The sequence below is a fragment of the Lutra lutra genome, chromosome 1 (genome assembly GCF_902655055.1).
Source record: "Lutra lutra chromosome 1, mLutLut1.2, whole genome shotgun sequence".
Lineage (NCBI taxonomy): Eukaryota > Metazoa > Chordata > Mammalia > Carnivora > Mustelidae > Lutra > Lutra lutra.
Genome location: NC_062278.1, coordinates 14,240,962 through 14,313,050, shown reverse-complemented (window position 1 = coordinate 14,313,050; position 72,089 = coordinate 14,240,962). Strand labels below are relative to the sequence as shown.

Here is a 72,089-nt window from a genome sequence, read left to right as displayed (position 1 = left end):
ATATATATATATATATATATATATATATTCTGTTAGTACTTTAATGTGACTAATAACAGATACCCTCCCCCAAAAAAGTGCCCAGGATCAAGATAAATAGAACTGTTGTCACATTTCATCCAATCATTTTATTCTAGTCTACATTCTATTAATTTCTTAAAGAAATATTCCTTCAGACTCTGAATTCTGATTAGAGCACAGATTCCTTTTCAACTTAGCTACTACATTTACATCCCCAAATTTGGCTAAGAATAGTCCTTTCTTGCAAACAACTTCCCCTCCAGAGGCATTCACACTATAAGGTTTTGCTGGAATTTATTCATAGAGCTGTTACAGTCTGTCATTGTCTTCGACAGTCTCACTGACAAGGCAGCTCCTTCTGGCAAAAAGAAAAATGTTTTAATTTAAGAAGTAGGACGTGTGAGACATCAGACACATATGTGCACTATATTGTTTACAAATATGAAATCTTTAGCATAGTTTCTCATGCATCCCACAAAATTACAGTTCTATCACATTCCCCCACTGGTGATGTATCAAATCCAAACTCATCTATCAGTTGGCACGGAAGTGACGGCGGTAGAGTTCACACGTCAGGTGCAGTGAATCTCACTCCTCTGCTGGTTTTGAACTATTAAAAAACCTTTCTCAATGTCCAGACTATTGGAGAACTAACATTTGTTGGGCACTGTTTTGCATCTTATCTCATTAAATGTCACAAAGTCTTAAGAAATAGGCAGAGACATATCCCCATTTTGGCCTATCAACAATTGAGGCACCACCAAAAGGTGGAGTAATTGTCCCAAAATCATGCAAGTGGCAAATACAAGAGTGATGGGTCAAACTCAAATCTGCGCAGCTCCATGATTCTGGCTTTGCTCTCTCTTGTTCTCTTTTGTATTCCTACTACCATCAATATCACTTCCTCTTTCTCAGAAAGACTGAGATGAAATATTTGGGTTTTTTTCCCTCCACAGCACACCTCTTTGGACCAGACATGACTGTAACACATCTGTAAACTTATTCCACTCATCAGATATGAATACTGAAATTGGAGCAACTTCCAGCTCATTTTCTAAAGTCATCATGTGGGAGCGCCTGGGTGGCTCAGTTGTTGAGCGTTTGCCTTCAGCTCAGATCATGATCTCAGGGTCCTGGGATCAAGCCCCACATCAGTCTCCCTGCTCAGCGGGGAGCCTGGTTCTCCCTCTCTCACTCCCTCTGCTTGTGTTCGCTCTCTCGCTGTGCCTCTCTCTCTGTCAAGTAAATAAATAAATAAATCTTAAAAAAAAAATAAAGTCATCATGTGAAGGCACACTAAAAGCCACCTTTAAAAAAGGCAGTACCACTCTAAGCATAAGTAAACAAGCAAGCTGACCAGCCATAAAACCATGAGACCTACTGCTTGGTTTTTCAAATCTTCTCCAAATGAGCTGAGGAACAATAGCCAAAGAAAGCGAAGTAGAAAATGTAGATTATGGTCATCACAAAGCTCAACATTAAGTAGTACAGCAGAGCTGCAGACTGACAGAAAAGATCCAGAGGCCAAGAACCCAGGTATATGAGGGAGAATGGAGCTTCTGTTTTGGACAATAGCATTGGTTTTGCTATGACTAGATGAGATTGAAAGTTCATCGTGATTAGAAATAATTAATGCCAATTATGGCAGTGCCACGCAGAACCTGGTTCTTAATGCGTCCTCTGTGGAAAACAACTTTTGCGCACTCATTGGTATTTTTAGCTGCATCATCATCATCATTTCCATATGTAAAAATAAAAATTATATTTTTTATTTAAAAATATTATGTATAAACTATATATATATATAATATATAATTTTCATTGACTTGTTAATTCACTTATTCATCTGGGAGTCAAATTTCTGTTACGGAAACTCAGCTGAGTGATGAGAACACAGAAATCAAGAAGGCAAGACAAATTAAAGAATTTGTAATTATTTTGCATCGCTTGAAAAACAGTGTTGTTTAGTAAATATATGCCTTTCTATATGCTATGCCCTCTACCTGGAATAACCTCCTGCCTTGTTATCTGATGACCATCACTGTCATAGAAAACTCAGTCTATGTGTTTCTACTTATTATTATTAGGTGGTTCACCTGTCCATCAGTCTAATGTCACTTTTTTAATGTCCCATGATAACCCTCACGGCTACCTCTCTCTGAGCACTTACTTGTAGTGCATTCACCTGTCTGTCTAACTCACTTGGCTATAAGCTCCTAAGGGATTATGTCTTATTTCTCTTTTCATGATAGGTGTTCAGTTTACATTATGTGTGTTCAGTTTACATTATGTGTGTGAATTAATGAATGAATTCATTAATGAATTAATTAATCCTTTGAAGTAGACCTAAAATAAGCAACTATAATACAAATGTTAAGTTCTCTAGTAAAGAAAGTTTAGGGTCCTGTGGATGATAGCTGAAGAAATTAACTGGGTCTACTGATGTGACCAAGTCAATTATGGGTGAGGAAGACAAAAAAAACTCCCTCAGATGATGTGATGCTCAAGCTGAGACTTACCAGTTGATTCAGATATCAGCTGGCAGACAGATGGGAAGAGGCATTACCCCAGATGGCATGTTATCTGTAGACAGGAAGGTCTACGAATGCCATCACAATCAGCAAATTCTAAGTAGGAAAAACAGGATGAAACAGCTATTGGCATATGAAGGAGTAGCTGGAAATGGCATTAGATAATAAACCAGGGGCTGCAACGTAATGGAATTTACATCCTGCTTATGAGATTGCATTTTGTATATTTAGTGATGGAACCATGGCCCAAGAGTAGACCTCCAGCTGACAGAGGAAGAACAGCAAGTAAGTAGATTGGTAAGAAATATTATAAAAGCAAGAGAATGAAATTAGAAAAAAAAAAAAAAAAACATAAAATAGAAGCCAAGGAAAGAAGTGGCCATCAGCGCCAAATGCCACAAAACAAAGAGGACAAACAATGAGACGAGTCAAGCAGATGGAGTACTCAATAGGCTGTTGGTTCTTTGTTGGTTCATTGTTCTCCCTCGGGTCCAAGGGAGAACAATGCTTGGGTTATAGAGGGCAGGTGACCGGTGAGAGCAGATTGAGGATGCAGAGGCATCGAAGGAAACTATTAAAAACCTTGGATAAAAAAGAAGTTGAGGAAAAGCTAGCCAGGGCTGATCTGGCGTTGAGACGGGCTTTTTACTATCAAAAGACTTGAGCATGTTTATAGACTAAAGGGAAGGTGTCAGTGGGAAAAAAGGAGCTGGAAATATAGTAGACAGAGAGGATAATTTATCAAGCAATGCGCTGAAGGAGATGGCATTTAAAGCAAAGTGGAAGAATGATTTTTTGGACAGGAGGGAGGATATGCTTTCCTCTGAGACTAAGATAAAAGGCTAAGAGACAGGTGCAAATGTAGATAAGTGTGTGGGAAGAGAGTTGATCGAGGTTTCCCCTGATAGATTCTCTTTTCTCCATGAAATATGAACCGAGAGTTACAGATGGAGGAGGGTGGAGGCAGAAGTGAGCGTTGAACAAGAGGCTTTAGGGATAATGGTGACAGGCAGAATAGCTGCAGGGGAGGAAAGAAAGAAGGCGGCCTGAGAAGAGGTGGAGAGATGATGGAGCAGCACTGCGGACTCAGCCAAAAACAAGAATGCTGTGAAGGCACATGGCGTCGCTCCGGGTGGTACTGGGGTTACCTCCAGCAGCAGATGGGAGCCCGAATTTGGAATAGAGAAGACTTGCATTAGTGCACAGATGAAAGTTTGCAAGGCAGGGGAACAGAAGGAGGAAAGAGCTCGCTGAAGGAAGTGTAACTGATGAAAAAAAACTGTGGGTAGAAGACCATATGACTTATTCTCCAGACTAGTATACTTGAATATGAAAAACGGCATTATTAATAATAATCTCAGGATGATAGATGTAAACCATAGCATATATAAGACATTATGTGAAAAACACAACATTAAAAAGAGGTGATGCAGGAAAACAATTATACTGATTGTGTAGATACAATGGCATGGCCATAATCCAGGAATGAAGAATTAGGAAAATAAGAGATTTAGGAATATTGCCCTCACTCCTAGAAAAGGAGCACTTTGAGATATTGACAAGAGGGGACCTGGGAGTGGTTTGCTTAGTAGAGCAAATGTGAGAGGGGATCAAGGAATTTTGAGGCAAGAGTGCTTAAATGGGTGTCTGCATAAACATGTAATTTGATGCGTTAAATGTAAGAAAAGAATTCAGTGCCAAGTGCTACGGTCTTCCAAGCTTTTAAGTTAGAGATCGTGATGGTGGTGAATGACACATATCAGAAAGTGTGATAAGATGCTGGATCAAGAAAAGTAAGGAGTCAGGGACCTAGAAGAGAAGTCTGATGGTACCCAATAGGAGAAAAGTCATCTTTATTATCCTCCAGGAGATGCAGGCAGAGATGCCAGTATAACCATCTGCTAAGCACAGAGAATGCAAAGGCACCCAGCCAGATAAAATTGTTCTATCGTCTTACTCTCTTCCTTCCCTACCCTTTGATTCAGTATGGGGGGTGAAAAGGCAGCAGGTACTAAGGGACTAAAGAAGTTAGTTTTAAATACTGTAGAGAACAAAACCATCACGCTCCATCTCCTTTTCCTACCATGGGTTACTCATCTTTTTCAACTGGACTATTGTTTGTACACTTGCGTCTTGGCTTTTTCTTATCTATAAAATGAAAATGACATTTGAAATTGCTTCATAAGGTTATATAAAGTATGAAATGAATTTATGTATTTCAAACACTCAGAGAGATTTGCATAGCACCTAGTGGGGGTTAACATTCACCATCATCATCATCATCATCATCATCATCACCATGCCATTAGAAGTTGAATGTGGAGTCTAAAAGCCTTTCCCTCTCACTAAACTAAAATTTTGCATCGAAATTCTGTATGCTACTCACTTATGGGATTGTATTCAAATGTGCTGTGAAAACTGAAAGTCAACGTAGAAAGGACTAGAAGAAAAGGGCAGCCATGGGAGAATACACATTAGAGGGCAAGAAGCAAAGAACAGACTGACAAGCACTAGGGGCTCACCCCACTGGAAGGTTTCTTGTTTAAGCGAACACTGATGAAGCTTCTACATAAAAGGCTCAGCACATTGCAAGTGCCTTTGGACAAAACTTTCACCAGACATCTGTAACAGCACATAAAGGTACAGTGCTGTCAACTGTATTACTGTTCCCATAAAAATCTCCCTACTCTTCTTGGTAAAGTGATTATATGCTCCTAATCCCACTAACACTGGGTTTGACATGTGATACGTCTGGTTGAGGATTATGAGCCGCTATGAATTGAATCACATGTGAACACACCCTTCGGAAACATCACAAGTTTTGCCAATCGTCCCACTTTTTCTCTTTGCAACAAAAGTGTCCTTAAGGGAGCTGTTCCTTCTGCATAGAACCCAGGATGAGAAAGGGTGAATATCAAACCAGTAGCAATTGACCCAAACTTGTAGCATGAATGAGAAACATTCTGTTTTGGTAATCTGCTGTGAAGAAATTGTCACCTCCATAACACTGGCTAAAACAGAACTTGTTCTAAGAAGGGAAATGTTAATGTATGAGAAAAGAAACCACATTTCAGGTTTAGGTTTTGGACAAATGAAAAAGCTCTCAACAGAGGATAGAAAAACTAACCCATGTTATGTTGTGCAAAATATTTGGTAAAATTATTATTTGCGATCACTTGGAAAACAGAAAATAAATCTTTGGCTTCAGATGAAGATGTCGTGAAACAGAATGCATTATTTTTTTTTTAAAGATTTTATTTATTTTTTTGACAGAGAGAGATCACAAGTAGACGGAGAGGCAGGCAGAGAGAGAGAGAGAGAGAGGGAAGCAGGCTCCCCGCTGAGCAGAGAGCCCGATGCGGGACTCGATCCCAGGACCCTGAGATCATGACCTGAGCCGAAGGCAGCAGTTTAACCCACTGAGCCACCCAGGCGCCCAACAGAATGCATTATTGTGCCTTGTTTTGTTTCTGGTTGTTTTTTTTTTTTCAAATTAATCAACTTCTTTTTAATGTGCCAGAGATAAATATGCTATAACTGACTTTCTAGAAATGCCATAAGTAAGAATTATTAAGAATTAAATTTTTTAAAACTTCACATAATTTCATTTTTAGCTCATCAAATAAAATTCCTTCTCTATTATTTTCTTATGAAATAGGGAAGGAAAAAAGAGTAAATAAAATATGTATATTTTAGTATCCAAATATTATAGAATTTAAAATTCCAAAGGAAAATGATTTTAAGAAAAATAAATAAGTAAAAGATGACATCCATTTTGCTCAGGTTGGATTATACAGAGTTAGAAATAGATGCAAGACCAATATTACCTTATCGAGGTAATAAGACCATAGTTCTTCTTTCTCATATAGACTGTGTTTTATTTTTAATTCAAATAAACATTTAAGGTTGATTTACAATTTACTTGTTTTAAATAGATAAAGCTTAAAATTAATAAAGTACTATTTTTTTAGAAAAATTCTAAACACAAAGGAAGTAAAACCTTTACACATTTACATCACATTACAAGAATCAATGCTGGTGTTATGATGTATATCCTTCCTATGGTTTTCTATTTTTAACATTTTTTGGAAATTATTTAACATATTTTGAAATATGTTTTGAAAAATGTTACACACATTTTTAGGCTGGCTTTCCACTTGGTATTATTTAGGTAATATTTTCTGATGGCATCAATATTTTCCAAATGTTCATTTAAATGACTGTATAGGATTTCCAAAATATTTCATGATTTTCAGAACAATTCTATATTGTAGACTATCTTTATGTCTCAGACCATAGGGGATATCCCTCTGGAAACAAAGACCTACTGTCATCACATTGAACCATGTTTTTCAGCTTCATTTAAATAGATGAACATCTGTGACTATTTTCTGTTGATTAGCATGCTGCTCCAAGATGGGTATGTCCTTCTCCCAGAAAACAGAAAACTTTGGCAGAGAGGACAAAGTTAACACTGGTCAATTAACTGTTTTTTCTATTAGAGAATATTTAAATGTTGTTTGTGTGTGTGTGTGTGTGTGTTTCTTTCTTTTTTTTTTTAGAATGCCACATGAAGCAAAAGTGTTGAAATTGGATGTCAACAAGGGCACACAACATCTGTTCTGAGAGAAGTTGTACTGAAGAGGGTCTGACAAATGCCCGTCTATAGGACATGCACTCACTTAACTTGCAAAGACTTACCTACAAGTGGATGATAAATCCTGCTTCTGCTCTAGACACATTTGGAAAAGCCAATCTTCATGCAGAGTTTTGGATATAAAGACTAACAGGCTGAATATTGATAAGAAATTACATATTAAAGAAAAACTTTTTTGACTTTCCCATTCTTGTTTTAGGAATCACATGTCATTTCCACTGAAGGAATCATTCATATCATATTTATGTCTCAATAAATGCCACATTTTACATATTTTTCTTGATAAAAATGGTATCATTAGATATATTACTATTCAATTTGCTTTTTCACTTAAATGTGATTTTTTTTCAAAAATATTAGAAGTTTATCTCACTCTTTTGAAATGTGCATTGAAGAAAAACAATTACTTTCAGTGATGTCAGAGTAGCTAATACTGCACTTGTACTCCCTTCATGTTAAACTGGACAAAGTAAATGAAATATATAACTGTTTTCGGAAATTGCCCAACAGGGACCTCAGAACTACAATGCTTTTCCAAAGGGAAACAAATTATTTAAACCCTACTATCACTTTAGCTTTCTGCCTGTAATTCTCTCAGGCCCACATTTCAAGAAGGGGAATCCAAGAAAAGTATGATGTTAATATTGAAGAAAGATCAAATTTCAGGAGTGATTATAAGTTTTGAATAATCATTGTAACGAAATGAGAGCTACACAGAGAAAGGAGTCTAGATATTCACATAAGGGCCTCTTCTGCCTGCTCTGCTGAATGCTAAGACACTCAAATCTATGGCTAAATTCCATAAGAAAGGTAAAAAAATAAAAAAAAAACACACTGCATGTCTATTAGCTAACTAATCCTGAGATCATGCAGAACTAAGAAAGACTTGAGATCCATCAGCCAGAGCAAAGAGACTTTACTAAAAAGTAGATCCAAAAGAGAGATACCTGAGTACTTGGGCAAACTAGCACTAGAGGTTGCATTAGATCCAACAAATTGTGCAGAGTTTAAGGGATGTGCAAGTAACTTGGCTGTCTGCCAAAACCATCTTCCACACTAATTAGAGAAAGACAACAATATCCACATTGTAAACAACATATTATTAACATTCTCTGGTATCTTTTTAAAGATTACTAGACAAGCAAAGAAGCAGAAAAAAAATGTCACTATAAAACAAAATCATTTACAAAATCAGTTTGGTTTACAACAAACCAAAGAATCAAAGACATAATGAAAACAACACATCATGATCTTAAAAGAGGTGTTATAAATGTGCTCAAGAATATTTTAAAAAAAATGAAAATGTTAAGGTAAATGACAGATAAAAAATTGAAAATACAATGTCTGAAATAAAAAATTCAATGGATGGTATTCAAATCAAATATAAGGGGCACCTGGGTGGCTCACTTGGTTAAGTGTCCAACTCTTGATTTCAGTTGCATTCATGATCTCAGGGTCATGAGATTGAGCTCTGCCTCAGGCTCCATACTCAGCTTGGAGTCAGCTTGCAAATCTCTTTCTCTGCCCTTCCTTCCACTAAAGCTCCCTCTCTCACTCTTTCTGGAATAAAAAAATAAATAAAATATTTTTTAAAAATTAAATCTAACCATGAGAATGAGGGGGGAAGCCACTACTGGGAGAAGATATTTGCAAAAGACACACTTGATGCACTAAATCAGATCTTCTTTGCCTCGCCTGATGCCTGCTTCAGCCACCACTACTGTGGCCATTTTACCTGGACTTTATCCAGTCCACCATCTTGCGTGTATAACGTAAGAAAGCTTCACCTTATGTCCCTGCTGTTTGCTTCCCCCTCCCAGACCAGGTGCTGTCTTGTTGATATTGCAACTCCTGGTGCCTACACAGTTGTAGCTGATGTACAAGAGAATTAATGCTCCCTGAAATGAAAACCTAAATTAGGTTTAATTACATCCTATAAGACATACTCAATGTCTTATAGGATGTAATAGGTTACGTCTGTTTCCTTATAATTCTCTGGACTAGCTAGGGGAAAATCTTGGGCATGGCCACCTGAAAAAAGTTGTTGTCCTTAGAATGTTGAGAGTTTTCTGTTTTGTTTTGTTTTAATGAAAATTGCTGTGGTAATGAGACCAGTGAGTCTATGTTGTGTGTTTCACCCACATTGGTAGTATATAAAGGTCTCGGGATGAGACATGACATTCAGACTCCAGAAACCTCTACCTGCTTCACTACTGAAATACTGAACCCCAATTTCTAGACACCATGTGTTACAACTACAACAGAAACTCATGTGTAGCTGTTGCAATGGCTGTGGCTATGACTGTGGCGATGGTTCTAGATATGGCTATGGATATGGCTCTGAATACAGTTCTGGATATCACTGTCTTTGTGTTATGGATATAGGTCTGGCTATGGCTGTCTACCGTGGTTGTCAGCCATTTTTCTATAGAAGATACCTGGGTGAAAGAATTTGACCACAGTGCACCATTTCCTCTAAAGTGATCATTCCAAGATCATTTCTGTTTCAATGTCTCATAATCACATTAGAGCACACTGAAGAAATAGTAGTCAGAACCAGCATCTTCTTAAAAGTCCCATTTGCTATTGATGGGGCTGGCAGTCAGAAAACCTGATTTTGACCATACTCCAAGTATAAACCCTCTACCCTCTTATTCTGTTTTTCTATGTTGTGACAGTTTCCAAATAACTGTTTTATTGGCCCTAACAAGCTTGCATGCCTTTTATCACTGACATGCTATTGACTTCAGAAATAGGCAAGGCTAATGCTCAGCTTTTTAATTGTGTATGTCTGGTTTTCATGCTAATAGACCAATATTCATGTCATATTAATGTTACATATCTTGAATTTTGTCCCTGAAAAAAAAAAAAAAAGCTTTTAATTGGATGAGACTTGTGTTCTTTTTTTTTTAAATTTTTTAAATAAACATATAATATATTTTTATCCCCAGAGGTACAGGTCTGTGAATTGCCAGGTTTACCCACTTCACAGCACTCACCATAGCACATATCCTCCCCAATGTCCATAACCCCACGCCCCCTCCCCCCATCAACCCTCAGTTTGTTTTGTGAGATTAAGAGTCACTTATGGTTTGTCTCCCTCCCAATCCCATCTTGTTTCATTTACTCTTCTCCTACCCCCTTCACCCCCCATGTTGCATCTCCTCTCCCTCATATCAGGGAGATCATATGATAGTTGTCTTTCTCCGATTGACTTATTTCGCTAAGCATGATAACCTCTAGTTCCATCCACATTGTCGCAAATGGCAAGATTTCATTTCTTTTGATGGCTGCATAGTATTCCATTGTGTATATATACCACATCTTCTTTATCCATTCGAGACTTGTGTTAATTCATTGTGCTCGAGCATTTGTCTTTAATGTTTGTTTTGTGATCCTATGTCTATCCATTTATTTCTTTCCATATTAATAAACACTTAGCCACTCATCAACACATGCACACATATACACACACATGAACAAAGGCCACAGAAAAATCTATTTTGGAAAATGCTAATGATGAAAAGCAAGTTGGAAGAAGAGACACAAAGGCTCAATAATTGGTATATAAATGATGGAGAGATTGGCTGGATTTGGATGGTGGCATAGATAATAAAAGGGAATAGATGAGCATCAGGAACTCTCTGAAGGTGGAACCTATAAGATTTCAAATGTCAGCAGTGAAGAAGGAAGAAAAACCTAGAAAAGTTAAGTGCTAAAAAAGCATATATTTCTTCTTAGCACTTGGAATTGTGGGGCATTTAGGGTGGTATACACAGATACATATCTGAAAGACTGGTATTGCAAAATTATTAGAACTATTGTTACAGATGTGCTCTGTGTCTTTCTAGAGACACTAAACTGGCTAATGGATAGATTGCTGTTCTTGAAAAAATACAAATCTAAATGTTGGAATAAGCTTGTCAATATCTATAAATATATTCTGCTAATATTTTTATTGAGATTGAGTTAGATCTATACATCAATTTTGAGAGGATGGGAATCATAACAATACTGAGCCTTCCAATTCATGAACATGGTATATCACTGCATATATTTAAGACTTGTTTGATTTCTTTTGTGGTGAATGATAATGTAATATTGATCAATGCTGAGTGAAATAAGTCAAGCAGAGAGAGTCAATTATCATATGGTTTCACTTATTTGTGGAGCATAACAAATAGCATGGAGGACAAGGGGAGATGGAGAGGAGAAGGGAGTTGAGGGAAATTGGAAGGGGAGGTGAACCATGAGAGACTATGGACTCTGAAAAACGATCTGAGAATTTTGAAGGGGTGGGGGGTGGGAGGTTGGGGGCACCAGGCGGTGGGTATTGTAGAGGGCACGGATTGCATGGAGCACTGGGTGTGGTGCAAAAATAATGAATACTGTTATGCTGAAAAAAATAAAAAAATTAAATTAAAAACAAACAAACAAACAAACAAACAAACAAAATAATGATTCCCTTTACTCACAGAGGGCATATTCTAGTAAGATAGACAAAAATTTAAAGAACAACCAGCCATCTAAATGACTGAATAAAAGTATTAAATTACAGAATTATAAACAGTTTTTATCGCTATTAGTAAAATAAATAGTGACTTGCTATAAAAAGTATCATATGGCCTGCTAAAACTCATACAGAAGAAATAGACAATCTTAATAGGCCTATATCTTTGAAAGAAATTGAATCAATAATTATCAGTCTTCTAAAAGAGAAACACTAGACCCAAATGGGTCACTGGAAAATTCTACAAAACGTTTAAAGAATAATATATACCAGTTCTCTACAATCACTTCCAGAAGACACGGAGGGAATAGTTGATAACTCATTCTATGGGGCCAATATTATTACTTTAATATCAAAACCAAATAAATACATTATAAGAAAGGAAAACTACAGATCAATACCTAAATGAACATAGATGCAAAGATTTTCAATGAAATATTAGTTTATGAATCTAGCATTGTATAAAAAGAATTATACCCCATGACCAAGTTGGATTATCTCAATTATGCAAGACAGGTTCAGACTCAAAAATGAATTAATATAACCCATCACATCAACTGCCCAGAGAAGTGAAATCATATGATTATATCAAAAGATTTAGGAAAAAGCATGTGACAAAATCCAATAACCATTCATTTTTAGTAACCAGGGATAGAGGAGAACTTCCTTGACGTGATAAAGAAGGTCTGAAAATATATATGTATATGCAAAAAGCAAGAAAAGAAGATTTACATTGATAAGGAAAGAAAAATATGAAAGTGTCTTTTCCATAGATGACATGTTTGTTTAGAAATAATGTAGAAAATCTAAATGAAATTATTTTTAAAAGCAAAATACAAAAACCTCCTGGAACTAATTTATAGTAAACTTGCAGTATACAAGGTTAACATACAAAAGTCAATTATTTTTTTACAGATGAACAATGAACAAGTGAAATTTGAAATTAAAAATGTAGTACCACTGACATTAGCAGTTTATATATATGTACAAAACTCTGATGAAAGAAATCAAGGCACAACTAAATTTAAAGAAGAGATATTCCATGTTCATGGAGAAAATGTTGCCATTGTCAAGATGTCAGTTCTTCCCAACTTGATCTACAGATTCAGTGGAACCTCAGTCAAGATCCTAGCATGTTCTTTTGTGGATATCAACAAACTGATTATAAAGTTTATATGGAGAGGCAAAAGACCCAGAAGAGCCAACACATTATTGAAGGAAAAGAACAAAGTTAGAAGATGGACACTCTCTAACTTTGAGGCTTACTATAAAGCTTCATCAAAACAGTGCAGTATTGGTGAAATAATAGACAAATGAAATAGATCAACGAGACAGAATAGAGAGACCATAAATAGGCTCACATAAATATAGTCAACTGATCTTTGAGAAAAGGAACAGAGGAAATAGAATGAAGAAAATATGGTCTTTTCAACAAGTAATAGTGGAACAACCATCAGACACACACACCCACACACACACCCACACACACACACACACAATCTAGAAACAGACCTTGTACTACTCAAAATAATTAACTTAAAATGATCATAAAACTAAATGTAAAATGCAAGAATATGAAACTTCTAAAAGATAACAAAGGAGAAAACCTAGATAAACTTCGTATGGTCATGATTTAGATATAACACCAAAGGCAAAATTCATGAAAGAATTGATAAGCTGGACTACATTAATATTAAAATTAATATTAAAAATTTTTGTTCTATGAAAGACAATGTCAAGAGAATGAGAGGACAAGCTACAAACTGGGAAAACATATGTAAATGACATAACTGATAAAGAACAATTATTCAAAGTATACAAAGAATTCTTAAAACTCAGTGATAAAAACAATAACCCAACTAAAGATGGGCAAAGATCTTATCAAAAACCTCACCTAAGATGAGATATAAATGAAAAATTGGCATAGGAAAGATGCTTCACATCGTATGTCCTCAGGGAAATACAAATCAAATAACAATGTTTCACCACTATACACCTATTAGAATGGCCAAAATCTGGAACACTGACAACACCAATGGCTAACAAGGATGTAAGGCAATACAAACACTCATTCATGGCTGATAGAAATATAAAATGGTACACCCAGTTGGGGAAGACATTTTGGTGGTTTCTTACAAAGCTAAACATACTCTTACATGATTTAATATATCTACTTATGTACACACAAAAGGCTGCACAGGGATTTTTACAGCAGCTTTATTCATAACTGCCAAAAATTAGAAACAAACAAGATGTGTTTTAGTAAAAGAATGGGTAAATAAACTGTGGTGCATCTAGACAGTGCAATATTATTCCATGATAAAATGAAATGAGCTACCACGCCACTAGAAGACATGGAGGAACCTTAAACACACATTGCTAAGTGAAAGAAAGCAATCTGAAAAAGTCACATTCTGTATGATCCCAAATATATGACGTTCTGAAAAAGGCAAAACGGAACACAGTAAAAATATCAGTGACTGCCAGGAGTTAGTGGTAGCCAAGGGATGGAGGAGGAATGAACAGGCAAAGCACAGAGGAGTTTATAATGGTATAATGAAGGCTATATGTCATCATACATCTGTCTAAACTCATAGAGTAGACAATAGCAAGAGTGCACCCTAATGTGACCCCAATGTAAACTATGGGCTTTGGATGATTATGGCATGTCCATGTAGCTTCCTTAATACTCTCCACCTTAACAAATGGTAGAGAGTATTGGTAATGGGGGAGGCAAAATATGTCAGAGGACAGAGTATATGGGAAATCTTTATTCACTCCTTTTAAATTTCTATGTGAACTTAAAACTTCTCCAAAAAATTAAGTCTCAAAAAATATTTCCAAGAAAAGATCAGTGAGTTTGAAGATAGAACAACAGCAATTACTAAAACCTAAATAAAAAGAAAAAAAATTTAAAAAAGAAGATGAACAGATGCTTCGTTATCTGTGGTACAGTACTGAGTGATCTGATATACATATACATACACATGTAGAAATGCACACAGTCTGGATATTTCTATATCCAGAGAGGGCTCAGAAAAAGCATTTGAATAATAATGGATAAAATATTTCTAAAATTGGGGCACCTGGGTGGCTCAGTGGGTTAAGCCTCTGCCTTCAGCTCAGGTCATGATCTCAGGGTCCTGGGATAGAACCCTGCATCGGGCTCTCTGCTCAGCAGGGATCCTGCTTCCTCCCTCTCTCTCTGCCTGCCTCTCTGCCTACTTGTGCTCTCTCTCTCTCTGTCAAATAAATAAATAAAGTATTTTAAAAAAAAAAGAAATATTTCTAAAATTAATTTTTAAGAAAAGAAAATTTAAACCAAGACTGAAGAACTCAACAAGCACCAAGTAATAAGAACAAAAAGAAAATGAAGACAGGTATTATCAGAATCAATATTTGGGTAAACTGAAATATTTCTCATTTTTTTAATGATGATTAACCTTAAAGTAAACATAATAAACATGATCAGTGAGGTTATGGCATATATAAAATTAAAATTTATAATAACAAAAGGTGGGAGGAAGGAAGTAAACTGCTATAAAGTCAGTATATATGCATGAAATGATATAATATAACTTTAGCACAGGGCACCTGGGTGACTCAGTTAAGAACCTGCATCTGGCTCAGGTCATGAACCCAGGGTCCTGGGATCCATTCCAGCACTAGGCTCCCTGCTCAGCACAGAGTCTGCTTCTCCCTCTTCCCCTCCGCCTGCTACTTGTGCTCATCCTCTCCCTCTCTCGCTCTCTCTTTCTCTCGCTCTCCTCCTCACACACAAAAACAAATAAATAAAATCTTTAAAAATATATATTACTTCCGGTACAGTGTGGCAAATTAAGATACATACTGTAATCCTTAGAACAGCCATTAAAATAATAAATATATCAAGTAAATCTATGAAGGTATAAAATGGAACACTAAAAAAGTGCAAAAGAAGGCAAGAAAATAAGGTAAGAACAGGAAATAACAGCTATCACAAGCAGAAAACAAATAACAAGATATAGACTTTTGTACAACCGTGATAGCAATTACATTAATTGAAATGGTCTGAACACTGTCATTAAAACTAAGACCCACATCTATGCTTTAAAAGAAACCTACAACAAATATATAAATGCACAGGAGTTAAAAATACAAGAATAAATAAATATATACTATGCACACAAATTATTAATATATAATAAACACTAGATGAAGAAAGGTAGAATGGCGATATTAATATCAAAGTAAGCCTCAAAACAAAAAATAATATGAAAACTAAATTCCTCAATTAAACATAAAATCTCTAAAAAGCCTGCCAATAGCATTAAGAATGGGATGAAAGAAAAATGTGTGCTGCTCTCAGTTGAATTTATGTGAAGTGGTATAATATTATTTGAAAAAAACTGATAAGTTAAGATTGTAATATTTGTAACAACCAATAAATAACATTATATCTAATAAGCCAAAAGAGAAGATAAAAAGGAATTTTAAAAAAATAAAATAAACCAATAAAAAAATAAAAATATGGGGAAAAGAACAAGTTAGGAAATAGAAAACAAATAATAAGATGATACAGAGTTAAATAAAACTGTGTCAAAGGAACATTGAACATGAAAGTCAAAATATATTAATTATAAATAAGAATATTTATTTATTGTGGCTTATCCATAATAAACCTACATTAACGGTAAAGACACAGAAAGACTAAATATAATAAAGCTGGAGTGGATATATCATTATCAATCAAGCAAACCTCAAATTATGGCATAATACTAAAGCTGAAGAGTAATATTTCATAATGATAGAAAGATCAATTCCTTAATAACAGTTCTAAATGTGTCTGCATTTAATGACAGTGAAGGTGAATGAGGTGAAGCATAAACTAAAAAATGCCAAAAGGAAAAATGGAAAAATCCATAATTTGAACTAGAGATTTCATAACAATTATCTCGACAGCTGATAGAACTAAATAGACAGAAAATCACTGTATTTATGGAAACAGGAACAGATCAACCCAACTGACCTAACTGGCACAGACAGAGTATTATACCAAATAGTGGTACAATGTACATAGTTTCCACATGCTTTTGGGATCCTCCAAGATCTAGCATAAGCTGGTCTATAAAATAAGATCTGATAAATTCAATAAATTAAAAGGAATAAATTCTACTGACATTAAATGAAACATCAGGAACACAGAAATCTCTGGAAAACCTCCAAAACAACACAATCTAAATCTCATGGATCAAATATGAAACACAATGGAAATTAAAATAAAATTTTGAAAGAATTAAAATGACAATAAGAAAGATACTATAAATTTGTGGGATTATATGTCAGCAGCGACTACAGAGTAATTGATGGCTTTAAATGCCTATGTTAGAAGAGAAGAAAGTTAAGGGGCGCCTGGGTGGCTCAGTGGGTTAAGCCGCTGCCTTCGGCTCGGGTCATGATCTCAGAGTCCTGGGATCGAGCCCCGCATCAGGCTCTCTGCTCAGCAGGGAGCCTGCTTCCTCCTCTCTCTCTGCCTGCCTCTCTGCCTGCTTGTGATCTCTCTGTCAAATAAATAAATAAAATCTTTAAAAAAAAAAAAAAAAAGAAGAGAAGGAAGTTTTAAAAACAACAATTAGGGGTGCCTGGGCGGCTTAGTGGGTTAAGCCTCTGCCTTCCGCTCGGGTCATGATCTCAGGGTCCTGGGATCGAGCCCCACATCCGGCTCTCTGCTCAGCAGGGAGCCTGCTTCAACCCCCCCACCCCCATCTGCCTCTCTGCCTACTTGTGATCTCTCTTCCTGTCAAATAAGTAAATAAAATCTTTTAAAAATAATAAATTAAAAAATAAATAAATAAATAAAATCAACAATTAAGCTTTTACCTTAAAAGCTAGAAAAAAAGAACAAACTATCCAACTATGTAGAAGGCAATAAAACAGATAAAAGCAGAAATCAATGAAATAGAGAAAAAGAATATGAGCAGTGAAACCAACATGTGATGTTTCCAAAAGTCAATCTAAATTGACAATTTAAAAGGATTAAAAATTTACATCATCAATAAAAGAGATGACATCACCACAGATCTGACAGACATGATCAACATATACAGGGATGGGTGAATAATTTTATAACCATAAATTTAATAACTTAGATGAAATAGAAAAATTTCTTGAAAGACTCACATCAAAAATAGTACAAAACAAATATAATATCTGAATAGCCTTATATCTTTAAAATATACATGTATTTTTGAGTGTTCACACACACACACACACACACACACACACTCCAAATATTCAGGCCAAGATGGCTTAAATGATATACTATAATCAAACACCAAATTTAGAAATATCTATTTCATATTGAAGGAAGGGGAACATTTTTGCATGAGAAATCCTGAGACCAATATTACCAGAGATGTAAGAATATTGGTGTAATAAATCTTTGTCAAATTAAAGTTAAACTACGAAAGCAAAATTTGTTTCCCGTTTGACAATATATTTCACCCTACAAACAGAGTAAACATGGCAAAAGATATCAACAATCATCCCAACAGATGCAGAAAACACATTTAAAGAAATTAATTCAGGGTTCCCTAGTGTCTCAGTCAGTTAAGCGTCTGCCTTTGGCTCATGACCTGAGCATCTGTCTTCGTCTCAGGTCATGATCCTGGGGTCCTGGGATCAAGCCTGAGTGCAGCTGGGCTCTCTATTCAGTAGGGAGACTGCTTCTCTCTCTCCCTCCGACCCTCCCCCTGTTCATACTCTCTCACTTGCTCTCTCTCTGTCAAATAAATAAATTAAATCTTTAAAAAAATTAATTCATACTCATGTTCCCCAGAGATAATCACTATTCTTTTTTTCTATCACCAATAATTAGTTTTGCCTGTCCTCTAACTTCCTATAATTTGATACAAATAATATAGGTGTGTATATTTGGTATCATCATCCTAGATACAAAATATTTTTTTCACTAACTTAAAGTCCCTGTGTTCCAAGCTGTCAGAATAAATACCTTGACACCCATTTGCCCAATAAGTTAATAATTAAGAAATATTACATAAAACTACAATGGTTTCTATCACATTCTAGATCACCAACTTGTATCAGGAACCAGATAAGTGGGCAGAAATAAATACATATGATGTTCAGTTCTGCACAATTTAAACAAAAAATCCTTCAAACTTACCTTTCTGAAAATTGGTTTAATTTGACATAGCTAAAATAGAAATTAAAATGATTAACCTATAAATGAGTTGATCCATTAGATGGGATAATTTATGCAAATACCAAGCAGAGGCTCAACATACATTTTAGTAAGAAGAAATCATTTCCTTTTTGTCTTCATAGTTCCTCAAAGGAATGATCACCAACTTTACCCAGTCACTGGTTGGGAAAGTAAAGTTAGAACTTCATAATAGACGGAATTTTTCACTTTGTGGAAGAAGGATAGAAACCAACACAAGACCAAGAAGTTCTTGCCTCTGTTTGCTTTTAGAAAGTCCACAGTTAGGGACCAGGGAAGAGAAGACCAGTAGGTCATGTTGATCTACTAAGCATAATCACTCTGTGGACACTTTATCATTGATAGACCTGCTACATTCAAGAGTAGTAAATGAAAAAAATAGTAACTATTGTTTCTTTATGTCTTATTGCCACTTTTTTATATTATTGGTGACTAATTAAAGCTATCAATAAATAAAGGAAATAAAAGTAAGAATTCATCACCCAGAGTGCCACCGAAAGCCAGTTAAACTACCAAGATTGAGACCATATTATTCAACATACACTTGGGCCACACATGTGTTTTGTATGATGTTATTCTATGCTAGTTACCACCTTCTGGTAGCAGGAACTCTGCCAGGAGATGACCAGTGTCTGACACACTCAGAAGACTCACTGAGAGAGACCTCACCATGAGGTGATGTTTGCTGTGGGAATATCAGATTATCAGGCATATCAAGCAGCTACATGTACAGTCTTATCTGTGAGTGAAAATAAGAAGTATAGACACATGAGGCAGGGGTGGAATTATATCTGTACAGAGCCACATGTTTAAATGTAGACTCCCAGTACAGACGAAACTGCAGTAGAAAATACAATATTTGATGGTGGTGCTACTGTTTTTACCCAATGACCTGGATCAAACACTGAATTTTTCTCAAATGAAACTTACATTAGATTAATGCAGAGCAAAACATAATAGCTCTTGGAGCTGCACATGGAAATACTTTTACACAGACACTCATTGGAAAAATCATCAGCCATGATTTACTTGCTTTGCCACATCAGTTCAATTACTAGAAGGGCAAAAGTATCTCTCTTTGTTTCTCTCTCTCTTTCCCCTCTCTCTCCCCGCCTCCACTACATATGTACACATACACTCACAAGATGATGCAAATGATGGAGAGAAATGAATATTAATGGTAAGCACTACATATTGTGAATGTTATTAGCTTTATTGAAAAAACTAGAAATTTTCCCACACAAAATTTTTAATATTATATGTAAACAATTGAGAGTAACAAAATATCAAAGAATAGTTCCCCCCAGCTGATAGGAAATTCCACCAATCAGTGCAATTATGACCACTTATAGTTAAAGATTGGATTTGGTCCAATTTGGGCAGACAATAACCATATTGGTATAACATTTCCAGAGTGAAAATTCTATTTTATGTAGAGCAAAAATTATACTGATATAAGCAAAACCTGTCTGCTAATAATGTTTCTACCAAGAAAGACATTAAGGAACATTTTGTCACAATAATTGTTTATATATTTTGCTTACAAAAATATACTCACAAAGACACATACTTAGAAAGGAAACATTTTGAATGAATAAAAAAATTATTTCATTTATAAGTTTGATTGTATTAAAATCTAATTCCCTTATTTGAATTTCTTATGAAGGCAGATGAAATCAGTAACATAAAGATTTTGTGTCCTCACCCCTCTGATATTAGGACAGAGCTGAATGAGATACAGAGGGTCTCCCAAATTACCTTTATACTGTATTTTAATCTTTATTCTATATTTTAATCTCATCACTGTTACACAAGGCACACAACATTATTTGACTCTGGGCTGGAAGTAGAGTTAAAACTATACTACGGAGGGCAGTATAATTTTGGGAGGTCAAAGAGAAAAAAGAATTATGATCAAAAGCAAGTCAATTGAAACCATTGAAAATGTCCCCTGCATTATATGGTATCTGGTTATAGAATATTAAAGTGAAGATTTGTTATGAAACATAGCTTTGTGTGACTCCACCATCTTATTAAAAGTCTTCAGTTGGTTGAAGCAAGCCTCCTTAATGCCTTCAGGCATTAGGCTCTGGCCTTAAAATAACATGCTAATTAGATGAGTCATAAAAATAGCCACTAACATGAGCACATGTGGTGGGGCCCCCTCATTCTGAGGCATATAAAAGGCCCTCTGCAAGGAGAAATCCCACAGTGAAGTAACACTTCTTCTCTCCTTCTCTACCCAAGCACAACCTCAACAACCAACACCATGTGTGGCAGCTACTATGGAGGCTGTGGCTACGGACGCTGTGGCTACGGAGGCTGTGGCTATGGAGGCTGTGGCTACGGAGGCTGTGGCTATGGAGGCTGTGGCTATGGAGGCTGTGGCTATGGAGGCCTGGGCTGTGGCTATGGCTCCAGTTATGGCTGTGGCTTCCGCACCCTGGGCTGTGGCTATGGCTGTGGCTCTGGCTGTGGCTACGGATACCGTTCCCACTCTCTCTGTGGCTATGGATGTGGCTCTGGCTACGGCTCTGGCTTTGGCTGCTACTAACTGAGGTCACCATGGAAGACTGTCACCCTCCACACCTGGACATGGGATTCACCAGTTCTGAGCCCCACAGCTTCTGAGATTTTTCCCTTGGGTGATGATATCCTGCATGATGAAAGTCTAGCATGGTCTGTTGTTGCCTTCAACCCAACCTACAGATACCCTGAATTTATGCAGAAAATGGGAGATGGTGAAATTCACCTGTGACCCCCACAGTTCTGCTTTCATCAGGATGATGGTGTCAGAGCAACTGCCTCGATGATATTCATGCTGGAGCCTGTTTCTGTGTTGACCCAATAAACTTGTTCTATCCAAACAGCAACCCTGGTTTTATGTCAGTTGTTTAATGTCCCACATGTTTTACTGAAATTTTTGGGTTTCAGTTTACAAGAAAATTAACAATGATCTCCTTAGGGAGCTAGTTCCTTGATGTTTCTAGGTCAGCTTCTTGACCAATTCCTTTGTCAATTGTCTTAGGAAGGGAATTTATTTTTGGTAAATTTTAGTTTCCTCCTCTGGTACTGAGGGAATAATATTTGATATGATGGGTAATTCTTAAAACCAAATGCAATATTATTTTATGAATTAGAAATTAAGCTTTGTGAGGTCTATGGTAAATAATTAAGAAAAATATTAAACTCTCCAATTTTATATTCATGTATCTCTTAAAACAAATGGATGTTGTAATATTGTTCTCTACTTCTAATCTTTAAAAAAAAATTAATAAAAGAAACAACCGAAGGAATATTTTTATAGTCTATTACTTCCTAAGGTAGTAGTAGACTGTAAAACCATTTGATATGTATGGTGGGCCATAATAACTAGATAAAAATAGCATTTCACAAAAAATTTCAGATCTCACAATGCAGTGACCAAGATGTTTGCCTGGTGTTTGGTCTCATCTTGGTCTCAACGGAGAAAGGGATGCCTTCAAGCTCACATACTTAGCAGAATTCAGTTCCTTATATTTAAGTGAGAAGCTCAACATTGACTGTCACATAGAGGCCTTTGCAGGGTATCTGCTGGAGACTACCCTCAGCTCCAAAAGCTGCTCACAACCCCTTGCCATGTGGATTCCCATATGCAGTTGCTAGCTTTGTCAAAGCTAGGCAAGCAGGTGAGACGTACTCCAAAAAGAAAGGTGCTACAATTCCATATGATTTTATGCAATATAATCACATAGATGTGATGATATATATTTTACTATCCTTGTTATATTTTATTAATTAGAGGTGAATTACAAGTTTTGCTCACACTCAAGAGAAGATCATACAAAGCATTGACATCGAGAGGCAGAAATCATAATTGTCTGTCCACCACCAATATCAATTCTATACATCCTTGCTAATAGAATGTAGGAAGTTTGCCTTCACCTGTGATGCTCTGGAACCATTGATAGCACACCCATAATATTTTGTCTCTAAAGATTTGGTAGAATTTCATGGAGAAAAATAGCTAGACCTGGAATTTTTTTGTGTGTCATTTGCTTAATTTTTTGTTTGTCCTACAAAAACTAATCTCTTCATAATTTCTAAATGTAATGGTATTGGTTTTGGTAATCTGTATTTCCCTAAGAATGTAAGTTTTCAAATCTATGTCCATAAAAATCAGCAAAGTAAAGTTTCCCAATTTTAAAACTTCTTGTTTCCATATTTATTTCTTTGTTGCTATTTATTTTGTATATGCCTTCTCCCTTTTATCCTTGATGAAATTAGCAAGTGATTTAGAAATGTTAATCTTTTCAAATAATAGCATTTTGAGCTATTTAAATTTTTTTTTGTTTTTTCTCTACTTCATTAATTTCTGCTTATCTGTTTACTCTTACTTATTAATGCTCTGGTTTCTCTTCAGATCATATAAATCTTTTGCCTTTTACTCTTACTTATTTAAAGTTTTTCCTTGTACTTTCTTTGGTTTACTTATTCATTATGAAATTTATCTTAACTGGGATGTTAAGTTATTTATGCTATTTCTTTCATTTTCACTGACAAAAGTGCTTAGTACTATGATTTTTTCTCTAATTACTGCTTAAAACTTTTTCATTCTCTCAACTACTGTTTTTGCTACTGTTATTTATTTTTTAATGTTATAACCTGGGGCTCCTAGGTGGCTAAGTCAGTTGAGCATTCAACTCTTGGTTTCACCTCAGGTCATGATCTCAGCATCATGATCAAACCTGCGTCAGGCTCCATGCTCAGTGGGGAGTCTGCTTGAGATTCTTTCTCTGCCTTTACATCTGTCCCTCCCCCTGTGCATGCATTCTCTCTCTCTGTCTCAAATAAATAAATATTTTTAAAAAATGAAATACTATAACTTCATATTATATTTTCTTTTTCACTTGAGAGTTGTTTAAGCAAAGATTTACTTTCCAGGTGAAGGGAATTTTCTGTTCTTTGTTTTCGTTAACAATTTTTAACTTTATTGGATAGAAATCAGAGAGTGTTTGTGCAGTATTTTTACTTCAGAAGTTTGCTAATTTTTTTCTTTGTGATTTAATATATGATTAATTTTTGTGTATTTTCAGTAGAAGCTTGAGAAGGTTTATCCTCTACTATCAGTGTAGAGGTGTATATAGATCCATAATATCTACCTTTTATTAATTATATTGCTTCAGTGTTTTCTCTGCTTACTTATTTTTTCTACTTGATCCTGTTTTGTGAGAGTGGTATCTTAAAGTATTCCATTTTTAGTGTGCTTCTATCTACATCTCCTTGATAGGTAGATGATATAGATAAAGTTAGAGATGGACATATGTATTCTTCATAAGAACAGTTTCTGCGTTCTGGGTATGAAAATAAAATACTAAAAAAATAATAATAATAAAGAGAGAAAAGAAAATACAAACATAATATATCTCTGCTCAGTATGACTCTTGGCGGAAAAAAGATTGGGTTCAAGTACCAAGGTTTCTGCCATTTTCTTAAGTTACACATAAGAATGTGATATAAGGGGACCTGGGTGACTCAGACAGTTAAGCATCTGCCTTCAGCTCAGGTCATGATCGCAGGGTCCTGGCATTGAGCACCACATTGAGCCCCACATTGGGCTCCCAGCTCAGCGGGAAGCCTGCTTCTCCCTCTCCCACTTACCCTGCTTGTGTTCCCTCTCTCACTGTGTCTCTCTCTGTCAAATAAATAAGTAAAATCTTTAAAAGAATTAAAAAATTAAAAATAAAAGAATGTGATATAAATATTTAATAGAATTTTCCAGTGAAGACACCTGGCCTTAGAATTTTCTTTTTGGAAAGGTGTTTTTAATTAATACCTTTTCTTTATTAGATATAGTGCTACTCAGAGGGGAGTCAATTTTAGTAATTTGTATATTTAAAAGAAATTTTCCATTTCATCTGTATTGTGGAATTTATTGGCATAATAACCTTCATAATAATGGCATCCTTTTTGATGCCTGTCGAGTCTTAAAAGACATTAATTCTTTTATTCTTCTTATTGGTAATTTGTATTCCCTCTCTTACATTCTTGATCAATCTCTCTGGAATTTATCTATTTGGTTGATTTGTTCAAAGTACCAACTTTGGGTATTATCCATATTCCTTTCTTTTTAAGTTTTTATTTAAATTCCAGTTAGTTAACATACAGTGTATCATTAGCTTCGTACAACATGCAGGGTTCATCACAACAAGTGTACTCCCTAATCTCCATCACTGATTTCACCCATCTCTTCACCCACTTTCAGCAATTGTGTTATTATTTACCCAAAGAATACAAAAATATTAATTCAGAGGAATACTTGCACCTTTATGTTTATAGCAACATTACTTCTCATAATCAAATTATGGAAACAACCCAAGTATCCATTGATTGATGAATGGATAAACATGATGTGGGGGATATATATGTGTGTATATATATATATATTTTTTTTTGAAATGTTACTCAGCCATAAAAAAGAATGAAATCTTCAAAGAGAGAGAGTTTGACCTCTTCACTGCCAATTTGGATACCTTTTATTTCTCTTTGTTGTCTGATTGCTGTTGCTAGGACTTCTAATACTATGTTGAACAAGAGTGGTGAGAGTGGGCATCCTTGTCGTGTTCCTGATCTCAACGGGAAGGCTGCAAGATTTTTCCCATTGAGGATGATATTTGCTGTGGGTCTTTCATAGATAGATTTGATGAGGTTCGGGAATGTTCCCTCTATCCCTATACTTTGAAGCGTTTTAATCAGGAATGGATGCTGGATTTTGTCAAATGCTTTTTCTGCATCAATTGAGAGGACCATGTGGTTCTTCTCTTTTCTCATATTAATTTGTTCTATCACATTGATTGATTTGCGAATGTTGAACCATCCATGTAGCCCAGGAATGAATCCCACCTGGTCATGGTGGATAATCTTTTTAATGTGCTGTTGGATCCTGTTTGCTAGGATCTTGTTCAGAATCTTAGCATCCATATTCATCAGTGATATTGGTCTGAAATTCTCCTTTTTGGTAGGGTCTTTGCCTGGTTTGGGGATCAGGGTAATGCTGGCTTCATAGAAAGAGTTTGGAAATTTTCCTTCTACTTCAATTTTTTGAAACAGCTTCAGGAGAATAGGTGTTATTTCTTCTTTGAAAGTTTGGTAGAATTCCCCAGGGAATCCATCAGGTCCTGGGCTCTTATTTTTTGGGAGGTTTTTGATCACTGCTTCAATTGCGTTACTAGATATCGGTCTATTCAGGTTGTCAATTTCTTCCTGGTTCAATTTTGGGAGTTTATAGTTTTCCAGGAATGCATCCATTTCATCTAGGTTGCTTAGCTTATTGGCATATAACTGTTGATAATAACTTCTGATGATTGTTTCTACTTCCTGGTGTTAGTTGTGATCTCTTCCTATTCATTCATAATTTTATGAATTTGGGCTTTCTCTCTTCTTTTGGATTAGTGTGGCCAATGGTTTATCGATCTTATTGATTCTTTCAAAAAACCAGCTTCTAGTTTCATTGATACGTTCTACTGTATCTCTGGTTTCTACCTCATTGATCTCAGCTCTAATCTTGATTATTTCCCTTCTTATGTGTGGAGTTGGATTGATTTGTTGTTGATTCTCCAGTTCTTTAAGGTGTAGAGACAGCTGGTGTGTTCTGGATTTTTCAATTTTTTTGAGGGAGACTTGGATGGCTATGTATTTCCCCCTTAGGACCACCTTTGCTGTATCCCATAGGTATTGCACCAAAGTGTCTTCATTCTCATTTGTTTCCATGAATTGTTTCAGTTCTTCTTTGATCTTTTCTGGTGGATCCAAGCATTCTTAAGTAAGGTGGTCTTTAGATTCCAGGTGTTTGAGTTCCTTCCGAACTTTTCCTTGTGATTGAGCTCCAGTTTCAAAGCATTGTGATCTGAGAATATGCAGGGAATAATCTCAGTCTTTTGGTATTGGTTGAGTCCTGATTTGTGACCCAGTATGTGGTCTATTCTTGAGAAGGTTCCATGTGCACTTGAGAAGAATGAGTATTCTGCTGTTTTAGGGTAGAATGCTCTGTATATATCTATGAGGTCCATCTGGTCCAATGTGTCATTCAATGCTCTTGTTTCTTTATTGATTTTCTCCTTTGATGATCTATTTCTGAGAGAGGTGTGTTAAGATCTCCTACTATTAATGTATTCGTATCAACGTGAGACAGGAATCCATCAGAATCCTAGAGGAGAACATAGGCAGTAACCTCTTCGATATCAGCCACAGCAACTTCTTTCAAGATATGTCTCCAAAGGCAAAGGAAACAAAAGTGAAAATAAACTTTTGGGACTTCATCAAAATCAAAAGCTTCTGCACAGCAAAGGAAACAGTCAAGAAAACAAAGAGGCAATCCACGGAATGGGAGAAGATATTTGCAAATGACAGTACAGACAAAAGGTTGATATCCAGGATCTATAAAGAACTCCTCAAACTCAACACACACAAAACAGATAATCATATCAAAAAATGGGCAGAAGATATGAACAGACACTTCTCCAATGAAGACATACAAATGGCTATCAGACACATGAAAAAATGTTCATCATCACTAGCCATCAGGGAGATTCAAATTAAAACCACATTGAGATATCACCTTACACCAGTTAGAATGGCCAAAATTAGCAAGACAGGAAACAACATGTGTTGGAGGGGATGTGGAGAAAGCGGAACCCTCTTACACTGTTGGTGGGAATGCAAGTTGGTGCAGCCACTTTGAAGAACAGTGTGGAGATTCCTCAAGAAATTAAAAATAGAGCTTCCCTATGACCCTGCCATTGCACTACTGGGTATTTACCCCAAAGATACAGATGTAGTGAAAAGAAGGGCCATCTGTACCCCAATGTTTATAGCAGCAATGGCCATGGTCGCCAAACTGTGGAAAGAACCAAGATGCCCTTCAATGGACAAATGGATAAGGAAGATGTGGTCCATATACACTATGGAGTATGATGCCTCCATCAGAAAGGATGAATACCCAACTTTTGTAGCAACATGGACAGGACTGGAAGAGACTATACTGAGTGAAATAAGTCAAGCAGAGAGAGTCAATTATCATATGGTTTCACTTATTTGTGGAGCATAACAAGTTACGTGGAGGACAAGGGGAGTTAGAGAGGAGAAGGGAGTTCAGGGAAATTGGAAGGGGAGGTGAACCATGAGAGACTATGGACTCTGAAAAACAATCTGAAGGTTTTGAAGCAGCAGGGGGTGGGAGGTTGGGGAAATCAGGTGGTGGGTATTAGAGAGGGCACGGATTGCATGGAGCACTGGGTGTGGTGCAAAAGCAAGGAATACTGTTATGCTGAAAATTAAAAAAAAAAAATAATTAAATTAAATTTAATTTTAAAAAATTTAAAAAAAAAGAATGAAATCTTGCCCTTTGCAGTGACATGGATGGAGCTACAGAGGATTGATAATGCTAAGCAAAGTAAGTCAGAGGAGGAAAAATACCATATTATTAATTTTCATTATAGTTTGTTCATTTTCCATTAAATTGATTACATTCCTGTCTTTATTTTTCTATCATTCTTCTTACTATATATTTAATCTTTCCTTCATTTCTAGCTTTTTAAGGTAGCTTAGAGCACTGATCTTTAACATGTTCTTTTTTCTAAAATCAATAGTTAAAGCTATAAATTTCCTTCTGATCACTTCTTCAGTGGTAAGTCATACATTTGGAATGTTGTATTTCTTTATTTATCAATTCAAAATATCTTCTAACTTCCCATGTGGTTTCTTTTTTCATCTATATGTTTTTTAATTGGAGTTGTTTCCTGATCCAGGAAGACTGTGTCCTCATATCTGAGACTCTCCCACCTCCTATAAGAGACCTCTTGGCACTGAAGGAGGTAGGTGGGGAATCCCACCATGCATTATTACACCAAAAGATACACAGCAGATGGGCTGGCCAAACTCCTTCCACAATTCAGGTAGCAATGGCAGGGACCAGTGGGACAGCGAGTGGTGCAAGTTAAACCAAACAGACCAAAATGACACAATAACTCTGAAAATTATAAATCATAATCCACAAGACCCATGTGCTAAGGCTAAGCAGGGTGACTACATGCTTTTGAAAAAAAATTTTTAATGAGATCAAGATGCTTCAAATACACAAAATTACTATCACAGCCATCATACCAAAAAACAAGAAAATTACACCTTGAATGAGAAAAGATAATTAGCTGACCCTAACACTAATCAGGTTTTCCATTCACATGATACAAATTTTAAAGTAACTGTCATAAAAGTGTTTCAACGATCAAGTGTGTAAACCTGGCAATTCACAGACTTGTAGCCGGGGCTAATAATACATTATATGTTAATAAAAAATTAAAATTTTTAAAAAATGTTTCAACAATCAAATTCTCTTGAAACAAATGACTTGGAAGTAAAAGAATGGAAATACATATACATATTATATAAATAGCAACTATTAAGAAAGCTGGAGTAGCTATAACAGTATCAGAATAAATATACTTTAAAAACAAAACCATTTAATAGAAATAAAGGTGGACATTTTGTGATGATAAGTAGGGTAATCTTTCAGGAAGATATAAGGTATGTACTGGTGTTAAATCCACTTGGTGCAAACAACAGACCACCAAAGTAAACAAATTTTAAAAAATGACAGAATTGAAAGAAAAAAAGGACTGGAATAATAATAATTGAAGATGTCAAAATCTCACTTTGATTAATGGATATAGCAACTACATAAAAGATTATAATATACATAAATTTGAAAAACAAAATAAAACACTATAAGCCAACTAGAACTAACACTCTTCTAGACAGCATTTTGTCCAACTGCAAGAAAACACAAATTTCTTTCAAGTACACAATAGAATGTTCTCCAAGATGGATCATATATTAGGACAAAAATAAGAGTCAGTGAATTTACAATAATTGAAATTGCATATAGTCTTATGTGCTATCTTCAGCTTATAGAAGAAATCTCATCTACCTAATTCTCTCCTCTAGATGCTTTTAGAACATGCATTTGGGGGCAGCCTGATAATTTGATCTCTGTTCAAATTTTGGCTGATCTTGGCCAGCCTCATAATTTGATCTCTATTCAAGAAGTAATTTTGATGGATGCATAGTCAGTCTTAATTTTGCCAAATTCCAACATTACTTTCTAAAATACTAAATCTAAAATACTAATAGATACAATTGATTTGTATTTTATAATTGCTGAGATTATTGTTATTTAGTAGAAATAAATCAGGTGAATTAAGAGAGGTTATTATAAACAGCTTTAATGAATAGACTACCAAGATCAAGGATATATTCACTGCCTCTATTTTGGATCAGACTAAAATTTACATAATTTTTGTCTGTACAAGCCACTGCCTTATTATAAAACAGGTCTCTTTCCAAGATGCAAGCAGAAATTGACCCTTTGATAATTTCACTGAAATAAACTTCAAATTCTTTATCTTCCTCAGTATTTTTCACGAGACTAGAACAAATAATCCTAAAATTTGTATGAACCATGAAAGACCCGGAATAACCAAAGCAAACTTGAAAAAGAAAAACAAAACTGGAGGTATCACAAATCCTGACTTCAAGTTATATACAAAGCTATAGTAATCAAAACGGTATGGTACTGGCACAAAAGTAGACACCTGAATCAATGGAACAGAATGGAAAGCCCAGAAATAAACACATAGTTACATGGTCAATTAATAGACAAAGGAAGAAAGAATATGCAATGAGAAAAAAATCTCTCTAACAAAACATCTTAGGAAAACTGATTAGCCACATTCCAAAGAATGAAACTTTTCCACTTTCTTACATCATACACAAAAATAAACTCAAAATGGATTAAGGGCCTAAATATGAGACCTGAAATGATGAAAATCCTAGAAGGGAGCACAGGCAGTAATGCCTTTGACATTAGTCATACAAACATTTTTTTAGATATGTCTCCTGAAGCAAAGGAAATAGAAGCAAAAATAGGACTACATAAATATATATATATATATATATATATATATATATATATATATTGCACAGCAAGGGAAACAATCGAAAAGTTAAAAGACTACCTACTGAATGGGAGAAGATATTTGCAAATGATATATCCAATAAAGGGCTACTAAACAAAAATATGTCAAAAATTTATACAAATCAACCAAAAGAACAAATAATTCAGTTTAAAAATGGGCAGAAGACATGAACAGACATTTCTTCAAAGAGAAATGGCCAACAGATGCATGAAAAGATGCTCAACATCACCCATCATCAGAAAAATGAAAATCCATACCACAATGAGGTATCACCTCACACCTATCAGAATGGCTAAAATACAAAACAGAAGAAACCACAAGTATTGTATAAAAATGTGGAGAAAAAAGAACACTCATGCACTGCAAACTGGTGCAGCCACTCTAGAAAATAGTATTGAGGTTCCTGAAAAAGTCAACAATTGAACTATCATATGATCCAGTAATTTTACTGAGCATTCATCCAAAGAATATTAAAACACTAATTCAAAAAGATAAAGCACGCCTGTGTTTGTTGCCTCATTACTTAGCCAAATCATGGAAGCACCTCAAGTGTTCATGGACAGATGAATGGATAAAAGAGATGTGGTACAAATATACAATGGGATATTATTCAGTCACTAAAAAAGAATGGAATCTTTCCATTTGCAAAGACATGGATGGAGCTAGAGAGTATAATGATAAGTGAAATAAGTCAGTCAAAGAAATACCATATGATTTCACTCATGCATGAAATTTAAGAAACAAATAAACAAAGAAAAAAAAAAAGAGACATAAACCAAGAAACAGACTTTTAATTGTTGAGAACAAACTGAAGGTTACCACAGTGGATGGGGGTAGGGGGATGGATGAAATTCGTGTAGGGAATTAAGGAGTGCACTTGTGATGAGCACTGGGTGGTATGAAATTGTTAATTCACTGTATTGTTCACCTAAAACTAATATGACACTATATGTTAACTATACTGGAATTAAAATAAAATAAAAAAAATAAAACACTGTAAGAATGACTATATTCAACCATCCATCTAACTTATGAACTATGGATAACCAAAAGGGTCAAAACCACACATACACACACACACACACACACACACACACACACACGCATACACACACACATGTCCACACACACACGTGAAACCTGGGTAAATAAATATACACCAAATGTTGTAGGTATGCAAACACTACTTATTTTTTTAATTAAATGATACTTAGTTGTTTGAGAGAGAAAGCGTATGCATTAGAGAGAAAATGAGCAGAGTGGGGGCAGGCAGAGGGAGAGAGAGAAGCAAAGTCCCCACTGAGCAGGGCTCCAATGTGGGACTCCATCCCAGGACTCTGGGATCACTACCTGAGCCAAAGGCAGACCCTTAACTGACTGAGCCACCCAGGTGCCCTGCAAGCACTACTTTTTTTTTTTTTTAAGATTTTATTTATTTATTTGACAGAGAGAGAGATCACAAGTAGGCAGAGAGGCAGGCAGACAGAGAGAGGGGAAGCAGGCTCCCCACTGAGCAGAGAGCCCAATGTGGTGCTTGATCCCAGGACCGCGAGATCATGACCCGAGCCGGAGGCAGAGGCTTAACCAACTGAGCCATCCAGGTGCCCTGCAAGCACTACTTTTAATGAAAAATGAATTTAGACATTTTTCTCAAATGGAAATGGTGGATATTGTTTGTGTTCAATCATGTAACAGTAAAGATCAAATATATATTTTTCTCAATTGTTGAAAACTCAGGTGATGTCAGTCAAAAGCTTTCTGATGTTACATGGTAGTCTAAGATTTGACAGTCATTATTTGAACAGACTATAACATAGCTTATTGTAAATAATATAGGGAATACATATAGGATCTCATAGGAAATTTTCCTAAACAAATCCGTACTTTAGAATTTCTCAGAAGAAGCTGGAAGACCAATATCCTCCATAGCAGCATGGACGATAAGAAGCATATCCATAGCCACCATAGCCACATCCATAGCCACATCCCAGGCCACCATAGCCATAGCCCAGGCCACCATAGTAGTTGTTGTAGAAGCTCATAGTGTAAGAAGAAGTCTCAGTTGAAAAGCAGGATCAGGGGTGCCTGGGTGGCTCAGTGGGTTAAAGCCTCTGCCTTCGGCTCAGGTCATGATCCCAGAGTCCTGGGATCGAGCCCCACATCGGGCTCTCTGCTCAGCAGGGAGCCTGCTTCCTCCTTCTCTCTCTCTGCCTGCCTCTCTGCCTACTTGTGATCTCTGTCTGTCAAATAAATAAAATCTTAAAAAAAAAAAAGAAAAGCAGGATCAGTTTCTAGGGTTTTAAGTTTATAATCAACACGAGGCCTTCTACACCAACTGAGTGGTATGTAGGGCAAACCACAAGCTCTATTGGATTCGTGCTTCAAACTAATTGGCATTATAACCATCTCAAGAATTCCTCATAACCAAAATATCCAAGACAATTTTGCTGTGTGTCAGGATGCCTGTAATGAAATCATGTGCCTTTAATGAAAGGGTTTTCTCCTACTTTGGTGACTTGTTTATTCCAGATGTGAGATCAAAACTCTATTACTGGCTACCATGAGATCACATAACCCATATGTGTTCCACTTCTTCAAAATCCTTTTTTCCTTTAATAACATCCTCCTTCCTAGCTTGCATATATGCACCCTTGGGAGTAAAAGTATGGTTTCAAAGCTGTAGGAAAGGTGGGAAAATTTGTGGAGAAGATAGGGCAGAAGTCACGTAGACTACATAGAGGAAACATGGCAAGGTTCAGTTGTAAATATCTGAATGATTAATGTGTTTTATTGTGTTTTTGGTGTTTTTTTGTATGTGTGTGAAGCAGTATTATCCACTTCGGTTTATACTTCACATGTGTATGCATCTATCATTTTGTATATGATCAAAAACCACAGTAGAATCCCTAAAGTTTAAATCCATGGACCAGGGGCACCTGGGTGGCTCAGTTAAGCATCTGCCTTTGGCTCAGGTCATAGTTTCAGAGTCCTGGGATCAAGCCAGCTTCACATAGGGCTCCCTACTCAGTGGGGAGTCGGTTTCTCCCTCTCCCTCTGCCCCTGCATTGCTCGTGCTCTATCTCTCTCAAATGAATAAATAAAATCTTTAAACCAATCAATCAATCAACAAATCAATCCATGGACCATGGCTATATAGAAATGGAAGGATTTACTGTATTAGTAATTTGAACTTAAAAATCTACTCCAGAAAAATTTAAAGATTTACTAACAACATGTACTCCCTGCTATGACACAAGAGATAGGTATACCTTCTTTGATATTCTTGCCCAAAACTTATAACCTCAACTTTGTTATAAGAAAACAAACTCAAATTTTGCAACATACTATAGAACATTTGACTTTTTTAAATTGTTAATGCCATAAAAGTTAAAAAATACAGAAATTGTCACCAGTTTGGGGGACACTAAAGACATAAGACAATCAAATGCCATGTAGGACTTTGAATTGGGTCCTGGACCAGAAAAAGGACACTGGAGAAAAAAAAAATGGCAAAACCCAAATAAAATGTTCAAGTTAGTTAAGAATATGGTGCAAGGTTAATTTCTTAGTTTTGATAATTGTACTTGGTTATGAAAGGTATTAACATAGTTGTGTAACTGGGTAAAGAGTAAATGGGAAAATTCTATATATTTTGCAATTTTTGGTAACTCAAATTATTTCAAAATAAAAGAATATTAAAATTATACTTGATTGCATTGATTTGGTCATTTATTAACCTTTTCATGCGTCAAACTTTTAAGAATCAATCATCTGTCAGGCACTACTCTGAGCATTGGAAATAGAGGAATGAACAGGACAGATAAGATCCCTATTGTTATGGAGTTTAAATTCTAGATTGAGCAAGGACAGGAAATGCAGGCAGATATTTGAAAGCAAATGACAAGTGAAGGAGATCATTTCTGATAGGGATAAATCTATTTACATTACAAATCAAGGCAAGGTAAGGTAAATTTTAAAAGAGCACTAGTGAGAGATTACTTCAGACTAGATGGTCAGGGGAAAGGAAGAAAAGGTCTTAGCTATTTTTGCTATTACTTTCAAGGGTTCAGCAACCCCCAAGCAGAAGTTTTAAGTTGGAAATAGGTTTGCTACATCTGAAGAACAAAAGGACTACTGATTTCTATGTATTATAAAAGAGGAAGAGTATTCCAAGAGATGCTCATAGATCTAGTCAAGGCTATAACAGGGCAGCCCATAAAGGCTGTGTTTCTAAGCTTCCAGTTACTAGGTATAGGAAATAAGAATTTGATTTTCAGATAAATAACTTATATATATAAGCATATCCCATGTAATATTTGGGAAATTCAATATTCTGAATTCAAATTTTGAAATTCAAATTTAACTGGGTGTCATGTATAATCTAGCAACGTTAATGTGGAAATGCAGTAAAGAACAAACCAGGGGGAGGAACCCCAAGTGATTTATGTCTTGTATGCTTTAAGAGGTAGAAAGAAGGAAGGAGGGAGGGAGGGAAGAAAGGAAGGAAGATAGGAAGGAAGGAAAGAAGGAAGGAAGGAAACTGAGTCTATGAAGAATCTAGAACTTAGTTTCATTTTATTATATTTTTGATGACATTTTACACTCTAAGGAGATGTCAAGTGATCATTTGGATATATACCAGAATTGGAAATGTGAATGGAGATTAATTGGATAAAATAATGTATCCAGAGTAATCCTGAAAGAAAGTTTAAATACTATATTGAATACTACAAAACTAATATAACACAGACTATGTGTTATCTACACCAGAGTAAAAAGAAAAAAAAAACAATTTAAAAAAAAGTGTTTAAATGTAAACTATAGGCAGGTCAAGCACCTAGCTAGGCACCTTCACATTTGAAAATAAGATCTGAAGAGGAGAAAAGAAAAGGGATACTATACCAGAAGCACCTGGTGATACTACAATTAAATCGAATGTGTGCAGTAGGATATAGATAAGCGTCAGGGAGTTTTTTAGGAATGAGAAGAGGCGCTGGTGAATGTGAATGCTACTCAGAGTCTTAGTGAAATGAAGACTGACTCTCTAGCTTTGACAAGGTTGGGGTGTTGGTGACCCCTGCAGGAGCGGTTTTGGTGGAGTGGTGAGGACAAAAGACCAAAAGTGTGAGGAAAGACATAAAGAGAAAGCTACCATGGAAAAAGATGTGCAGTTTTGCAATGAAACAGAAGAAAATGTGAGAGCAGCTGGAAAGGACCAAGGACACAAGGAGGGTTGTTTCCTTCTGCTTTTGATCATGGAATGTACTTCAGAACTAAATGTGGTTCAGAAAAATCACAGCAGAAAACAAAACGTTAATGGAATCTCCTTGGGTGCAAGCTCTCAGTTATGATCAGAGAGACAACTTGGTTGTTCAAAAGAAACAAATTAGCCCCAGGAAGTAAATTCTATAGAGATATAACCCCATAAATAATATTATTAGGGGCATTGTATTGCACAAAATAATAATGTCTTTTATAGCTATATTAATCAAATACCAAAAAAAAGTTAATTATAGTTTTTTTTTTTTAACTAATATCAATTTCAGGTGATATTCTAAGAACTTGACCTAGAGGAAGACTGATCAGCATGTTATTCAAATTAGTTTTTACCAAAAACTTATTCTAACTTATTACTTAATTGACCGTGATAGTTGAGACTACTTTTAATTTCTGTATGGAAAATCTGAAAACGATAGAGTGAAGATGTCCTCTCCTTCTAAGATGTCAATCCACTAAATGGTGAATAAAATGACACAATAATATGCCCATTTTACAAAAATGAAGCTACCAAAAGACACACATAGAAAGAACATTCAAAAACACACACTAGATGAAAGGTTGAATGTGTTTGATCAGATCCTCAGTATGAAAACATTTATTTTATTAAGAGGCATTGTTAACTCCTTAGATATACTTAAAAGACAGATGAATTGGAAAATTATAAAAATTTTGCATCTTCATTCTTATAATCTATGGAGAAGAATTAACTAAAATACAGAGAGTGTCCATCGTCTTTTACTCCCTGTCTCCACGTATGGTTATGAGGGGATACATAAAAGTAATAGTTTGACTCAGAAATATCACTAGAAAAACAAAAACACTGACAGATTCCACATAATGTGTGGATGACACCTCCCCCCACACATTCTTGTAAAGACACAAAGGTACATTTTTTTAACTGTCATATGAAACTATTCTCACTTTTCCAGTGCCTTCCAATGGGAAGAATTACCACATTAATTTAAATAAAGACTAATAATGGTAGGGCTATGCAAGAGAATGCAGTATGATCAGTTACGTAGAGAATAATGCTAGGCATTTCGATAAAGGAACAGACCTCTGTGTAATACATTGTAAATGCAAATATGCAATGTTAAACCTATTGGACAGCTCCTTAGATTATTATTCTAATATTAATGAGAATACTTATTTGTATAACTGTATGCTCAGTGTAGAGAGAGAAAAGCAGAACAATTGGATTCCAAGGAATAACTTACTTTGTAGTTCTTCAGTAGAAATTGAATATAAATGGGAATTAGACTCATTGGTACACATAGAAAAGGATAATGCATCTTGTTCAGACTTGGTATTTTGGAAAATTTAATTGAATTATTGTCAACATCATGGGGATGAAAGATACATGTTGGTTTTAGTATAAAAAGGAACTGAATCCCTGTAGAAAACAATTAACTTGGCTCAAAAGAAGAGAGTCAAAAGTAGTAGTATTGTTATGAAATGTAAAAAACATTAGTGAAACTAACTAGTGCCAAGAGCAAATAAGATTGAGACTGATAAATGTATTCTTTCCTTCTTTCCATTTCCAAAGAATGGTTAGAGGAAGCTAAAATGAAATTCTAATTTGAGGCTGGGCTGCATAGGTGTGAGTGTGTATCTCCTCTCCTTAAAGCCCTTGATTGGATGGGAGTCCAAATGGAGAGCCAAACACAGTGAGCCTCCCAAATACCTCTAAGACTTATTTTATGGTTGAGGAACAACAAACTAATTAGATTAGTCATAAGATTAGCCAGTGCCATGACTAGTGCAGTGGATCCCACCCATATTGAGGGTATATAAAAGGTCTCTGCAAGGGAATCGTCCACACTGAAGTGACACTTCTCTCCTCCTCTACCCAAGGACAACCTCAACAACCAACACCATGTGTGGCAGCTACTACGGAGGCTGTGGCTACGGACGCTGTGGCTATGGAGGCTGTGGCTATGGAGGCTGTGGCTATGGAGGCTGTGGCTACGGAGGCTGTGGCTATGGAGGCTATGGCTACAGAGGCCTGGGCTGTGGCTATGGCTGTGGCTTCCGCAGACTGGGCTGTGGCTATGGCTGTGGCTCTGGCTGTGGCTACGGATATGGCTCCCGCTCCCTCTGTGGCTGTGGCTATGGATATGGCTCTGGCTACGGCTCGGGTTTTGGCTGCTACTATTGAGGTTGCCATGGGTGACTCTCACCTTCCACACCTGGATGGGATTCACCAGTTCTGAGCCCCACATGTCTGAACTTTGCTGAAGAGCTGCCTCCAGGAGCCCTTTGGGTCAGATACAGAAATCTTTTTCCTTCCTGTACTTACCTCATGAGAAGTGGGAGCTTGTGAAACTCATCCTGAGAACTGTCTGGTCTTTCATTGGAATGATGCTGCCACAGGTCCTCCCTTTTGATGTTCATGCAGGAACCATTTCTCTAATTTCCTAATAAACTCTTTCAGTGTGGAATAATAAACCTGGCTTTCTTGTCATTTCAAGTCCAGTATTTGTCATTTTGGCTTTTTTTTTCCCCTGGATGAATTAAAGGAAACAACTGCCTTATTGGGGAGACATCTTGTTTTAATGTTTCTACTTCAGTTGTTTTACCAAATCCTTGATTTGCAACACTAAGGAAGTATCAAACTTGAAGCCTTCATTTTTCTGCTTTGGTAAGGTACTGATAACCATGTGCTACGCAGGTGTGTTGTGAGGATGAAAACAGGTAATTTTTCAATTTAGTTAAGCATTGCCTAGAAACACTATATATTCAAAGTACTTTCATACCAAACCTTAATAGTGAAATCCTTTAGAAGATGCAGAAGTTGGCCCAGAATTCTCCAATTCTAGTCTGTTTGGAGGCTTATTTACTTATTTATCTATTAGGAAGAGAGACCATGAGCAGGAAAGGGGCAGAGACAGGCAAAGAGAAAACCCCAAGCAGCCTCTGTGCTGATCTCAGGACACTGAGATCATGACTGAGCTGAAATCAAGAGTCAGAGACTTAACCAACCTGGGATGCCACCCAGGCACACCAATGTTTTGGGGCATATTCAAAGAAGAAGCATTTCCAGGGTGCCTATGTGGCTCAGTGGGTTAAGCCTCCGACCTCGGCCCAGGTCATAATCTCAGGATTCTGGGATTGAGCCCTGCATAGGGCTCTCTGCTCAACAGGGAGCCTTATCTCCCCCCACAACCCCCCGCCTGCCTCTCTGCTTGCTTGTGATCTCTCTCTCTCTGCCAAATAAATAAATAGAATCTTAAAAAGAAGAAGAAGAAGAAGAAGAAGAAGAAGAAGAAGAAGAAGGAGAAGGAGAAGGAGAAGGAGAAGGAGAAGGAGAAGGAGAAGGAGAAGGAGAAGGAGAAGGAGAAGGAGAAAGAGAAGAAGAAGAGGAAGAAGAAGAAGAAGAGGAAGATGATGGAGAAAAAGAAGTATTTCCTATGCTTGCTCAATGCAAGAGGTAGAGAAGTTTAAACCTATTGTTGTACCTAATTTCTATGTGTCTGGAAATATATAGCCTTTTTTAAGTGACACCTTTTCTACCAACTAGTATGTATTTAAGCTTAGAGCCACTTGGTGGTTTTCTTGAGATTTCTTTTTCCTGCGATATATGTGATTCATGGTTGTAGCCATAATCATTTCTTTCTCCACTAATTTTCTGTGACTAATGTATCTGTAAACTTGGCAATTATCTTCTCTTGATAGAGTATTTCAAGCTTTTGTGTTAGGCATGAACGAGTTTAAGTAGCGTTTTAGTGTAAGATAATGGATCTGTCCCAATTCATTTTGACTGGTCCAAGATAGTAAAAAAAGTTGAAGCCATGGAATCAAGATCTCTGGAAAAATCGTTACCCAGAAGAGAGCCCTTTTTTCCTTTAAAACCATTATTTATGAAGACTTGTCTTTCCTATTTATTCTGGAAGCTTAAAATTTTCTTTTAATATTATGCAGAATCTAGATGGTTTATCCTTGTCCATCTCAAGCAATGGCAGATTTTTTAAAACTCCTTTGGCCTACCTGGTAGGTCATAACAATGAAACACAAAGAAATTGGATATTGACTTGAGTTAGAGAACAGATCCTAAATTAGAGACTCCTGAGACGAGACTGTTACAGATTATAGCTTTCCAAGATCTGCCGCTTAGCCTGTTTTAGCATGAACTTATTTGGCTGACATGTTAGCTTCTCTAAGTATTTTGCATCGAGTGAAATGCCACCGCTAGCAGCCCCAAACAAGCATCTGCTTTGTATTCATATTGGCTGGTTCTCTTCTTTAAAAGCTTCAAATGATGAATAATTCCAACTAAAACTGAAAAACCTAAGATTCTTTTACATTTTACCCCACGCCACCATTTCTTCTTTCTTACACTGAAAGCTCCAGATCCCAACAGCATCACTGTATTAACTCTATTCAAACCTGTGTACAGTATTCACTCTCGATTGCATACTGAAAGCAATGCCCTGAGCAACTGCTAAAATTCCTTTGCAGCGTTCTTAGCATTAGAAGGGATTCCACGAAGAATGGACAGAATATTGTGCTCAACTGAGTAGTTATGCTATTTATCTTATAGAAAGAGTTCTTTTGTTTCCATTTATATTTGATTTCAAGTGTATTTATTCTGTTTTTAAAATATGGGAAGTGTTTCCATGGTTCAGAGATCAAAACTATATATAAAGATACACTCAGTAATAGTCTCACTCCTGTATTTATTCCTTCTACCCATTCCCGCTCACCCAATTTGTATTTTCATTTTCTTCTGCTTTCTTAGTACAGAAGCAAGCATACATCTCATAATTACTTGTTCTTATTGTCCCTCTGTGTTACTTAGAGGTTGTATGCTTTTTCCTAGAGGTTGCACTCTTTCATTTTTATTTTTTATGTTTTTTTTTTAATTTTCCCTTTTACTTTTTTTATACTCATATTCGAGCTTTCAAACAGGAGTCACTTACATTTAGGCATTCAAGAAATGACTCACTGAAGATTTCAGTACTGTAAAAAATAATGTTTTTCTCTATATCGATTCATTTCTCCCAGCATTTACTTTTGAAAAATTTCAAACCTTCAGTTAAGTTGAGAAAGCGGTATAATGAACAGTTAAGTGCTCTTCATCTAGATTTGGCAATAGCTGGTATTCTGCCAGTTTGGTTTCCCCTTTCTCCCTCTCTGCTCTCTCTCTCTGTCTCTCTGTCTCTCTGTCTGTCTCTTCATAGCTTTTATTTTTGATAGAGAATCCAATGGATGAAAACTACCATACTTTGCAATTTGTTGTCTGTCATAATCTAGAGCACTTCCCAACCTCTTATTATTTCATGAGATTAACACATTAGTACATTTTTAACATTGCAAGATAATCATTTACTAAAATACATCACAATCTATTTTTTCTGACTCTAGCAATTAAAATAATCATATATTTCCAAAACCAATATTTTTAAGACAGAGATTAAGATCATTTGATACGTTAAAAATAAGGAAATTTGTGCCAAAATTAGGTCAATCAAGCATTGAGTGAATATAAGACAATTTTGTGTTATTTTTGGTGGGGGGGGCAACTTGGTATTCTATGATAAATTCTGAGAACAAAATCCAAGTATTAAGTGTCAAAATTATATCAGTGAGCATCCTGGGTAATAAGTGAATTACTTAAGAACTTTATATTAATGTTTTCATATTTATAACTGGATCACCCCTAACATATGTAAGTTTAAATATTGTGTTATCACCTTTTGTCCGAATCTTCTGGGATCACTTGGTACAACACCACTCTATTCCTCTTCAGCAATGAAGAAATGACTGTGCAGTTGCTGGGGGTGTTTGAGTACCTTCAGGTGAAGAGCACCATCAACACAAGATAGCACCCACTTCCTGCAGCCAGACTCCCATGATTGATCACTGGAGAGTATAAGGACACACCTTCTTGCCCCAACCTCCAACAATTCTTCTGGGAAATCCCAACTTTCAAATCTTCCATATTGTTTCCTGAGCCTTCCAATGAGCTGACTGCTAACTCAGCTCTCCTCCCTACCCCAAGCTGCCTCCTCCTCTTCCTTTCTACAATATTCATTCCAAGAATTTAATTGTTGTAATAATGCTCTGATAGAAAAATAATCTAATCTGGGGTCATAAATGCGCCCAGTTGTCACACTGTTTTAAAGTCTCTTCCCTGACTTTAATATTTCTACAGATAATAGGAGATATTTTCTTTTAGAATATTCCACAGTTCTGATTTTCCTAATGTTTCCTTGTGATTAGAACAAGGTTATGCATTTTGTCAAGCAAATAAAGGAAGGGTTGGTGTTTGGTTTTTGTTGGACTCTTTTGGGTGGCACTTGAGGTTGATGAGTTCCATTACCGATGGGGATAATTTTATACTTCATCAATATGATGAGTACCAGATTCCTCTACCTGAAAGTTACTTTTATTATTCTTTTAGCCATTAAGAAATATTTTGGCAGAGATATTTTGTGACTACATGAATATTCCATTCAAATCCCCAAATTTATCATTAGTCTTAGCACTTATTTTTCTTTCTTGCCTGAATTATTTATTATGATGATGGATTGCGAATGTTGATTTTTCTCATTTTCATCTTTTTTTTTCAAATATATTTGTTGGCATTCTTCAAGGAAGTTTTTCCACTTCATTGTTCAGTTATTTACATCAGTCTAAATTCATGGATTTCTATTATAAATAATCCATTATTATAACAGGGATAGCAACTCCTAGGTTTTCTCATGAGGCAAAATGTATGAATAAATATATTGCATTGTGTGAGATTTAGATTCTTCCACTTAGCTGCCTATAACATTGGTTAAATTATGTAAACTCTTAGGCCTTGTTATTCTTACATAAAAATCACCACCTACAGTTTGGTGTTTTTATGAGAATTAAATGTGTCAAGATATGTAAAGCATTTAAACCATGCCTGGAATTTAATAAATGCTATGTATGTGTTATCAGACACTATTATACACATGGAATTTTTCTTTCTGCTTCTTCCTATATACAAGAATATTCTCTGTTTATCTTGCCTGGTGCTCTTCCGGGATTCTTGTGTCAGAACTCTGTGTAACAATTTATAATTATTATTTTAATAATAATAACAATTAGATAGCATTTACAAGGGGTTTACCACAGAGCAGTTACTGTGTGAAATCCCTTATGTGCATTATCTCACATCATTCTCAGAACAAGTCTGGTATGTGCTAAAACTATGAACATTTTACAACTGTAAATAAGTAGTGATGAAGAAATGTACTCAAGTGGCAGTTCTCATAACTACAGGATTTTTGTCTCTTTGTGTATAAACATAAAATATTTTATGCTTCCTAGGTAATATTTTTCCCAGAAAAGGCAAAGAAACTCCCAGGACATTTAAATATTAGTATCCTTTAATTGTTAATGTCTGATATGACACTAAATATATGTTTATGTTTTAGGAATCCTCTACCTAAAAACGTCTTTCTCTAAATGTTTCTCTGCTCCTCTTTTCTGTTTGTCACTTTTTTTTAAAGATTTATTTATTTATTTGACAGAGATCACAAGTAGGCAGAGAGGCTGGCAGAGAGAGGAGGGGGAAGCAGGATCCCTGCTGAGCAGACAGCCCCATGCGGGGCTCGATCCCAGGACCCTGAGATGATGACCTGAGCTGAAGGCTGAGGCTTTAACCCTCTGAGCCACCCAGGCACCCCTGTCACTTTTTATATGTGTGATCCTTACTCTACAATATTAGATTCCTGGAATATGTTCTACATATCTCTTCTATTTTTGTATATTTTTTTCTTATTATGCTTTTACTCTAAATTTTAGAAGAATTTCTGAATTTGTTCCCTGGCTTACCTCATATTAGTATTTGTCTGTCTTTAATGAATCTTTACATTTGGAAGTCAACTCTTTCATGACAAATATGTATTTTCTCTTTCCAGATTTTGCCATTTGCTTGTATGCTTATTCTACTTTTCTAAATTACGTGGCTTTTAAACATTACTAAGTTAAAAAAAATGTTTGAGAGTGTTGTTCTTGTCTTATAATAGAACTATTTCAAAATCTGGAGTCATTCTGAGTCCTCAGATTGACGTCCTGATTTGGAATAGCTAGTTCTTTTCATATAGTTCTATCCTTAAAAAGATTTATTTATACCTACCCAGTACTGAGACTAGAGATTTATTCTATCAGAGTTTACATGTGTTCATATGTAAACCTCTCAAACACTGATAACTTAAAGAAAAATATTGAGATTTCCCTCATTTTAGTTTGCCCAATTAGAAATATCCATTATTATCAAGGGAGACAATGCAATAGGCAAAGCTAGTTATTTCTAATACCATGTAAAAGATTTTATGCACATGGTCATTGATATTGTACTTCAGGTTCCTCTGTCTTCTTCTTAAGTGGGATTTTCTTTCTTATACAAAGAATTCTAAGCTATTGCAATGTTCTTTCATCCTAACTTTTTGTAGATAGGTCAGCAAACAACACTCTTCAGATTCTTTTTGGAGATACTTGGTGTCTCAACCCTATCCCTTTGCATTAATCAGTACGTTCACACAAAGAAATGGTGGAGATAAAAGATTATACATTTCAAAATATGCTTCCAAAGGAGCTTATATTTAACACAAAAATAAATGAGAATTTTTTTCCTGAAGAAAAATTGGGAGAATATGTGCAAACAGAGAGTAACACACATTTTATACTTAACAGATGTGTTCCACTAACTCTTAGGAGTTGATTTTTCTAGGAACATAGAGTTTCAGAGTGGTTATTTGACTTTATCATTGAATTCAACAATGAACTTCATTGTAGTAAAAGTAATAATATAATAATAATGATGATGATAGCAATGTATTTCTCATATTTTTCAGAGTATGAAATATTTTATCAAAAGCCAGTTTGTTAGGGAAAATCTAGTAGATTCCACGAAAAGTTATCTCTGGCAGTATTATTGTTTTAAATTAAAAACACCATACTTCAGTCAGATCACAGAGTTCAAATTTTTTTAAAAAATTCATAAAAATGTCATTTCATGAATCCAGTGAAACTTCATCATTTCTTCTTTATTTCTGACTCTGAATTCAGGGTATAAATTTGAAACCATGGGGGAAGTATTTCATGCTTAAAATACAGTGTTAAAATTTTAAGAAATATTAGTGTAAATGAGAAAGTCTGGTTTTCTTAGACCTGGTATTTCAGAATTTTAAACTATTTGCCTTTTATCAAAAACATCATGAAACTAAGTATTCAATTCTTGGCTTTTAGTGGTAAAACATCTCTTGCATGAAAATGAGAAGACTCCCTCATGGAAAATAATAGGCTTGGGGCAGGAGGTAATAATGGAGAATTCAAGGTTAAGAGAGAATACTATGATCTGCTGAATGTCAATACAATGAAGTTAAAATTATTTATCTGGAGCAGGTCAGAGTTTGTCAATAAAAATGTTATTTCTTGCCATAAAGATTGATTACAAAGGGTAATTAAAGATTTCATGAGTACAGCTTTGAGGATGAGACATCTGATTCTCCTTAATGTCCCAAAGAATGGTTCAGATGTGGTGAAACAAAGCAGATCTCTTCATTGCCTCCGAAGCCATGTCTAAAACCAGAAGTCAACAAATTACTCACAGTGGCCCTGCAAATTAGCCAATGACATGACCCGTGTTGTGGGTGACACCCACTCTGAGAGCATATAAAAGACCTCTGCAGGGGGAAAATGTCCACAGTGAAGTGACACTTCTCACGTTCTCTACCCAAGGACAACCTCAACAACCAACAACCAACACCATGTGTGGCAGCTACTACGGAGGCTGTGGCTATGGACGCTATGGCTATGGAGGCTGTGGCTACGGAGGCTGTGGCTATGGAGGCTATGGCTACGGAGGCCTGGGCTGTGGATATGGCTCCAGCTATGGCTGTGGCTATGGCTGTGGCTCTGGCTGTGGCTACGGCTATGGCTCCCGCTCCCTCTGTGGCTGTGGTTATGGATGTGGCTCTGGCTATGGCTCTGGCTTTGGCTGCTACTATTGAGGTCACCATGGGAGACTCTCACCCTCCACACCTTCACTTAATGACTCAGCAGTTCTGAACCACACAAATTTTTGTCTTACCCCCAAGTGATGTTTAATCTATCTTGCACTGCAAACTTCTGATAAGATTTGGTAAATGTCTGATATCTGGAACTGATACCACTTGATACCTGAAAGAATATGAAACTCAACTTGTGAACTCATGTTCCAACAAGGTGATATTGGTATAACTCTTATTTTTGTAATTTTATGCTAAATTTGCTTATCTGTTTTCCTAATAAATTTGAATTTCCTTATAAATATGAAAAAGAAAACTTGTTTAATTAATTTGTTATGTAGAGTTTGATTTTCTGGGTTATTAATAGAATAACAATTAATTTTCTTTGGGAAATAATTTTCCTTGGTATTCATCTCATCTTTGCTGTACTGATTCTAATATTTGTGATTACAGAAAAATCCCTGACCTTTGTAAATCTTAGTTTCTTGTCTGGTAAAGAGAGGGGAACATATTTTTTTTCTTATAATGATTTTAGCTCTATATTTCTTGCCTATAGATTTCTACAGTTTCTTAATTAGTACTTCAGGCTCCTTCCAATCTCAATAGGGACCTGGCATGTTGGGGAGAAGTTGACTTCCCTTAGGTGGCCAGAGATCTATGAGTGCTGATATTGTCAATAATTTTCATTTATACTGCTTAGATACGACATATAGGATTTTGTCAGGTGCATGCCAAACCTACAATGCAGAAAGCCCTAGGTCAATTCTCTCCACTGGAATCCACACAGAACCCTAGCTTGACTTATTCCTAGTTGCTCACAGCCCTATCAACCATTCAGATCAGGCAAAGAAAATTGTATTTAGGAATGGAGGGGAAAATAATATGGTTCAGGTTGCCCCATTGCTCTGTTCAAAAGATTTAGAATCTGCCATAGATATGGGTTAGTATCAGTATTTCAGCAAGTTATTTGACACTAATTTTTATAGGTTCATAATAGACAGGAGATATTGCAGCCTGAGAACATATTACATGAACATAGCTGAATGTATAAAATCTTACCTTCTGCCTTCAGGTTTCTTTTTTAGCTTTTATATATAACATTCAATCATGACTTTGAGAACTTAGTTGTAGTGGGTTGAAGCTTACCAGGCTAATCTGCTGCTAACAGAAAACAACAATAACAACAAATAACAATCTTTCAAGATTTTTAACATAACACAACATTCAAAATGTCTAAGATAAAATATAAAATCATATGATGTACAAAAGCCTAGTAATTGTGATCAGTTCTTAAAGGGGAAGAAAACTGAGACATATCCCACTCTGGCAAATATACTAAAATGGCCCACATTTTCCCCACTTACTGATATTCACACCCTTGCGTTACCCCTCCCACTTCTGTATGACAGGACCTGTGGCATCGTCTAATCAATAAAGTGTAAATGGGTAATATGATATTACTTTCATGATTACATTGCATAAGACCATAATGTCCATCTTTCTTACATATTTTCTTCTTTGCAGGCTATGATTAAGTATATAGCTATGTTGTGTGCTGCCTAATGGAAGTTCACTTGGGAAGGAATTAAAAGTGGCCTCTGGCCAATAGCTGGCAAGAAACTGAGACTCTAGGGGAATATGGATGGCTCAGCAATTTAAGCATCCAACTCTTGACTTCAGCTGAGGTTGTATTTCAGGGTTGTGAGATCAAGCCTCGTGTCAGGCTCTGCACTGAGTATGGAGCCTGCTTAAGATTTTCTCTCTCCTGCTCCTTCTGTCCCTCCCCTCTTCATGTTCACTCTCTGTCAAAAAAAAGGAAAGAAACTGAGGCCCTCAGACCCACAATCCAGGACTCGCTGAATTGTGCCAACAACCACGAGGACTTAGAAATGGGATCCCTCCCAAGTCAATCTTTGAGTCAATCCTGGGTTTCAGACCTAGCTGACACCTTGACTACAGCCTTGTGAGAAATCCTTAAGCAGCAGAGCCAGCTATGTTATGCTGAGCAAAGACTAACAAAAAATGTGAAATAATAATTTTTAAGTTGTTAAGTTTGTGGTAACAACAATAGGTAGACTACTATAGATGCAGGGCTCAATCTCACAACCCTGAGATCATGACCTGAACTGAAATCAAGAGTTGGACACTTAACCCTCTAAACCACCCAGGTGTTCCTAAGCAACTTTATAAGTATGATCCATAGGGTACAGATAACACTGAATGAAAAGAAAAGGAAAAAAAGAAGAGATCTTCAACAGAGAAATAGAAATGTAAAAAGTGCTAAATGAAAAGTTTATAACTAAAAATATACAATGTCTGAAATGTTAAAAAAAGATCCTTTCGATGGGTTCACTAGCAGAACTGAGATATCAGAGGAAAGAGCCAGAAAATCTGATGATAAATCAGGAGAAATTATGGAATTCAAAAACAAAAACAAAAACCAAGGGAATCCAACTATAAACTATGAAAAAAAGTCTCAGGAATTTGTAGGACATACCGAAATTTCTAACATTCATAGCACTAGAATCTCAAATGCAGGGGAATACAGATTGACACAGAAATCATATATAAAGAAATAATGGTTGAAATTTTCTCAAATTTGGTAAAATTCACACATTTAGACAGTCAAAAAGTTGTAAATCCCAATTAGAATAAACCAAAAATTATGTCCATATGCAAATGAACCAAAGTGAGTTTTCTCCTTGATGAGTCAGAAATGCATAAGGTTGAGTTGTCACACAAAGAAATTTGTTTGCAGTAAATAAGGGAATCATGGGGAATGGCTTCCAAAGCCATGATGCCCCAAGAGAAAGTGAACGGATTCTTTTTGTTTAGGTTTATGATGAATATTTAGATAGTGAAGCCTTGTTGTGTATGTAGAGGCAGGCATGAGATTGCTCATACAATGAGCAATTGTATGTTTCCTTAAAAGGAAACATACCTAAACATACATCATATGCTATGTAAATTAGCCTGAGTCTTCTCACTGGGCAGAGATATTAGTATTATAATGAGATAAAGGTGATTGTAAGTCATTCCAGAGGTCATCCATGGTTCATCTGCACAGGTACAAATCAGGTTTAGCTCAAAGAGTCTGGATGGTCTGGACAGATGGGAGATTTTGTCAGGGCAGTTGCCATCACCTGAGGTGGTTTGGGGTCTCATTTGTCTGAGTTAAGTAGAAACCCTGAAAAAAGAGTTTAGTGAAAAATGTTTAAGACAAATGTTAGTGAGTACAAGAAGGTGGGCAATAAAGGCCAGGTCTTAGGGTCTCTAGCTGGTGACACACAGACATCATAAACAAAAAAAAAGAGAAATTCTTGAAAGCAGGTAGAGATAAACAATATATTAAATATAGGAAATGATGGATTTTTTGGTCGGAAACAGAGTCCAAAAGACAGTGGGAAATATTCCTAATGTGCTGATAGAAAAGAATCCTACATTCTATTCTTAACGGTATGCTTTAGGAGCAAAAGTGAACTAAACACTTTCTCTGATAAAGGAAAACCAAGAGAATTTGTGTCCAGGAGATTTTTTCTAAAAGCTACGTTAAAAGAAATTTTTCACTCTAAAGGAAAATAATACTAAAAAGATAGTTGGAACTTCAGAAATAAAGGAAGAGCAATAGAAAGCTTTATACATTTGGGTAAATAGATTATTCTTTCCCTCTTAAATTCTTCAAAATATATGCAACTATTAAAAGCAAGTGTTAAAATATTTAATGAGGGGTTTTCAAGGTATGTTTAGGTTTAGGTTTCAAGGTATGTATATATATACACACACACACAATAAATGTATTATAAGTAGGCAATGGTAAAGAGATATTTAGGCTTGTAAGGCTTATGCCTTTTACTTAAAGTAGCAAAATATGAGCTCTGAGAACACTGTGAAGTGTTAGTTGTGTATACTGCAATCCCAAGATTAACCACTAAAAAATATAGAGATATAGCAAAATGTCACTAGATAAATTAAAATCTAATATTAAAAAACACTCAAATAATACAAAGTAGGCAGTGAAATGGAACTGAGAAATGGAGAACAGAAACAAATAATAAAATGATAGAATTAATTCCAACCATATCAATAATTAAATAGTATGTGACTATTTAAATAATCAATGAAAAAAGAGATTTTCAAATTTTCTAAAATTAGACCCATCTATATATTGTTTATAAGAGAAGCATATCAAATATAAGTTTGTGTGTTTGTGTCTATGAGAAAAACTAAAGGGATGCTAGAAATATTTTAAATTGAATGAAAATTAAAAGAGAAGTTGCCAAAATTTGTGAGATATAAATCAAACAGTGCTTGAAGGGAAATTGAATAGGTAGTAGTCAGAAAGTTCTCAAATCAGTAATCCAAGATTCCTACAAAATAATTGAGAAGTACAAAAAGAGGAAAGGGGAAATAATACAGCTAATAGCTGGAATCAATATAATTTAAAACAGAGGGTAGAGGGGAAAAAAGTGAAGCCAAAAACTGATTCTATGAAAATTTCAATTAAATTGATAAATCTGTAACAAGACTCACAAAGAAACAAAAGAAGACACATTTACCAACAGTAGTAATAAAATAGGGACATCACTACAGACCCTATAATCAATAAAGGAACATAGGGAACAATATGTTCATAAATTTGACCACTTACATGAAATAAACCTGTTCCTTAAAAGGCAGGACATTGCCAAAAACTTGATCAAAAGGAAACATATCATCTGAATAGCCACATAACTCATAGGAAAATACATTTTGTGATTAAAATCTTTCCAAAAAAAGAAAACTTCAAGTTCATATAATTTCACTGATTAATTCCACCAAACATGAAAGGAAGAAGTAATACTAGTTATATGGAATCTCTCCAGAAAAGAGAGTAAGAAAAAGAGCAGGGAATGTATCTCCATCTATTTTATGAAATCAACATTACCCTTATCCCAGATCTAGGAATTTGGATGTCAGAAGTGTTCCCACCATCCTCTAACTGATAAGCAGGACTCACAGTGCCTAGATTGTATAAACAATGTATTTTTAGCCAGACACATGTTTTCTTTTTTTTTTTTTTTTACAGCTTTATAAACATATATTTTTATCCCCAGGGGTACAGGTCTGAGAATCGCCAGGTTTACACACTTCACAACACTCACCATAGCACATACCCTCCCCGATATCCATAACCCCACCCCCTCTCCCAACCCCCCTCCCCCCATCAACCCTCAGTTTGTTTTGTGAGATTAAGAGTCACTTATGGTTTGTCTCCCTCCCAATCCCATCTTGTTTCATTTACTCTTCTCCTACCCCCTCGACCCCCCATGTTGCATCTCCTCTCCCTCATATCAGGGAGATCATATGATAGTTGTCTTTCTCCGATTGACTTATTTCGCTAAGCATGATACCTTCTAGTTCCATCCACGTCGTTGCAAATGGCAAGATTTCATTTCTTTTGATGGCTGCATAGTATTCCATTGTGTATATATACCACATCTTCTTTATCCATTCGTCTGTAGATGGACATCTAGGTTCTTTCCATAGTTTGGCTATTGTAGACATTGCTGCTATAAACATTCGGGTGCACGTGCCCCTTCGGATCACTACGTTTGTATCTTTAGGGTAAATACCCAGCAGTGCAATTGCTGGGTCATAGGGTAGTTCTATTTTCAACATTTTGAGGAACCTCCATGCTGTTTTCCAGAGTGGTTGCACCAGCTTGCATTCCCACCAACAGTGTAGGAGGGTTCCCCTTTCTCCGCATCCTCGCCAGCATCTGTCATTTCCTGACTTGTTCATTTTAGCCATTCTGACTGGTGTGAGGTGATATCTCATGGTGGTTTTGATTTGTATTTCCCTGATGCCGAGTGATATGGAGCACTTTTTCATGTGTCTGTTGGCCATCTGGATGTCTTCTTTGCAGAAATGTCTGTTCATGTCCTCTGCCCATTTCTTGATTGGATTATTTGTTCTTTGGGTGTTGAGTTTGCTAAGTTCTTTATAGATTTTGGACACTAGCCCTTTATCTGATATGTCATTTGCAAATATCTTCTCCCATTCTGTCAGTTGTCTTTTGGTTTTGTTCACTGTTTCCTTTGCTGTGCAAAAGCTTTTGATCTTGATAAAATCCCAAAAGTTCATTTTTGCCCTTGCTTCCCTTGCCTTTGGTGATGTTCCTAGGAAGATGTTGCTGCGGCTGACGTCGAAGAGGTTGCTGCCTGTGTTCTCCTCGAGGATTTTGATGGATTCCTTTCTCACATTGAGATCCTTCATCCATTTTGAGTCTATTTTCGTGTGTGGTGTAAGGAAATGATCCAATTTCATTTTTCTGCATGTGGCTGTCCAATTTTCCCAACACCATTTATTGAAGAGGCTGTCTTTGTTCCATTGGACATTCTTTCCTGCTTTGTCGAAGATGAGTTGACCATAGAGTTGAGGGTCCATTTCTGGGCTCTCTATTCTGTTCCATTGATCTATGTGTCTGTTTTTGTGCCAGTACCATGCTGTCTTGATGATGACAGCTTTGTAATAGAGCTTGAAGTCCGGAATTGTGATGCCACCAACTTTGGCTTTCTTTTTCAATATTCCTTTGGCTATTCGGGGTCTTTTCTGGTTCCATATAAATTTTAGGATTCTTTGTTCCATTTCTTTGAAAAAAATGGATGGTATTTTGATAGGAATTGCATTAAATGTGTAGATTGCTTTAGGTAGCATAGACATTTTCACAATATTTATTCTTCCAATCCAGGAGCATGGAACATTTTTCCATTTCTTTGTGTCTTCCTCAATTTCTTTCATGAGTACTTTATAGTTTTCTGAGTATAGATTCTTAGTCTCTTTGGTTAGGTTTATTCCTAGGTATCTTATAGTTTTGGGTGCAATTGTAAATGGGATGGACTCCTTAATTTCTCTTTCTTCTGTCTTGTTGTTGGTGTAGAGAAATGCAACTGATTTCTGTGCATTGATTTTATATCCTGACACTTTACTGAATTCCTGTACAAGTTCTAGCAATTTTGGAGTGGAGTCTTTTGGGTTTTCCACATAGAGTATCATATCATCTGCGAAGAGTGATAGTTTGACTTCTTCTTTGCCGATTTGGATGCCTTTAATTTCCTTTTGTTGTCTGATTGCTGAGGCTAGGACTTCTAGTACTATGTTGAATAGAAGCGGTGATAACGGACATCCCTGCCGTGTTCCTGACCTTAGCGGAAAAGCTTTCAGTTTTTCTCCATTGAGAATGATATTTGCAGTGGGTTTTTCATAGATGGCTTTGATAATATTGAGGTATGTGCCTTCTATCCCTACACTTTGAAGAGTTTTGATCAGGAAGGGATGCTGTACTTTGTCAAATGCTTTTTCAGCATCTATGGAGAGTATCATATGGTTCTTGTTCTTTCTTTTATTAATGTGTTGTATCACATTGATTGATTTGCGGATGTTGAACCAGCCTTGCAGCCCTGGAATAAATCCCACTTGGTCGTGGTGAATAATCCTTTTAACGTACTGTTGAATCCTATTGGCTAGTATTTTGGCGAGAATTTTTGCATCTGTGTTCATCAAGGATATTGGTCTGTAGTTCTCTTTTTTGTTGGGATCCTTGTCTGGTTTTGGGATCAAGGTGATGCTGGCCTCATAAAATGAGTTTGGAAGTTTTCCTTCTATTGCTATTTTTTGGAACAGTTTCAGGAGAATAGGAATTAGTTCTTCTTTAAAAGTTTGGTAGAATTCCCCCGGGAAGCCGTCTGGCCCTGGGCTTTTGTTTGTTTGGAGATTTTTGATGACTGTTTCAATCTCCTTACTGGTTATGGGTCTGTTCAGGCTTTCTATTTCTTCCTGGTTCAGTTGTGGTAGTTTATATGTCTCTAGGAATGCATCCATTTCTTCCAGATTGTCAAATTTGTTGGCGTAGAGTTGCTCATAGTATGTTCTTATAATTGTCTGTATTTCTTTGGTGTTCGTTGTGATCTCTCCTCTTTCATTCATGATTTTATTGATTTGGGTCCTCTCTCTTTTCTTTTTGATAAGTCTGGCCAGGGGTTTATCAATCTTATTAATTCTTTCAAAGAACCAGCTCCTAGTTTCGTTGATTTGTTCTATTGTTTTTTTGGTTTCTATTTCATTGATTTCTGCTCTGATCTTTATGATTTCTCTTCTCCTGCTGGGTTTAGGGTTTCTTTCTTGTTCTTTCTCCAGCTCCTTTAGGTGTAGGGTTAGGTTGTGTACCTGAGACCTTTCTTGTTTCTTGAGAAAGGCTTGTACCGCTATATATTTTCCTCTCAGGACTGCCTTTGTTGTGTCCCACAGATTCTGAACTGTTGTGTTTTCATTTCATTTGTTTCCATAATTTTTTTCAATTCTTCTTTGATTTCCTGGTTGACCCATTCATTCTTTAGAAGGATGCTGTTTAGTCTCCATGTATTTGGGTTCTTTCCAAATTTCCTCTTGTGATTGAGTTCTAGCTTTAGAGCATTGTGGTCTGAAAATATGCAGGGAATGATCCCAATCTTTTGATACCGGTTGAGACTTGATTTAGGACCAAGAATGTGATCTATTCTGGAGAACGTTCCATGTGCACTAGAGAAGAATGTGTATTCTGTTGCTTTGGGATGAAATGTTCTGAATATATCCGTGATGTCCATCTGGTCCAGTGTGTCATTTAAGGCCTTGATTTCCTTGTTGATCTTTTGCTTGGATGATCTGTCCATTTCAGTGAGGGGAGTGTTAAAATCCCCTACTATTATTGTATTCTTGTCGATGTGTTTCTTTGATTTTGTTATTAATTGGTTTATATAGTTGGCTGCTCCCACGTTAGGGGCATAGATATTTAAAATTGTTAGATCTTCTTGTTGGACAGTTCCTTTGAGTATGATATAGTGTCCTTCCTCATCTCTTATTATAATCTTTGGCTTAAAATCTAATTGATCTGATATAAGGATTGCCACTCCTGCTTTCTTCTGATGTCCATTAGCATGGTAAATTCTTTTCCACCCCCTCACTTTAAACCTGGAGGTGTCTTCGGGTGTAAGATGAGTTTCTTGTAGGCAACATATAGATGGGTTTTGTTTTTTTATCCATTCTGATACCCTGTGTCTTTTGATTGGGGCATTTAGCCCATTAACATTCAGGGTAAGTATTGAGAGATATGAATTTAGTGCCATTGTATTGCCTGTAAGGTGACTGTTATTGTATATTGTCTCTGTTTCTTTCTGATCTACTACTTTGAGGGTCTCTCTTTGCTTAGAGGACCCCTTTCAATATTTCCTGTAGAGCTGGTTTGGTATTTGCAAATTATTTCAGTTTTTGTTTGTCCTGGAAGCTTTTAATCTCTCCGTCTATTTTCAATGATAGCCTAGCTGGATATAGTATTCTTGGCTGCATGTTTTTCTCATTTAGTACTCTGAATATATCATGCCAGCTCTTTCTGGCCTGCCAGGTCTCTGTGGATAAGTCTGCTGCCAATCTAATATTTTTACCATTGTACGTTACAGACTTCTTTTCCCGGGCTGCTTTCAGGATCTTTTCTTTGTCACTAAGACTTGTCAATTTTACTATTAGGTGACGGGGTGTAGACCTATTCTTATTGATTTTGAGGGGGGTTCTCTGAACCTCCTGGATTTTGATGCTTGTTCCCTTTGCCATATTGGGGAAATTCTCTCCAATAATTCTCTCCAACATACCTTCTGCTCCCCTCTCTGTTTCCTCTTCTTCTGGAATCCCAATTATTCTAATGTTGTTTCGTCTTATGGTGTCACTTATCTCTCGAATTCTCCCCTCGTGGTCCAGTAGCTGTTTGTCCCTCTTTTGCTCAGCTTCTTTATTCTCTGTCATTTGGTCTTCTATATCGCTAATTCTTTCTTCTGCCTCATTTATCCTAGCAGTGAGAGCCTCCATTTTTGATTGCACCTCATTAATAGCTTTTTTGATTTCAACTTGGTTAGATTTTAGTTCTTTTATTTCTCCAGAAAGGGCTTTTATATCTCCCGAGAGGGTTGCTTTAATATCTTCCATGCCTTTTTCAAGCCCGGCTAGAACCTTGAGAATCATCATTCTGAACTCTATATCTGACATATTACCAATGTCTGTATTGATTAGGTCCCTAGCCTTTGGTACTGCCTCTTGTTCTTTTTTTTTGTGGTGAATTTTTCCGCCTTGTCATTTTGTCCAGATAAGAGTTTATGAAGGAGCAAGTAAAATACTAAAAGGGTGGCAACAACCCCAGGAAAATATGCTTTAGCCAAATCAGAAGAGATCCTGAATTGTGAGGGGGGGAAAGGGGATAAATAGGGGCTCAGAAAGAAAGAAAAAAAAAAACTATTAAAAAAAAGAAAGCTGATAAAGAAATAAATATAAAAAGAGGAAAAAATATATATATATTAGATAAACTATTTAAAAAACGTTAAAAAAAAGAAAATGGTAAAAGTTAAAAAAAATTTAGCAGAAGAAGAGAAAAAGAAAAAAAAATTGAAAAAGAAAAAAAAATTAAATTAACTGCAAGGCTAAAAAATCATGGGGAGAAAGCCATGTGTTCCGTGCTTTGCTTTCTTCTCCTCTGGAATTCCGCCGTTCTCCTTGGTAGGTGAACTTGGTCCTGGCTGGGTTTCCCGTAGATCTTCTGGGGGAGGGGCCTGTTGTAGTGATTCTCAAGCGTCTTTGCCCCAGGCGGAGTTGCACCGCCCTTACCCGGGGCCACGCTGAGTCATCCGCTCGGGTTCGCTTTCGGGAGCTTTTGTTCCCGGAGCGCTTTCCGTAGAGTCTTGCAGAAAGTGGTTGATTTTCTGTTTCTGGAATTGCTGTTCTTCTTCTCTTCAATCTCCCGTTGGATTTGTAGGTGTTTGCAATCTTTAGATAAGCTATTTAGCTGATCTCCCGCTACCCGAAGTAGTCTCAGCCTGCTACTTCTCCGCCATCTTGACTCCTCCCCCCAGACACATGTTTTCATTCTGGAAGAATGAGATTTTGCTGGTGCCTTTTTTCACCTGTCCCCAGTTAAAATTTTGGGCACTGAGTCTCTAATGGGCTTCCTTGAGCAGAAATATCACCCATAGAAAACTTTATTTCTGTTGCTGGGGGAAGAGCAAGCTCTGTGTAGCCCCTCCTGGAGGGAGAGAACATCACAACATCTTCACATGGGTACCTCCAGAATCTGTCTGTTTCTTTTTCCCTTATCTAGCTATGTATCATTACTACCTTGCTATAATAAATCTTAGCCAAAAGCATAAGTATATGCTGAGTCCCATTAGTCCTTCTAGAAAATTTCCAAAACTGTGAACAGTCTCCAACACAATATGGCCTTTTGGAAAAGGCAAAAGTATAGGTTGATTTAAGAATCAGTTATTTATAAGGTTTAGGAGTAAGAGGAAGGCTTGATTGGGAAGGGGTTTGGGAAAGGCATGAGGAACTTCCATAGTGTTTTCCAGAGTGGCTGCACCAGTTTGTGTTCCCATCAACTGTGTAAGAGGGTTCCCCTTTCTCCACATCCTCATCAATATTTGTTATTTCCTGTGTTGTTAATTTTAGCCATTCTGACAGGTGTGAGGTGATACCTCCTTGTAGTTTTTATTTGTATTTCCCTGATGTGAGCAAGTTGAGCATCTTTTCTTGCCAGTTGGAATGGTATGGATGGAGTTGGGTGTATTATGCTAAGCAAAATAAGTCAGTCAGAGAAAGACAAAACCATATAATGTCACTCATACATGGAATTCAAGAAATGAAACAGATGAACACAGTGGGGAGGGAAAGTGAGAGGCAAACCGTAAAACATCCTCTTAACTACAGAGAATAAACTGAGTGTTGCTGGAGGGGAGATGGACAGGGGATGGGTTAAATGTGTGAGGGGTATTAAAGAGGGCATTTTTCGTGATGAGCACTGGGTGTTATATGTAAGTGATGAATCACGAAATTCTACTCCTGAAACTAGTATTATACTATTCGTTAGCTAACTGGAATTTAAATCAAAACTTGAAACTACAAAAAAAAAAAAAAAAAAAGAAAGCATGAGGGGTTTTGTGGGGAGAATGATGGCACTGTTTTGTATCTTGATTTTGATGGTTGTACCACAACACTATGCATTTTTCGAAGTCACAGAGATATAAGCAAGGGAGTGAATTTTTCTGTCTGTAATTTTAAAAATTTAAAAATAAAACATTAAAAAAATAGATTCGGGGAGGCATGGAACTTTGCAGATGGTGGTTTGTGAACGGAAAAGATATGCAGAATATTTACCATGAGCTAAGCAACAATAAACTAATTGACAAATGCTGTACCATTTAGTCTAAAAACTCCCAGCAACAGAGACATAATAGAACTGTTAGAGCAACTGAAGTAGAAACAGCAAAAGAATATATGTCAAAAACAGATAATCTCAACCTTTCTTGGTATCAAGCAAATACAACATTTTTTTTAAATAAAATAAAATAAATTCTGGGAAGCCTGGGTAGCTCAGTTGGTTAAGCCTCCAATTGTTTATTTCAGCTCATGTCATGATCTCAGGGTCCTGGAATAGAGCTGGGAATCTATTCTCTAATATATAATCTAATCTGGGCTCAGCAGGAAATCTGCTTGAGGATTCCTTCTCCTTCTGTCCCTACCCCCAACTTTTTTGCTTATAAGCACACTCTCTATCTCTTTCTCTCTCAAATAAATAAATCTTTAAAATAAGTGAATAAAATAAACCCTATTACTTGTAATAGATAGAAAGGAAACCAAGATTTTTATTTTAGGATAGCCAAATTTATTAAAGAACACTGGGAAACAGAATGATGCATGAAAATTATCAAGGCAGGATCAGTGACTAGGTAGAAGTACGTAAGTGAGTTCACAGGATGAATTATCACATTCTGGCTTTTCATGAAGCAAAGGTTGGGAATAAATAATTATGGGTTTTAGATCCAGACAGGGACCACCCCATTCCACAAATCAGAATTATCTCAACCTTGTGTAGGAACACAGGGCGTGGGATTCAGGGCAGGTAAATCATGATGTTACATGTGTGGGAGAGAAAAGTCTCCCAGGGCAACCTCAATAGTAGCAGCCAAAGCCAGAGCGGTAGCCAGAGCCACAGCCATAGCCACAGCCACAGAGGGAGCGAGACCCATAGCCGTAGCCACAGCCATAGCCACAACCCAGTCTGCGGAAGCCACAGCCATAGCTGGAGCCATAGCCATAGCCCAGGCCTCCGTAGCTACAGCCTCCATAGCCATAGCCTCTGTAACCACAGCCTCCGTAGCCACAGCCTCTGTAACCACAGCCTCCATAGCCACAACCTCCGTAGTAGCTGCCACACATGGTGTTGGTTGTTGAGGTTGTCCTTGAGTAGAGGAGGAGAGGAGAAGTGTCACTTCAGTGTGGACAATTCCCTTGCAGAGACTTTTTATATACCCTCGATGTGGGTGGGATCCACCACAGGAGTCACGCCACTGGCTAATCTTATGACTAATCTAATTAGTTTGTTGTTTCTTAACCATAAGATAAAACCTCAGAGGAATTAAAGAAATTTATTTTATTTGGTGACTCGGGACTCCCCCAAAACAATTCAGTGTCAGTAATGACAGGAGATAGTCATACACCCAAATCCCTGCATTACACCAAATCTCATTTAAACTCAATAAACATGCATCATTTCAAGAAATGGCATTTGCAGCGGGCCAATTTTGACTTGCTCTTGGCACAAAATAAAACCTATAGTCTTCTCCCTGTCTTTCCAAAAACCAATAGCACACATTTTTGACCAATGAGTCTTGCCTCTACTTTGTTTCAAAACACTTTTTCCTCTTCAGTGTTTCAGCTGTCTCTCCACCTTCAAAAGGATGTGTCACAGAAAATTGCAAAGTCAATTCATCTCTGTAATACAATTCAGAAAGAGCCAACTTATTCACATGTCTTGAAGAACTACCCTGAGCCAACTGCATTTCTGGTTTTTTTCTTATACAAATGGGTTTTTTTTTTTTTTATTTTTTATGCCTAATTCTTCTTCAGGACACTAAAAATAGTTTATCCTATGGATTGCAATTTCTGATCAGACCCTACCACCAGAGAGAGTGATAATAATGGATCCCATTTTATTGAGATATCTATCAATTGCCATTTTCAATTGATACCATTTTTAACTTTGAAAATTTAATAATTTTTGCCGGTTACATGCTTATGGGCTTTACTGTATCTGAAATGTCAGTGCTTCCCAATTTTTTTTTTTTTTTTTTTTTTTTTGTAATAGCTCACTGGTCAACAGGGATATCTGTTCACGTTTGGGGATATATAATTATCAGCTGATATTCTGACTGATATTTTTAAATTTCAGATAGTTATTTTTCCCATGATAAAAAGAAAAGTTCATTTATAAAGGCATACAATGTTAAATAAGTAGTCTATTTTTAATCAGGCACAAGGAACTCTCCTAAATAATCATTGACTTTTTTTTTTTTTTTAACTTCATTCTTTTCACTGGATGGTAATCCAGGCTACTAGGGGGTACAGAAAAGCCAAAAGAATCTTGTTATTGTCTGAAAACAGATAGATTTTATGTCTTTGGGAAGAGTCAGGAAGAAGGTATGATTATGCATATAAATCCATAATCAATGACCAAGGTGGTCACAATACAATAATGTTCTGTGTTTTAAGACTTTTAGCAAATATCTCTTCATTAACCTTAAAGTATAACCAAAGAGTGTTAAGATTGGGTTATCCAATAGTGAAGAGGGTTCAAGATTGGAAACCATTCAAACTTCAGTTTACCTTCCCCTGGAATTCAGTACCCAAGATATTTGTAATTAATTCTGTTCATCTGCTTTGATAAGTAATTCAAATTAGTCAAATGAAAATAGCCTCTAAATAGAACAGAGCAACGTTTTTATATGAATAATCAGGTTAAACACAATCACTTATCCATTTATCATGCATTTTAATGTATTTTCTATTTATTTTTATTGATAAGTATATTTCCACAGACTAAAGACATTATGATGGTTGCAGATCATTTCAGTCCCTCCTTCACTGAGATAATAACTATTAGAAAATCTCAACTACATCAGATACTTATTTCAAATTATCATACTTTAGATTTCATCAATCACTTATCATTCAACTGAGAATAATTTTTTAATAAACACTAGTTGAAATAATGTGATTATCATTTTTTTTAGACTTAAGTCCTATACATTGAATAAATTCATGGACCAGAAAGGTGTATGATTGAAATCTATTAGTTAACAAAATAATTATTTAGCAAGTTTTGCAAATAGTTAAGATGATTTTGGAAGGTCCCCTCTATCCCATAACTATCAACATCTGGAACCAGAATGGTACATTTATTACAACTGATGGACCTACATTGACGCATTATTTCACCCTAAGTCTATAGTTTAAAGTAGGGTTCACTCTTGTTGTTATACATTCTGTGGTGTTTGACAAATGTGTAATGACATGTAGCCACCATTGTGGTATCATATAGAAGAGTCTCACGGCCCTAAAAATCTTCCATGCTCTGTCCATGTATATACCATAGCATTCTTTTTTTCTTTTTCTTTTTTTAAGTATTGCTCCCCTAATGCTCTGAAATATGATTAATGCTAACTATCTCTCATGGAAAACAAAGCAAACATTAAACAAATATTTCCCCAAGATAATTCCCTCGAGTTTCCCAAGGTAACTCCTTAATTCACTATTCCTCTTCATAGAAATTTCAAAAATGTATTTATAAGATTACTGCTTCCATTGTCTCATGTTCTGTTCCCTCAAACATTTAGACTGTTGACTCACCACTCCACTGAGGTGCACCTTTCATGTCTTGACAAATCCAAATATGGTTTGTTTCTTTGTATTCATTTCATCAGAGCTCTGAAAATTCAGGTCAGTTGAATTCTTCTTTCTTGACAGATTCTCTCTCTCTGAATGCAATACACTGTACTTGCTTTCTTTGCCTCCAACATCATCTTTCCAGGAATTTTTGTATTATCTTCTCCATAATTTGATTCCAATCTCACAGCATTGTTTTTGACCTTCCTATGTTCTTTATCTTCACCCTTTTATAGATGTCTAGTCAACTGTCTACCTGATACTTCAATTGTTATCTTTTTTTTTTTTAAAGATTTTATTTATTTATTTGACAGAGAGATCACAAGCAGGCAGAGAGGCAGGCAGAGAGAGGAGGAAGCAGCCTCCCTGCTGAGCAGAGAGCCCGATGCGGGGCTCGATCCCAGGACTCTGAGATCATGACCTGAGCCGAAGGCAGCGGCTTAACCCACTGAGCCACCCAGGCGCCCCTTCAATTGTTATCTTAAATAGTCATCAGAAATGTAATATTAGCCACAAACAGTCCATGACCCCCTCATAACACCAAATGTATTCTCTTCTAATATCTCAATCTCATGGCTCAAGAAAAATTAAATTACACCCTTTCCCTGGAGCATGACTACATAAGCTTCCCATTACATTTAGAATATCCAGCAATAAACTATCCTCTTTGACATCATCTCCTACCGTTTTCTTTCTCATTTTCCATATTCCAAACACAGTGACTCTTCAGCATCTCAGACCAAGTTATATCTCTCCTTAAGACCTTTGCCAATGTACAGCTGACCCCTTTATCTGGAAATTGCAGCAGTGGGAATGGTTGAATCCTTCTCTTTATTCAGGTTTCAGTGAAAGTGCCATCTCCTCAAATTCTTTACTGACCACTCAAATTAAAAATAACTCCCCCAGGGGCACCTTGGTAGCTAAGTTGGTTAAGCGTCTGTCTTCAGCTCAGGTCATGATCTCAGAGTCCTGGGATTGGGCTCCCTGCTCACTGGGGAGTCTGCTTCTCCCTCTTCTCTCTCCCTCTGCCCCCCCCATTCACATGCTTTTTCTCTTTCTCTCTTTCTCTCTCTCAAATAAATAAATAAATAAATAAATCTTTTTAAAAACAAAATAATTAAAAATAAATAAATAAAATTTACTCCCCCAAGTAACAAATAAGCTTATTCAACCCTTTGACTTTTATTGTTTTTCAAGTATTATCAGAATTTAATATATTTATTTCAGAGTTTATTTGCTATTGTGTGTCTGTCACACACAAAAAATTAATAAGGGAAAAAATGAAAAAAAGTGATCAACAAAGTAGAATCGCTTTCTAAACTAAGATTTCTGGTAGAATACATATTTCCTCTCAATGTCAAAGGCCCATGTAGATAAATGGCACAAACTCAGCCATAAAAAAAGAAGACAACTCTGCCGTTTGCAGAAACATAGATCAGCCTGGAGGGCATTATGCTAAGTGAGATAAGCCAGACAGAGAAAAATAAATACTGTATGGTATCACTCATGTGTGGAAGCTAAAACAAAAACAAAAGGCAATTTCATAGAACAGACAATAGAATGGCATTGGCTAGACGCTGCAAAAAGAGGGAAATGGGGTGATGTTCAAGGGGTACAAGTTTCATTTATAAGTTCTGAGGAACTATTGTACAGCATGGTGACTACAGTTAATAACAGTTGTATGCTTTAAAGTTGTTGAGAGAAGATCTTATACACTCTTACTGTTTTTGAAAACTAACCTCTGTGTTCCAGAGCTGAAATATAACATGAAGACAGAGTTTGGGGATTACGAGGAGCAACAGGGGACACCTGGGTGTCTCCGTTGGTTAAGCATCTGCTTTTGGCTTAGGTCCTGATTTCAGGGTCCTGAGATGAAACCCCACCTTGACCCCCTGCTCAGCCAGGAATCTGCTCTTCCATCTCCCTCTGCTCGCCCCACTCCCGCCCCGTCCATGCTCTCTCTCTCAAATAAATAAATAAAATCTTTAAAAACTAATAAGAAAAACAATAGTTTTATTACTTTGCCAGGCAAAAGAGGCTGTAGCAGACTAATGCCTTCAAAACTGCAGACCCACTGGGTTAACAGGCTGAGGGGTTTTGTAGGAAAATACAGGACCTGGGTGGTGTCCATACGAATCTGGTAGGTACTGTACCAGCTGTGCACATCATGACTTCGAGGTGGTTTCCTGACTCCACTGGTGCTGGCCGTCTTAGTCACCTTACTAAGTATACATCAGGGTCAGTGAAATGTCAGTATCAACAGGAAGTTTCTGAAACAAAGGAGTCTCAGAAAAACAAGTGAAAGGGAGAGGGAGGCTTCAAGAATTAAAAAAAATAAAAATTTGTTCAGCTTAAAATCAAGCTTTGGTTAAACTACTAGTGTTTCCATTCATCTTTATGTTTCCATAGCAGTGTCATTACCACACACACTTAAAAAGAGTTAACGATGTAAGGTGATGGACGTTCTACTAGCTATATTGATCTTCGTAATCATTCCACAATGAATATGTACATCAAATCATCATGCTGTACACTTGAAATGTATATCATTATATTGGTCCATTATTCTTCAATAAAGTTTAAAAAAAGGAATTTCCTTTCATATCTTTAAGAAATCAAATCAGTGATTACCAGAGGAGAAGTGGGGGAAACGAGTGATGGAAATTAAGGAGCACAGTTGTGATGAACATCCGGCGATGTATGGAAGAGTCGAATCGTTATATTGTATGCCTAAAACTCATACTACACTGTATGTTAAGTAACTGGAATTTAAATAAAAATTTCAAAAAATTCAAATCAAATCAAAAACAATCATAATAAAAATAACAAATACAGATGAGGTTTGCATTGCTCATAAGCTCTCATGGAAGCTGGGTTCTTAAGTAACCAAACACTGTAATTAGGAGATGGGTTTTGTTTTAGTGCCACATGACCCTACAGCAACAGAGTCCTGAATACATTGGTTATGAAGAATTCTTCAGATTTTTTTTTTTAAAAATGTCCATCTGTTTGGAGATGAGTCTATCCTGCTAGTGGTCTTCCCACATACCACTCAGGTTGTATAAAAGGCCCTGTGCAGATTATGAAATCCAAACTCAAGGAACTGATTCTGCTCCTCAACTGAAGCCTCCACTCCTGACACCATGTGCTACTATGGCAACTATTATGGTGGCCTGGGCTACGGCTACAGTGGCCTGGGTCACGGCTATGGCTGCGGCTGGGATGGCTATGGTTATGCCTGCTACCACCCATGCTGCTTTGGAAGATACTGGTGTTCTGGCTTCTACTGAGCTGTTCTAGTTTGCTGATCCCTGGGATAGTTCCTGTTGTTATTTATATAAAGATTCTCTATTATATTAGTACTATTTTTCTATTCTAACACTAATATCTAAAATCCTAGGCCACCCATGATAAAAGAGTCACCAACTCATGAACTATCTAGAATATCCAATGATTCCATGGGGTAAAACTATGCATTCATTTTGGTATGTGTGCACAATCTTGGGAAAATTCTGATTTTATTTATTATTTGTTTATTTTTCATTAAATGTAAGTTCATTTGCAATTGTATAGTATTTTTTACATATATTCATTTACCTTCATCACTTCTGAGTGTGTGTGTGTGTGTGTGTGTGTGTGTGTCTTCATAGCTGCTATTTTTCTGTTTGCTAAAGTCTGCTCCAAAGACATGAACTCATTGGCACTTGAAAGGACAAAGGCATTGTTCTGAGAACTTGAACAGCTTGCAAGAGGAAAGCATGAGCGTGACTGAAATGGATACAGAGTGTTTACTGATGAGGCACCAACAAGCATCTTCTAGAGTTTACTCTTTGTCCCATTCAGGTGCAGGCACAACTCATGTTATGTTCAATCTCTTCTATCACCACTTCTTAAAGACAATAGCTGGTCCTGAAGTCTCAAAAACAAAACCAAATTAAACAGCAGAGAAGATTAGTTGGACAAGCTAATGTCTCTTTTCAGCTACAAATTGGTTTCTAAGCAGTAATTGACATTGATCATCTCTGTCCTGTGTTACCCATTTTACATTGCCCTCATAGTTTGTTGCCTCCGCTGCTGGTCTAGGTAGCTAAAACTGTATCCCTGAGAAGTCCGAGCCCTCCTCTTAGTTCTTGTGCCTTTATACAACAGTCCTTTGGGAATAGAAGCAACCCCAACAAACCCTATGAATTTCTGACATGTCTCTTCAGACTCCCACTATACAGCAGAACTGTATCTCTTCACAGTAATCAATACTGTAATTAATTTCTCTGCTGATCTACTGGTCTGCGGAGCTCACTCTTATCAGGTAGGCAAAAACGCTATAGCGATTTATTAAGTGGGTCCCAGGGAGCGATGGTGAGAGAGAAGTTTTCTTCAACAGGTTTATTTGTTTTGTTTTGTTTTGTTTTTCCTCATATCTCTATATTCTACATATTAGGGACAGGGTGACATTGGTAAAAAAATATATATATAGTCTACATTGTAGAAACAATACCAAATCTCACAGAGTATAATCCTTTGCTCCTTCATTAGCTGCATTTTAAGAAGCCATTTGAGGGAAATTGGAGGGGGAGATGAACCATGAGAGACTCTGAAAAACAACCTGAGGGTTTTAAAGGGGTGGGGGGTGGGAGGTTGGGGGAGCCTGGTGGTGGTTATTATGGAGGGCACACATTGCATGGAGCACTGGGTGTGGTGCAAAAACAATGAATTCTGTTACACTGAAAATAAATAAAAAATAAAATACAGTTACCTGTTTAAAAAAAAAAAAAGAAGCCATTTCAACTGGTTGCTGTGACGTATGTTAAGATGAACAGATCTCATAACCACGGGTGCATTATTTCATTTTCTTCTCAGAAGAAGATTATTTCATCTTCTTCTCAGTCCACAGCAATGTCATGTGGGACCCTGTGATGATAAATAAGCCACCACATATCTCAGAGACTGGTGATGGTCATGACCCTGTGGGCAGTAAAGGCAAACTCATACCTGAATATCTATCATTCCTATTAAATAGCAACTTCCATCTATATGGAAGGAGTCTGATAAAAATCAATTTGCCATCAAGACCTGGTTGGAATCCTCTAAGTGTGGTGCTCCATTAAGGGATCAGTGAAATACTCTGGGGCTTGCCGATTAGATATTCCAACTCCAATCCATTTTGTAAAAGGAAACCCATCTGGCACTATAGTAATTCTATTTCTGAGCCCCCTTGAACATGTACTGGTATTGCAGGTAACAAAAGCTGTTAGACATTTCCTAGCTGAGTCACTGTCCTCCTGGTTGTTTAGTACAGTCTTCTCTGATGTAGTTGCACTATGGTGAAACTGACATCAGACTCAAATATCTACATAATTGTATCCACTCTGATATGTCCATCTACACAATTCCTCTTCAGATTTCTTTGTTTAAACCTACTCTTTTTGACCCCTGACAAACTAGCCAAACTAATAATAACTTTCCAGATGTCTTTGTATCTTCTTACTTCAGACCACATCTCCCTCCACATAAAATTAGTGATTGGGTATACTGCATGAAAGTTCTGCCTACCGGGAATATTTCCCCCCTACTATTCTTTCTCAGAGCAATTCTTAGTGCAACAAAAGTCCATTTTCAGGCGAATTCCAACATATTAAGAAGACCCATCCATGAACCATACCTGGTATATTCTTGCTCTGCCCTTTAGTCATTGGAACAGCCCCTTTGGGCTATAACAGTGAGCTTACCAAAAGGCTTTAGGGTTAGAGATAGACTTTGGGCTAGATAAGCTTTTAGAGAGATAACAAGTTCAAATCATTCATGACCTTTGCACCTGCTCCAACTGACTCTGAATCTATATTGTCACTTAACATTAGATTCCTGCTGCTAAGTCTACCAGAATTTATAGCTTGGTGGATCTGAGAGTACCCAGTCATGAAGGTCAGCACCATCATCATTTGATGTTACATAGTGACAGATGTTCAGTCTCTGCTTGGGTCTATTAGTATGCCAGGAGCTTCTTTTTGAGCTGTGAATATATTCTGCCACAATATGGCTTTGCTCCAGAAACCTAGCAATCTGTGCTGCAACTTGCACATGGGGGTTTGCCAAAAACTGAATTCTGCAGGAGGAACAACAATGAATCAAATATGTATATGATGGGTATCACAATTCCTACATCCTTTAAGTCTTTAGTGGTGGCAATAATCTGTTCTTCTATGCTGTGATGGTTCATTTTATGTGTTAACTTGACTAGGCTAATGGATGCCCAGATAACTAGTAAAACATTATTTCTGGATGTGTCTGTGAGAATGTTTCTGGATGAGATGAGCATTTGAATTCATAAACTAAATAGAGAAGGTCACCCTCACCAATCTGAATGGGCACCTTTCAATCTGTTGAGGACAAAAATAGAACCAAAAAAAGAGCAGAAAGGGGGCAATTTTTTTTCTTCCTGAATCAGTACACCCCTCTTCTGACCCCAGACATTGGTGCTACTGGTTCTCAAGGCCTCCAGACTCAGACTGAATTATACCACTGGCTTTCTTTGTTCTCCAGCTTGTAGATGGCAGACTGTAGGACATTTCAACCTCCATAATTGTGTGAGACAATTCCTATAATAAATGCTCCTTTCTCTATTTCTAAATATTTCTTCAAGGTCTTCCATTTGAACATTTCCACTGTTTTTTACTGGTGAGGGAACCTTGTAAAGATTTAGTTAGCTTCTATGTATACCTATGCTATTTATGCCCACAAGACTGCAGAAATTACTACATACTGGGTTTATGGGGCCATTAATTCCATTTTGAGACATATTTGGGCCAAAACTCTGACTGACATTTAGTCTTTGTGGTCCTTCAACCTAATAGGAGGTAATTCCTGTATTCAGGGTCTCTATACAAACATGAGCTCAGATCCTATGACAATAGCACTCTAAAAATTTAGATATTCTCTTTTCCTAGTATTTAGTTACTCTGATAAATTATCAAAGTCCCTCAAAAAGAGATTGGAAACATATCCCTTTAGAAAGAAATTAGTTGGATAGTTAGATGATAGATGGATCAATGGACAGATAGATAGATATGTCCTGTAACACTGTAGCACACTTTCTCAGTGGAGCCCAAATTCAGGAGGGAGAACTGTAGGCAAGTAGGTAATGGAAGGAATCATCATACATTGAGAACAGTGGCAAATATATAACATATAAGGAGGGGAAGGCATAGAATTTCTGATAATTATTTCCAAACTTCATTCTTACAACCTGCAATGCCTTTACTTAAGAAGTGGCACAGTGATGTATTCCTAGAACCCCCATAATGGGATGTTAAAAATTGTTATTTCATTTTTCCTGGGCTGCATAACCTTTCCAGAAAATCTGAGACTGCTAACTCCTTCATTTATTCACTATCTGATATTTGTTCTGCTGTTGACCATAAGCAACTGTGACTGATTCAACTTTGCTATAAAGTGTATATATTAAATATGCAATCAAAAAAGAATATAGCATTTATATTGACCTTAGGATCAAAAATATAATCATAAATAACTTCAATTCACCAAGTTCTAAATATCTTCAGAAAAGAAGGGACTATGCTAATACTGCTGTAAAATATCTGTAATGCTGCAAGAAACTAATAGAAGTTACTGTAAATATGCAAGTATTGTCATCTATTTGCAAGAATGTTGAGAGTATTTCTTCATGCTATTTGGCAAGACTGAATGAGAGAAAAAGTAAATAGATTAAAATTCTATATATTAGAAAGGAAAAGAAAAACTCACCTAGGGAGAAAATAGAAAGAATCTGAAGTAGAACATCACCAACGTCTAGCATAGATCGGTAAGACAGCCTCACAATAAACATAGCAATAGAATATACAGTGTTAGAAATAATTACCTCCACTTGCCTGCACCATAAGGTCTTCCTTAAAAGTAATAGATATTTCTGGGGTGCCTGGGCAGCTCTGTCAGTTAGGAATCTGACCTTGATTTGGGGTCAGGTCATGATTACAGGGTCATGGGATCAAGCCCCTCTTTGGGCTCCATGTTGAGCCAGCTTGAGAGTCTCCCTTCCTCCCTCTTTACCTCTCCCATGCTCTTTCTCACTCTCTCTCTCTCTAAAATAAATAAATATTTTTAAAAAAGAATAGTAACTATTGTAAATAAGCTAAATAAAATTAAAAATCTAAACATCTTCCTTTATAGTTGTCTGTGTATGAAAGATTTGCATATGAACACACATAAATTCTGATGGAACAAGTACCAAGCCTAAGTACTGGGTGTGTAGATTATTCTTTTGAAGGATAAAACCATTTAGGAAAAAAAACATATTATCAAAAATCAAAGAATTGATCTAAGGATTCAGAATAAGCTCATCCATCAAAATAGCACTATTGCAAAAGAAGGGAGAACACTTTAACAGATTTTTTTAAATTCTAAAATTCATAATGTTTAAGAGACATGGGATGGATAATGCTATTATAACCATACAAGCAAATAGCAAATCCTAAAGGGAGAAATATATATTTGTCATGAGAAATGTGCAGCCTCTACTGAAGATAGAAAATTTAACATAAGCTGAGATAGAGAAAGAGACTGACAGGCTTCCCTAAAATTTGGAGCAAAAGCACTTAGGCCAAGACAACAATTATGCCAAGTAGAGAAAGTCATGTACATCAAAGATTCTAGATGTCTCACAAAGGAGCATTGGAATTTCATAATTTAACTGGCAGGTAGAAAGTAAAGGATGAAGGAAGAAAGTCATGGGGAAAAAGAGTTAAAAATAAACTTGATCATCAATATATTAATTTTATATTAGTCAATAATAAATGGTACTAGTAACTAAATTTATCCCAGGAGATTCTTTTGCATTTAGCGGGGGGAATAAAGTCCTTGTAATTATCTAGGCAGGAAAAACCAACAATGTTTTATATTCACATGCACAGAGACAACAAATAGGTAATTATGAGACATCTCTTTGCCACATTAAAACTGCCAGTGAGAAAATTAACTCATTCCTCTTTTATTCAGGTATAAAACAGGGTAATTTTAATACATTGTAAAGTTGTTCTGGGGCTTATGTAGGATAATGTGCATAAAGGACTTGGCAAGTGATTATCCTATGATAAACAGCCAAAAAATGTTACTTATTATTATTTAGATTATAAATGCATATTATTACACAGAGCTTTGGAATATGAATTGCATAAGCAGCATAGAACAAGTATGACAAAAATAGCTCTTTCATATGCAAAGAATGAGAAAATAAGCCATGCATGAAATAGTAAAAAGTTACATTTACTTGATATGAACATTCTCAGAGCAATTCAAGAAGGCTGGTTTTATCGTTATACCTAACATTTTTATAAGATCACCAATTTCCAAGAGAGTCCACAATTTGTCAAATGTCATGAGACAGTAAGAAGCAGACCTATGTTTTAAGTTTTGGGGTGGTAATTTAGGAAGTATTTTGTGTATGCTATTGGATAGGGTGAACACAATGATGTTGAGGTAGAGGTTTGTCACTGTAAAAAAGAGAGACACAAATAAGGAATGGTGTAGAGTGTAAAAGTTGTCCATGTATTTCAATTGCAATTAGAGATCTACATAATTTGAAGACTTTAAGAAGTGGACCATCCAATGGGAGTATAAAAATGGATGTTTATTTGGGGATGATAATGGTAACATTTAATGTCAATTTCTATGTGGTAGAGCTGCTAAGAATATTAATCAATTCTGGGTGACATTAAAGGATATGTTGGGGGGAAATCATGGAAAGCCATAACCAAAAAGAGTCTTGGCTTGTGACTCTACATCCAAGGCATCACTTGTGTCCAACTGTTATGACTTACCAAGCAAGCCAAAATAGTTGTAAAACCCACTATTTCTTTAGATGCACAAGCATAGATCAACTAATTTCTATTTAATAATAAAGAAAAATTCTAAGCTTCAAAAATAAAGAGGAAAGACAAGTCCTCACACAGGTGTACATGGAGGAAAATATGCTCTCTTTGGGGGTTTGATATTTCCAGGGATCTTAATTCCTTCTCGAGAGGTGAACAATTTTGAAATTGAACCTAACAACCTGCCCTGTGAATTAGGGCCTATCCACCACCTTAAATACA

The 72,089-nt window shown here is 36.3% G+C and overlaps 5 protein-coding genes across 5 annotated transcripts; 3 read left to right on the top strand and 2 right to left on the bottom strand.

The window, feature by feature from the left end:
- Window positions 1–21,169: 21,169 nt before the first annotated feature.
- Window positions 21,170–38,406, top strand: LOC125104682 (keratin-associated protein 6-1-like). The gene is made up of 2 exons (XM_047737773.1): window positions 21,170–21,361; window positions 38,248–38,406. The coding sequence occupies exons 1-2, from the start codon at window positions 21,211–21,213 to the stop codon at window positions 38,388–38,390; spliced, it is 294 nt and encodes a 97-aa protein (XP_047593729.1). The 5' UTR covers window positions 21,170–21,210; the 3' UTR covers window positions 38,391–38,406.
- LOC125105277 (keratin-associated protein 20-2-like) lies at window positions 32,848–32,994 on the bottom strand. Its single transcript, XM_047738996.1, has one exon. It carries the CDS (start codon window positions 32,992–32,994, stop codon window positions 32,848–32,850), a length of 147 nt encoding a protein of 48 aa, XP_047594952.1.
- A 484-nt stretch (window positions 38,407–38,890) lies between the features above and the next one.
- Window positions 38,891–46,456, top strand: LOC125087958 (keratin-associated protein 6-1-like). Its single transcript, XM_047709231.1, has 2 exons — window positions 38,891–38,903; window positions 45,950–46,456. The coding sequence occupies exons 1-2, from the start codon at window positions 38,891–38,893 to the stop codon at window positions 46,219–46,221; spliced, it is 285 nt and encodes a 94-aa protein (XP_047565187.1). The 3' UTR covers window positions 46,222–46,456.
- A 12,471-nt stretch (window positions 46,457–58,927) lies between these two features.
- LOC125087356 (keratin-associated protein 6-1-like) lies at window positions 58,928–60,107 on the bottom strand. The gene is made up of 2 exons (XM_047707994.1): window positions 59,947–60,107; window positions 58,928–59,506 (listed from the first exon to the last, which is right to left on the bottom strand). Exons 1-2 carry the CDS (start codon window positions 60,105–60,107, stop codon window positions 59,218–59,220), a joined length of 450 nt encoding a protein of 149 aa, XP_047563950.1. The 3' UTR covers window positions 58,928–59,217.
- Window positions 60,108–65,129: 5,022 nt separating this feature from the next.
- On the top strand, window positions 65,130–65,482 carry LOC125086334 (keratin-associated protein 20-2-like). The gene has a single exon (XM_047705624.1). It carries the CDS (start codon window positions 65,133–65,135, stop codon window positions 65,277–65,279), a length of 147 nt encoding a protein of 48 aa, XP_047561580.1. The 5' UTR covers window positions 65,130–65,132; the 3' UTR covers window positions 65,280–65,482.
- The last annotated feature ends 6,607 nt before the right edge of the window (window positions 65,483–72,089 follow it).

Excerpts from the sequence above, each read along its gene's own strand:
- LOC125104682 (XM_047737773.1), top strand. The coding sequence starts at position 21,211 with ATGTGTGGCAGCTACTATGGAGGCTGTGGCTACGGACGCTGTGGCTAC. Across the intron at positions 21,362-38,247 it reads GGGCTGTGGCTATGGCTCCA|GCTATGGCTGTGGCTTCCGC; the intron begins GTTATGGCTGTG and ends GCCTGGGCTGTG.
- LOC125105277 (XM_047738996.1), bottom strand. The coding sequence starts at position 32,994 with ATGAGCTTCTACAACAACTACTATGGTGGCCTGGGCTATGGCTATGGT.
- LOC125087356 (XM_047707994.1), bottom strand. The coding sequence starts at position 60,107 with ATGCAGTTGGCTCAGGGTAGTTCTTCAAGACATGTGAATAAGTTGGCT. Across the intron at positions 59,507-59,946 it reads AAAAAGTGTTTTGAAACAAA|GACAACCTCAACAACCAACA; the intron begins GTAGAGGCAAGA and ends CCTCTACTCAAG.
- LOC125086334 (XM_047705624.1), top strand. The coding sequence starts at position 65,133 with ATGTGCTACTATGGCAACTATTATGGTGGCCTGGGCTACGGCTACAGT.